This window comes from Somniosus microcephalus, chromosome 11, assembly GCF_052327205.1.
Source record: "Somniosus microcephalus isolate GS21.2 chromosome 11, FLI_Smic_1.0, whole genome shotgun sequence".
Classification (NCBI taxonomy): Eukaryota; Metazoa; Chordata; class Chondrichthyes; order Squaliformes; family Somniosidae; genus Somniosus; species Somniosus microcephalus.
Genome location: NC_140997.1, coordinates 199,781,539 through 199,838,599, shown reverse-complemented (window position 1 = coordinate 199,838,599; position 57,061 = coordinate 199,781,539). Strand labels below are relative to the sequence as shown.

Genomic DNA, 57,061 nt, shown 5'->3' with positions numbered 1-57,061 from the left:
CAGGGAACTACTATCCCCAGTCTGCAGATGTGTAGGCTCCCGAGGTTGGAACGGATGCTCCGGCTTCCTCCTGATCCTCGCCTCCGGAGGCACTGGCACTGGTAGCTTCAGGGCGCAGATCCCGAGTTGGTGATGCAGCATCTGAAAGCAGGGAGGTGGAAGAGTGGCTTTAGCAAAAGGACAGGTTGGTGGCAAGGCATGCCAGATTGCGGCAAGGCTCTGACATGGCTGCACACTGAGAAAGCATGCTGGCGGGGGGACCAAGTGGAAGGAGACAGCTGAAAAAGGTGAGAGCCTTACCCTCGCTGACGACAATGGGGTCGGCAGCTGCAGTGGTAACAGGACCACTCAGACGTCCTCCAAGAATCTGGTGCACTCTCTCCTCGAGATCCGTGAGAGTGACCACTTGTGGAGGTCCGCCATCGGTTCGACGCTGGTCCTTGCGGATCATCGCCAGCTTGGACTGCAGGGGAAAGAAGGGGAAGTTCTGTTACATGATGCCTTGAGAGATCATCTCATGCCCCCCATGGTGCAAGAGCCCTTACATGATGCCTTGAGAGATTATCTCATGCCCCCCATGGTGCAACAGCCCTTACATGATGCCTTGAGAGATCATCTCATGCCCCCCATGGTGCAAGAGCCCTTACATGATGCCTTGAGTCAAATGTCCATGTGTGTGCCCAGAAAGGGCCATGGGTGCTTGCTGCCAGATGGCCATTGGGGCATCATGGCAACAGGGTGCGCGAAGTCAGGTGCAGATGGAGGGAATCAGAAGTTTGCATAAACAACACTCACCCTAACGACCCGAGTGAGGTCGTTGAATTTCTTCCTGCACTGAACAGGGCTCCTGGTCGCCATGCTGCTGGAGTTGACCCTCTGAGAAACATCCCTCCAAGCTCGGCGGTACTCCTTTTGATTCGGCCTCCTGCCATTGTCAGGATACAGAACATCTCGACGGCGCTCCACTGCAGACACCAACTGGTTGAGAGCCTCAGTGCTGAAGCGCTCTGCTCTCTGTCTCACCTTCTCCATCCTGAGCAAGTTTTTTGCGCCAGAGAAGGGCGAGCGCCGATTCTGAGGCCTACAGGGCGTTGAGTGTGGAAGCTGAGGCTGACTGACCCACCCCTTTAACAGCCGGCTGGCGCCTGGAAGTCTCGTGGTTATCGGTAATTGAGATCACCTGCGCTGCACCCGTCCGCGCCAATATTGGGTAGCACCGGAAGTTTTGCGCCTTAGGAGGCCCGTGCAATGTCTGAATTCGCGCCTCAATCCCCTTTGGGGGCGATGCAACCCAATATCGCGACAGGCGGCGATAAGTTTCGTCTGGCTATAAACTTTGCGCAGCGCCAGTTCTAACGCCTCAAGCGGGGCTATACCCAATTTCTAGGCCTTTGTCTTTTGTCTGAATGTTTTTTTTCTTCCTTCCATCTTTGACGTTTTCTCTGTATCCTTTTTATTTCTGCATGTGCGCTGAATATGTCCCTTTTTACCACAGCTGTGGCAATCCATGTCCACACACCAGCATGCAGGCACAAGATGCCCCGTTTTGCCACAATGGAAGCATGGCCCTTGGCTCTCTGTTCTTACTTTGTGCACTTTTTCTGTTGCACCCAACTGTTGAGCTTCCTTAGCTGCCAATTCCATGGAAATACTGATTTCAATGGCCTTTTGTAGAGTCAGATTACTCTCCGTTAATAGTCTCTTCTGTATGGCTTCAGTTCTCATACCACACACTAGCCTGTCTCTTATAGTATCATTTAGCATGTCATTAAACTCACAGTGCTCTGATAGTCTTTTTAGTGCAGCTACAAACATGGTCACTGTTTCTCCTTCTTCCTGGTGATGCCTGTGGAACCTAAACCTCTCAGCTATGACTAGGGGTTTGGGTGAAAAATGCCCTTTTAGTATCTCCACAATTTCGCTTTATTGTTTAGTCCCTGGTTTATCTGGATGCACTAAAGTACGCAAAAGATTGAAAGTCTTTGGTCCCATCACACTTAACAATGTAGGTACTACTTTGTTCCCTCCAATGTCATTTGCTTGTGTGAAGTATTCAAATTGTTGTGTGTATGAGCTCCATTGTTCGACATTCTCATCAAACGGTCCAATGTTACTGATAATTCCAGCCATTTTCCTTCTCTCAGGCTCCTAATTATCATTCACTAAGGATCCTTCCAATGTTGAACTCAACTAAAATCACTATCAGTTAAGTGCTTCAATTCACAGATCGTTTCACAGTTGAATAAATGTCCTTCCCGATTTACTCACTGTTTTTCCTCCCCTTCCTCAAGTCGTTAGTACCTTATACGCCGTCTCGTCTTCCCACCATTTCAAGCTCCTGTATCCTCGAGCCAGCCTCACTTTAATTAACTGTCCACGGCAAAAATAACAGTTTTAAACACGTAAAACCCGACTATCTTCCGCACAGCAGAGCCACATAAGTTCAGATGTCTTCGTCGCCACTTTTGTTAAATCTCAAGAGTTTAATAACCTTGCTTGTATAACAATTAAAAGAGTACGCAGGAGACAGAGTTCAGTTAACAGCCATGACATTCCAGAATCTTCTCCACTTCATGCACTCTATTTCCCATAGTGCATTGCACATCACAACTACGGTAAGCTATGTGGGACAATTCAAATACAACATTCAAAATACACAACAGCTTGTTTTCCCCTCAAGGTGTTGTATGCCCCACAGTGACTACAACATAAACTTTTGCAATGGAATATAATTGCATAACAGGAAAAGAAAGTCTGATAACTCAATGGGTAAATGTGTTGTATAACATGTTACTGAGCCATCTAAACAGAGGTCACAGGTTTGATTCCTGATCTGGACTGAATTTAACCAGACAGCAATTGGAGCATTAAATTGGCCTCAGTACCCTTGGGGAAAAAGTCAGGCAGCGATGCTGATCCTGGTTTTCATTCATTGATTCATTTTAAAGTACATGTCTGGATGTCAGATGAGGACAGGCTCAGCTTGTCTGTGGTGCATTTCCATGATATACTAGCCTGTTGACACTCACAGCTAGCCTCATGCACAAAGAACGGTAAATTAGTGATAGGCTGCTGATACCTGTTGAAACGTGTCCCGGCACCTTCATGACTGGAGGGAAGAGAACGGAGAAAGAGGGGGGGAAAAAAGTCGACAGAAAAACCTGTCATAAGTTCATCGGGATGCTAAATACTAAAGGTGCTAAAGATATACTATATACTGAAATTGCCAACTGGAATGAAACAAAAACAGAAGAGGTTAGAAATACACAGCAGGTCAGTAAACATTTGTAGAGAAAAATGAAAGGCTAATGTTTTGGGCAGGACATTAATTTAGACCTGAAAAACTAAAGATAAACAAGCGTATTAATAAATCAGAAAAAGAGGGAAAAAACAAGATACTTCAATCATGGGTGAATGACTTGCAAGCTGCTTAAAAAAAAAGCAGGAGATTGTTCAATGATACAAAAAATATCTTAGCTGGGAGGACGTTACAAAAATAGTGCAAATAACTAAGTCACTGAGGGAAAAGACAAGAAATGGGGTAGTTGAAGGGAATAAAACAGAAATGAAACTGAAATGCTGGAAACACAAATCGTTGCAACAGTTCTGCAAGGAGCAAAAACACAGCAATACAAAGTCAGACACACGCCCTCCCCATCCCACCAGAACTGTGTTGTGACAAAGGACTTGCAATCAGAATGTCAACCCCCACCCCCAACAGGCCCACAAACCCCCTCCACCATCATTAGAATACCTTGCAGTAAAGAAAATGGCTGGCACAACTATGGTCTTGTTACTAAAATCAATGTTCAAACAAAGGGCTGTAACTGATGAGCAAGAAATGAAATATAGTTCCTGAAACGTATGGCTGAAACAATGTTAAAGGCCAAAGACAGATCAGAGTGGAAATGATAGGGGGAATTAAAGTGGTGAGCTACAGGAAGATCAAGGCCATATTCAACTGGGGGGAGCATGTGCTATCTATGGTAGGCTCAATTGCATCAGATGTTGAGCGGTCTAACTAGTGGTCCATCTGCGAGCCCCACAAAAGTACAGTGGCCCACTGCCGGTCTCTCACCCCTGGAATTGGGTTCCCTCCCCCCGATAGGCACCAACTGCCGGCCAGCTCCATGCAGATGCCAGGTGATTTATGGCCTTCCAAAACCAGCAAACTGCAGCGGAATTCAAATGAGGCCTGAATCTGAAAATGATTCGGGCCTCCTGACAATGGCTCTGGGTAGGCGCCATGGACACACCTCTGACACCATGTCCATTTTGGGCCAAAGTTAATGATTACCATCAGTATCTCATCTTTTTCCTGATACTCTTCAGCCCTCTGGTCTGACCATTGACTTAAACCTCTCCCACTTTCTATACTGCAAGGGATGATGGGGGGAGGGGGTCCGCAGGGGGACATGGTTTGACGTTCTAGGTTAAACCTTTGGCTGAACACATGTCTGGCGGGAGTGGCAGGTCCATGCCTTTAGTGCTGCCATGTTTTTATCTCCTTGTGGAACTGTTGCATCAGTTGTGGTTGTTTCTAGCGCTCAGTTTCATTTCTGTTTTTTTATTATTCTTCCAACTTCCTCATTTCCTTGCCTTCTTGTTTGATTGGGGCTCTTAGCTATTTGCACATACTTTTGTTTCTTTAATGTTCTGTGCATTGAGATGACCTTTTGTATCATCTAACAATCTCTTCCTTTTTTAAGCAGAATACAAGTCAGTCAACCCATTAACTTCCTGCGAGTGGCCTGTTTTTTCATCCTGCTCCTCTTTTTTTTTCCTGATTCTATCAATGTGTTGTTTATCTTTCATTCTTTTCAGTTCTGAAGAAGGGCTCTGCTCGAAATGTTAACCTGTCTTCTCTCTACATATGCCGATTGAATTGCTGTGTATTTCTCACCTTTTCTGCTTTTGTTTTAGACTTCCAGCACTTTGCGCTTTAATTTTATTTGTCGATCTGCGTAGTCAAGCTGATCAAAGTGAAATTTGTGCTTGCCTATCCCATGTACACATATCTACCCATTTATCAATAGTATTCAGTTAATGTCTATTCAAAGAATTTTCAGATGTCAATTATATAAATTTAACCTGGAACCGGCGACTAACAGAAATCAAAACAAGTCAATATGATGTTACTCGGGATTTTGAAGCTTCAATTGCATCTATTTCTATTTCCATGATCCCCATGACATGTAAACATAGACTAAAATATTTTGGTATTATTTGCTACTATGTCCTACTTTCAGTGGTCAATCCATGTTAACTAAAATTACAGTGTAAACAGTTGTGTGCACTACAGTCTTCAGACACAAATAGGCAGTTGTGCTCAAATCCACTAATCAATAGATAGAGTCATTCACTTGATTGATAATATGATAACAGGAAACTTGAACTGCCTTTCCAGAGGTGACACGCTGGTGCTGGAACAGACTGTACCATGAACTAGTTTGCACTTACAACTTTCAACACATGTGAGTCAATGGCCTTGACTATACCACCATAGCGAGGAATCGAGCAAAAATCATCAAAGAAGTCTTCCCAGGCTCATGACTATCTCAAAAACTGTGCCGGTAGAGAGCTGGCAGCACAGTTCTTGTCCAATGAGCGATAAATGGCTGCGTGGAAGGGAGAGCAAAAAGGATAAAAACAAAATTTTAAAAAGGAAATTAATAAATAATTTAAAAATTGGTTCCAAGAATCGTTGATAAACAAATATTAAGTGTGGTGTGTGAAAAGAATCAGATGTTTCACTCAAGTCATGACATCCTCAATATTTCTTTACTGCTAACCTTCAGGGTCAATGCTGACATTCTAACGTAATGTGAGGAGAAAAAATGTACAAGGTAAACAAAATTCCTGACTCCATCCAATGGACCCGATTCCAGTTTGCACGTCAATGCTAAAGTCTGTTACATCTGGATAGAATGCGTGTAGTATTAGCTGTTCTTAGGAAGCCTTTAGTCTGGTCTTAATCTTAATATAGCTCTATTCAAAAATTGTCACCACAGCCATAACTGCTTGGTCAGACTGGAATTTACTGAACTAACAAGTCTAACAGAACTATCCAGTGGTTCTGCAACACACCCAGAGTATTACTGTACTAGATGTGGATCTTCTCAAAATATTCTATATACAATTTAAAAAAGGATTGATCTTCCCGCTCCCTTACATTGATATGAACCTTGTTGGTATTCCCACAGTTACTCTGCTGTAGTGCAGTTATTTTCCCTCTTGATCTGAAGTACATTATGTTGCTGATTTATTGCAGGAACCAATCATGAATAAATAGCAGGTGCTTAGGAGTCTGATGCAATGAAAGTGTAAAAGTGAGTTACGCGAGCCATCTGTGTCACATAAAAAATACAACAGGGCTCAGAGAATGCTCTTATAAACTAATGACAAAGCATCAAAAGGTTGAATATTAGAAAGACTTGCATTTATATAGCGCCTTTCACGACCACCGGACATCTCAAAACGCTTTACAGCCAATGAAGTACTTTTGAAGTGGAGTCACTGTTGTAATGTGGGAAATGCAGCAGCCAATTTGCACACAGCAAGGTCCCACAAACAGCAATGTTATAATGACCAGATTATCTGTTTTTGTTATGTTGATTGAGGGATAAATATTGGCCAGGACACCAGAGATAACTCCCCTGCTCTTCTTCGAAATAGTGCCTTGAATTCTTTTACGTCCATCTGAGAGAGCAGACAGGGCCTCAGCTTAAATGTTTCATCTGAAAGATGGCACCTCCAACAATGCAGCACTGCACTGGAGTGTCAACCTAGCATTATACGTGCTCAAGTGGGACTTGAACCAACAACCTTCATGACTCAGTGTGCTACCAACTGAGCCACAGCTGACACTAGCAGTAAATCAACATTTTTAAAAGCAGTTATTTGGAACTTGTCATTCCCCCAATTCTGCAGCTTGAAAGAATACTGGGGCAGGGCAGGGGGCTAATCGCTTTAATGCATCCGCTAGCTCTAGGTCATCATGGTTGGAGAAATGGTTTAACAATGATCACAAAGAAATCAACAATAATCTAACAACCAAAAAATGGCCAATGAAGACTACTAGAGAGGATCTCAGTACATTTGAGTGATTCATTTCAGTAGAGAAGTCTATACATCCTCAGTTATTGTGTCTTGGGTGTATGAGGTATTAAAGAGTGTGACCTGGGCTTTGAGTGCCAAGATGTTAACGGTGGCAGACTTGGAAATTCCATACATAAGCCAGGCAGATCTGCAGTACTCCAGAGCACTATGATCAGTGACCAAACAGCTTGGCAAACTAATGGGATCTGAAGGAACTGATTTGCCACTGGGGGGGTCATGATTCTTCGCACGTGGCTCCAAGTTGTCCTACAAAGCAATACCCCAACACATAGGGTGGTCTTTGATGTACAAGTATACCAATGCTTTGTGCTGGTAAGCTGCATGGATTTAACTGTTTAAGTTCCAGGAATATCTCAACTCAAACCTTGGGTGGGGGTGGGGTGGGGGGAAGGGAAGCGTCCCTGAGGATTGGCTCTGCCAACCTGCATCTAAGGTTTCTGCATTCAGTAAGTGTCCCTATGGGGGGAAGAATGTGACTCACATGGGGCAAACAGAAACTCTAAGGGTAATTGTCACCTCCATTGCTTGGACGCTAATTGGCGGAAGTCAATGGAAATAAAAAAAGAAATATAGTGCCATTCACAAACACCGGACGTCCCAAAGTGCTTTACAGCCAATGAAGTATAGTCACTGTTGTAATGTAGGAAATGCAGCAGCTAATTTGCATACAATAAGCTCCCACAAACAGCAATGTGACAATGATCAGATAATCTGCTTTAGTGATGTTGATTGAGGGATAAATATTGGCCAGGACACCAGGATAACTCCTCTGCTCTTCTTCAAATAGTACCATAGGATCTTCTACATCCACCTGAGAGAGCAGATGGGGCCTCGGTTTAACATCTCATCTGAAAGACGGCATCTCCAACATTGCAGCACTCCCTCAGTACTGTACTGGAGTGTCAGCCTATATTTTTGTGCTCAAGTCCCTGGAGTGGGACTATGAACCCGCAACCTTCTGACTTAGATCGAGGGTGCTACCCACTGATCCATGGCTGATAAAAGTTGTCCAGGTTCTATAACGAGCAGGTGATCCACTCTGCCAGTTTAACTGCCCAACAATGAAGGTGAAAGTTACCCTTACATGTGTCGATTCTCAGTTGAGTTTGGAAATTCCTACTTTCAATGCTCTTTCATGATCAGCAGCCAAAATGTCAATGGGAATGGAAATCGGGCAGGGCGTATAACGGGTGGCTGATCCACGACCATCTACATTGCGCCCCCGCCGAAGTTGAATTTTATCCCCGGTGTACTTGTCTGTAAGTGAAGTAGATTATGCCCTGCCCACCCCCCCCCCCCCCCGCCACAAACCCAAGTGTCGCTAAAGCATGGAGCTCCATCAGTGGCTCAGCCAAGAACTCAAGAATGTCTAGAGTGACAGATTTGGGCGTCAGGTGGTTGTGAGGGAGGCCACTGACCATCTCTTACCTTGTGCGAGCTCTTTCAAATCTCTGTCTGATGCGATTAAACTCAGTGAATTGGATTTAAGATACTTTCCCACCCTCACGGCATATTCCATAATGTGAGGACAAATCCTATTCAGTGAACAATACTGATAGAATTAGAACAGATGCTGTTGGCAGTGTTATTTAAAGCAGTTTGTTCAGACATAAGAGCCAAGCTCATCAAGAGACTGATTCACTTTTTAATTAAATTCATTAGCAGATAAAACTAGATGCTATTCAGAGCAATCTAACCTGCAGGGTATTAGTTTCGGTAAAGTCTACAAACTGTAGTAGATTCTCAAGAATCTATACATACAAGGCCACAGATACACTGTATGTAAATTATGTTTAATAAAATTACTGTAAAACTATAAACAGAACACACTTGTGAATGAAATTATCTTATTTCCTTTCAAAATGCTTGTTTTGAGAAGATTGCCTTTTCTGAAGGAATTTCACCCATTCTGTTTCTCACAATGCCACATGCCATCCCTGGGCAGAGGATCACACAAAGATCTAGCTTCCATGCATCTTCCAATGCTGCTTTGAACACCAGGATGTGTACAATGGTAGCCCTGGATGCCTCTTTCTGCTTTCTAGGACAGTGTGTTTCTCCACAGTGGCATGGCTGAAATTGGGAACTCAGCATCCCTCATTGTTGAAATTTGTGCCCCCATGATGCTGCATTCACAAGCAACTCTTCCTTTTAACTTGTGAGAATAAGATTGTCCTCGCTATGTAATTACCTACTGTTCTATTTTCATGACATGGAATTACACTAAACAGAATGTACGATTACTGAAACAGGCCATTCAGCCCCACTGGTCCATGCTCTTATTTATGCTCCAAATGAGCCTCCTCCCACTCTAATTGCCTTTACCCACTCGACCCCCGTATCCCTCTATCCCCTTCTCCCTCATGTTTGCATCAAGCCTCCCATTAAATGCTTCAATGCTATCTGTTTCAACCACTCCATGTGGCTATCTTATATTTATACCCCCTTGTTCCAGACTTACCCACAATTGGAAACCACTTCTCCACCTTCACCCTATCAAACCCCTTCATAATTTTAACACCGTCTATTGGATCTTCTCTTTTCCTGAGAAACTAGCCCTAGCTTGCTCATTCTTTCCTGATAGTTGCATCCTCTCAATTCTGGTATCATCCTTGTAAATCTTTTCTGCACTTTCTCCAGTGCTTCAATATCATTTTTCTAGTATGGAGACCAGAACTGCGCACAGTACTCCAATTGTGCTCTAATCAAGGTTCTATATAAATGTAATATTACCTCCCTCATTTGTAATCTATTCCTCTGGAAATGAAGTCCAGTCCTGTACTATTTTTGGCCTTATGTATCTGTATTCCTGAATCTCTTTGCTCCTTTACCCCATTTAGTTACTTACTATCCAATGAATAAGTGGCCTCCTTATTCCTCTTACTAAAATGAACCATCTCACACTTCGCTACATTGAGCCTGTATTTTGATAGTCCTCCACATTTTTAGCTATACTTGCCAATTTGGTATCATCTGCAAATTCTGATACCATACCTCATGACGTAATAAAACTCACTACGCACTTGGTTTGAGTATAAAGCAAGGCTTTAATCAACTTGTTTCAGAACATGGAGGTCTAGTTGTACTTCACTAGTTCCTGTCTTACAAAATGTCCCTGGGCAAGCTGGGCCCACGCCCGAGTATTTATACACCTTGGACGGCGCCACCAGCTGGCCGGCCAGTGTTATTTCATGAGTCGTTTCTTCATGATGAGATTTATAACATTCTTCCTGCCTAAAAGATTTGGAAGTCCGACGACTTCCTCTTAACGGATTAGGCGGACCACGAATAGCCGCAGTCTTTTAGATTTTTGTTTATGGCTAGAAGGCACATCACCCCGGGCCGTGTCTTGGTCCCTGGGCCGCTTGATCCGTACCGATGGATCGACAGGGCCCGTGTTGCCCTGATCGACCCGAGGGAGGCTGGGGAGATCGTGACTCCGGGTGCGGGTCCCCACAGGCGCAGAACTGGCTTCACCCTGTTTGATAGCTGGGGATTGACCGGCGTCCTGGCCTCGGGTGGCCATCCCATGGGGTGCGCTCGGCTCCCCGAGTGGATCCGATGGGGCAGCTGGCAAATCTCTCGATGTCCCAGGTAGGGCGTCATCTTCGGGGGAGCGCAGAGTGTCGGCATCATCACCGTGGGTCCCTCTATCAGTTGGGTCCGTGGAACTGGTTGGACAGGGAGCCAGGTCCCGGAGCGAAACGGTGGACTCCCGGCCATCAGGGTACCGCACGTGTGCGTACATGGGATTGACGTCCGTGAGTTCTACCTCGTCGACGAGAGGATCGTTTTTAGACGATCGGAAGAATCTTCGGAGCAGCACGGGGCCGGGAGCTGCCAACCATGATGGTAGGGACGTCCCATGGGTGAAGCGACGCTGGAAGCTGAAGAATCACTCGTGAGGTGTGACATTGGTAGACGTAGAAAGGAGAGACCTGATGGAATGCAACGCGTCAGGGAGCATAGTTTCCCACTGCTGGTCTGGTAGGTTGCGTGACCTCAGCGCAAGACGAACAGCGTTCCAAACGATAGCGTTGTATCTCTCAACCTCTCCGTTACCGATGGGATGGTACGGTGTCGTTTTACTTGTGGCGATTCCCCGTTGAAAGAGATAACTTTTGAGTTTGCTTGACATGAAGGAGGGACCCTGATCAGAGTGGATGAAATTGGCCGTACCACAAAGGGAAAAGACTTGATCAAGGCATTTGATCACTGTGGAAGTAAGTATATTGGGACAGGGGAAAGCAAAGGGAAAGCATGAATATTCATCCACCATAGTCAGTAAGTAGTTGTTTCGCGTTGAGGAAGGCAATGGCCCTTTAAAGTCAATGCTGAGTCGCTGCATAGGCTGCATAGCATGTATGAGCGAGCCATCTGATGGACGGAAGAATTACGGTTTTAATTCCACACAAATTCTACAGGAGGAGCATGTTCTTTTCACATCTTCCGTAGAAAATGGGAGATTTTTAGATCGCACAAAATGCAACATACGGGTAACGCCAGGGTGGCATAAGTCAGTATGAAGATCCGCAAGAGTCGAAGTTGACATAGAAGAGCAGAATGCCCGCGTGAGGGTATCCGGGGCCACATTCTCTTTGCCGGGTCGATAATGTATGGAGTATCCAAAGGCAGCCAATTCCATCCTCCAGAGTTGTATTTTGTTATTCTTGATCTTAGTGCATTTCCGGTTATCCAGCATAAAGGCCACGGAGCGCTGATCGGTTATAAGAGTGAAATGGCGACGAGCGAGAAAATGACTCCATTTACGTACAGCTTCGATGATGGCTGTAGCCTCCTTCTCGACAGGAGGATAATGGAGCTCGCTGCCCTGCAAAGTTCTGGACAGAAATGCAACGGGTCGACCACCTTGATTCAAGGTAGCAGAGATCGTCACATCCGATGCATCGCACTCGACCACGAAAGGAAGATTTTCATCAATGGAACGAAGCTTGGCTTTTTCCAGTTGTCGCTTGAGGAGGTTGAAAGCTGAAATAGCCGTTGCCTCCAATGGAAATGACTTTGCGTGAAGCAGGGGCTGGATCTTGTCGGAGAAGTGGTGTATCCATTTCACATAATAGGCGAACATGCCGAGTGCCCGACGAAGAGAGCCGAAATTCGTAGGGGGAGGGAACTCCTGAAGCGGACAAAGTCACTCCGGATACGGTTTGATGACACCGTTGCCCACCCAGTAGCCAAGGATGTTGACTGATGGTACTGATTTCACAGAATTGGACTCATTTAAGGTTAAGTTGCGACGACGGAGAATGTCAAAAAATTTCTGGAGGTTGGCATCATGCTCCTTCTGGTCATGACCAGCAATGGTGATATTATCCAGATATGGAAAAGTGTCCGTTAAGTTCTCCTGTGTGACTAGGCTATCCATTGCCCATTGAAAGATGGCCACCCCATTGGTGACCCCAAATGAAAGGCGACAAAACTGGTAAAGCCGACCATTGGCCTCAAAGGCTGTATACTTTTTGTCAGAGTCCTTTAACGGTACTTGATGATATGTGCTCTTTAAATCAAAAGTTGGAAATACCTTGTAGTTGGCAAGGTTATTGACCATGTCATCGATGCGTGGTAGTGGGTAGGCATCCAGGTCGGTATACTGGTTAATAGTTTGCGAGTAATCAATGCAAAGACATTTCTTGTGTTGCTTCAGAGGATTTTTAACAACGATGACTTGAGCCCGCCAGGAAGATGAACATGGCTCAATGATACCGTCAGCTAGAAGGCGAGAGATTTCTGCCTCGATAAAGGATCGATCATCTTGGCTGAAACGTCATGATTTAGTGACTATGGGCTTACATCGGGGGGAAAGATTGGCAAACAGGGAGGGCTTGTCGAGCGAAACCGCCAAAAGCGCACAAAACGGTACTTTGGAAATAGTAAGCGCCGGCTTTGACCCTCCAAACTCGAAAGTGAGTCTTTTGTGTTGTTTCTGGAAACCTGTCCCAGGAGCACATCACTGCATAGGTTCTTGAGCACCCCAAGCCGGGTGGAGAAATAGGTGCGGCCATTGAAAATAAGGTCGACAAAAGCCGGAAGAATTGGTGGTCAGTGTCGTCAGAGCCATTGCAATTTCCCTGTCCGAGGGGTAAATACGCAGTTTTAACTTACTGACAGCCCGCTCACTAATGAAGCTGTCAGAGCCGCATGAGTCGATTAGTGCACTCAAAATGTGTCCATTTATCGAAACCTTTGTGGCTGCATGGGACAGGCTTGGGGGAAAACAGCTGTGATGGGAGGAGGGGCAGTTTTACCCTCGACGGCTGTAACCTTAGTAGTGGTTCTTGGGGGAGGAGCAGTTTTATAGATTGCAGCTGTAACCTTAGTCGTGGCTCTTGGGGGAGGAGCAGTTTTATAGATAGTAGCTGCAAAACTAACAGGAGCTCTCGACCGGTATACCTTAGAAAAGTGGCCTTTCTTACTAACAGCGGCTCTTGACTGGCATACCTTAGAAAAGTGACCTTTCTTGCTGCAATGATTGCAGGTTGCGTTACGAGCAGGACAAAATTTCCTATAATGGAACGCACCTCCACAGAAGAAACACTTCCTTCCAGATTGCCAAGATGCTGCTAGGGCGGGGTCATCATCTGTGTAGGTTTCATCCGTGAGGGCTTCTGCCCGAGGCCTATGGAAGGAGTCACTAAAAGTGATAGCAGCAGCCCGTGCACGTGGTGAAAGATAGGTATCTGCATTCCTCTTTGCTAAGTCCAGAGAACATGCCTGCTCATAGGCAGCCTGTAACTTGAGGGTTTTATTCTCCAACAGACGCTGACGTATGAAGGAAGACGCAATCCCATTAATAAAGGAATCACGAATTAACTCCTCCTGGTACTGCTCAGCTGTAACAGCTTTAAGATTACAATCCTTGCTGAGCCTGCGAAGTTTCTGAAGGAATTCGTCAAGTGATTCCCCGGGTTGTTGTCGAGTTACTTGGTAAAATAATGGGACTCAAGGCGGATAAATCCCCTGGACCTGATGGCTTGCATCCCAGGGTCTTGAGGGAAGTAGCGGTAGGGATTGTGGATGCATTGGTAATAATTTTCCAAAACTCCCTGGACTCGGCAAAGGTCCCGGCAGATTGGAAAACTGCTAATGTAACACCATTATTTAAAAAGGGTAGTAGGCAGAAGGCTGGAAACTATAGACCTGTTAGCCTAACATCTGTGGTTGGTAAAATGTTAGAGTCCATTATTAAGGAGACAGTAACGGGACATTTGGATAAACACAATTTAATAGGGCAAACTCAGCATGGTTTCATGAAGGGGAAGTCATGTTTAACAAATTTGCTTGAGTTTTTTGAGGAAGTAACATACAGGGTGGATAAAGAGGAACCAGTGGACGTAGTGTATTTAGACTTCCAAAAGGCATTTGACAAGGTGCCACACAAAAGATTATTGCTCAAGATAAAAAATCACAGGATTGGGGGTAATATTCTGGCATGGGTGGAGGATTGGCTCTCTAACAGGAAGCAGAGAGTTGGGATAAATGGTTCGTTCTCAGATTGGCAAGCAGTAACTAGTGGTGTTCCGCAGGGGTCAGTGCTGGGTCCCCAACTCTTTACAATCTATATTAACGATTTGGAGGAGGGGACCGAGTGTAACATATCAAAGTTTGCAGATGATACAAAGATGGGACGGAAAGTAGTGAGTGAGGAGGACATAAAAAACCTGCAAAGGGACATAGACAGGCTAAGTAAGTGGGCAGAGATTTGGCAGATGGAATACAATACTGGAAAGTGTGAAGTTATGCACTTTGGCAGGAAAAATCATAGAGCAAGTTATTATCTTAATGGCAAGAAACTGGAAAGTACTGTAGTACAAAGGGATCTGGGGGTCCTGGTGCACGAAACTCAAAAAGTTAGTATGCAGGTGCAGCACGTGATCAAGAAGGCCAATGGAATGTTGGCTTTTATTGCTAGGGGGTTGGAATATAAAAACAGGGAGGTATTGCTGCAGCTGTACAAGGTATTGGTGAGGCCGCACCTGGAATACTGCATACAGTTTTGGTGTCCATACTTAAGAAAAGACATACTTGCTCTCGAGTCAGTGCAAAGAAGGTTCACTCGGTTAATCCCGGGGATGAGGGGGTGGTCATATGAGGAGAGGTTGAGTAGATTGGGACTCTACTCATTGGAGTTCAGAAGAATGAGAGGCGATCTTATTGAAACATATAAGATTGTGAAGGGGCTTGATCGGGTGGATGCGGTGAGGATGTTCCCAATGATGGGTGAAACTAGAACTAGGGGGCATAATCTTAAAATAAGGGGCTGCTCATTCAAAACTGAGATGAGGAGAAACTTCTTCACTCAGAGGGTGGTAGGTTTGTGGAATTTGCTGCCCCAGAAAGCTGTGGAAGCTACATCATTAAATAAATTTAAAACAGAAATAGATAGTTTCCTAGAAGTAAAGGGAATAAAGGGTTACGGGGAGCGGGCAGGAAATTGGACATGAGTCTGGGTTCGGAATGGTCATGGCCCTGTGGGTAGTGGAGCGGGCCCAGGGGCCGTGTAGCCTTGTTCTGCTCCTACTGTGTTCTAATTCTGTTAGATTTCAGGAGATGGTTTTATTCCTGTTCCTGGCTGGGGTGGAGATCGCCTTTACAGAAGGTAAGTACTGTAGAAAATATAGGGACAGAGTGATCTCCTGGAAGAATTTCGATCGCCTAGATGGGTCGGAGAGGAATTTCCCAGATTTTTTTCTCCCAAATTGGCCATTGGGTCTTTATCTGGTTTTTCGCCTCTCCCGGGAGATCACATGGGTTCGGGTGGATGCAGAGTGATAGAAGATTTGAGGTTAGGATCAGATCAGCCATGATCTTATTGAATGGTGGAGCAGGCTCGAGGGGCCGATTGGCCTACTCCTGCTCCTATTTCTTATGTTCTTATGTTCTTATGGCCAGTCGACGCCGAGTAAAAATTTCATTTGGGGACTTGACATATAGCTGCTGTAGTATTTGGATAGCGGCATCATAGTCTACACAGTCTTCGACATAATCAAACACGAGGGGATACATAATTAGCAAGCATTCGTAACTTATTAGGAACATTCTCACCACACTCCTCAAGGAAGTTGCTAAAGGTACGATACCAGTGTTTCCATACCTTAGCAGCTGTAAGTGAATTCGGGTCCAGGTCGAGATGGCAGGTCTGAGTAGTTTCTCCATGATGGATCGATTACTTGTCTGAGTTCCCTTCTATGGTTCGAGTCGTAGCTGGCTGTTCCCGAAATCACCCAAAGCGTGGAGTCGATATCAAGTTGATTAAATTGACGTAATAAAACTCACTACGCACTTGGTTTGAGTATAAAGCAAGGCTTTAATCAACTTGTTTCAGAACATGGAGGTCTAGTTGTACTTCACTAGCTCCTGCCTTACAAAATGTCCCTGGAAAGCTGAGACCAAACCCGAGTATTTATACTCCTTGGACGGCGCCACCAGCTGGCTGTCCAGCGTTATTTCATGAGTAGTTTCTTGATGATGAGAGATTTATAACACCTCATATATCTGAGTCCAGCAGTGATCACAGAACAAATCCTTTTGGGTCACCACTTCCCATTTTCTGCCAGTTCAAGAAACCTCCCTTAACTCCTACCCTCTGTTTTCTAGCCATCTTTCAATCCATTCTGCTGGCTAGCCCCTGACTCCACATGCCCTGATCTTTGTCATGACTCTCTTATGTGGCACCTTATTGAAGGCCATCTGAAAGTCCATGGATACCACATCCCTTATTTATTCTTTGTTACTTCTTCAAAAAATTCAATAAGGTTGGTTAAATATAACTTTCATTTTAGAAATCCAAACTCAATCGTGATTTAAGTAATGGGCCTGAATTTTGCAGTCAGCAGCGGCTCACCGTTCACCTCACTGACAGCTGCCCACAAAGTTTTTGCGGGCTTTTGAGCGGAGACTTGCCCTAATTCAGTATCTGATCCAGCGTGGCGCCCTCTACAGGGCACCTGTGGTGATTGAAAAATCCTCACTGAGACACACAGGGGTGAAATTCAACTTGGGCGGGGACGTAAAATGGGCAGTATCGCATCTGGCACTTGTTATACGTCCCGTCCAATCTTCAGTTCCATTGACTTCAATAGAACTGAATTTTGGGCAGGGCGTACGATGGGCGACAGATGCGATACCGTCCATTCAGCATCCCTGCACAAGACGAATTTCTGCCCCGCAGAGTCTAAACCAGGAAGTATAAAGCAGCAAGTATAAATTAGATTTAAATCTTGTGCAGAAAGCGAAATAAAAGTTGGGAAAGACAGATGGGATTAAGAGAGTGAGATAAAAAAGACAGACAGAAAAAGTTTAAAAAAATTAACTTTAATTATAAAAAAATCTCCAACACTATTAAACTTCTGAAAAAATTTGACTCCACATCTGTAATAGTAAATTTTCAGGGCCAGAGAGGTTGTTTGGTAGTAATTATCACTTATCACACCGTTAAAAATTCACTTTCTTTTCTTTCCTGCTGACCCAGGACCTTGTCCAGTGTACCTGAAGTAACAACAGATAGCCATCCAAGCCCTGGACTCAGGTGCTTGTTACATTATCCAGCATGTCCTGTTCTGCAGTTTAACATGGCTGAGAGCATTAAGATTTCCCATGAAACTCTAACAGGAACATTTGGACTTTCCATTTGATGCAAGAGACAAGCAATTTGGAGAACTGTTCACTAGTCTCCTAGTGAAAAGTTAATAAACTTTGTGAGAAATCGGGGCGACATTGCATGGGGAACAATCTGAAGATGGTTTTACCAGTTACATAGGATTACATAGGATATACAGCACAGAAACAGGCCATTCGGCCCAACCAGTCCATGCCGCCATTTATGCTCCATTCAAGCCTCCTCCCATCTTTTCTCATCTAAATCTATCAACATAACCCTCTATTTCCTTCTCCCTCATATGCTTATCTAGCCTCCCCTTAAATGCATCGATACTATTCGCTTCAACCACTCCCTGTGGTAGAGAGTTCCACATTCTCACCACTCTTTGGGTAAAGAAGTTTCTTCTGAATTCTTATTGGATTTCTTGGTGACTATCTTATATTGATGGCCTCTAGTTACGCTCTGCCCCACAAGTGGAAACATTCTCTCTGTATCCACTCTATCAAAATTTTTCATGATTTTACAGACCTCTATTAGGTCTCCCCTCAGCCTTCTTTTTTCCAAGAAAAAAAGAGACCCAGCCTGTTCATCCTTTCCGGATCTGTAAACCCTCGCATTTCTGGTATCATCCTTGTAAAATTTCTCTGCACCCTCTCCAGTGCCTCTATATCCTTTTTATAATATGGCGACCAGAGCTGTACGCAATAATAAGTGTGGTCTAACCAAGGTTCGATACAGGTTTAGCATAACTTCCCTACTTTTCAATTCTATACCTCTAGAAATAAACCCTAGTGCTTGGTTTGCTTTTTTTATGGCCTTGCTAACCTGTGTCGCAACTTTTAGTTGTGTATTTGTACTCCGAGATCCCTTTGTTCCTCTACTCCGCCTAGACTCACACCCTCCACGTGATAAGCGACCTCCCTATTCTTCCTACCAAAATGTAATACCTCACATTTATGTGTTGAACTTCATTTGGCAATTATATGCCCATTCTGCAAGTTTATTAATGTCCTCCTGTAACTTGTTGCAGTCCTCCTCAGTATTAGCTAGCCACCCGCCCCCCCCGCCAATTTGGTGTTATCCACAAATTTAGAAATTGTGTTTTTGATTCCTAAATCTAAAATGTTAATGTAAATTGTGACCAGCAGTAGTCTGAGCACTGATCCTTCTACCCACCTTCTGCCACTGTGAATAGTTACCCTTTACTCCTACTCTCTGCTTTCTGTCCTGAAGCCAGCCAGCAATCCATTCTGCTACTTGTCCCCTGACTCCATATTCTCTGACCTTGTTCATCAGTCTATTACAGGGTACCTTCTCAAAGGCCTTTTGAAAATCCAGACAAATTATATCTACTGCATTACCATTTCTACTCTCTTAGTTACCTCTTCAAAAAATTCAACAAATTTGGTCAAGCAAGATTTTCCTTTTGAAATCCATGCTGACTATTCATTATTATATTTTTGGTTTCTAGATGTTCTTCTATTTTCTCCTTTAGTACGGATTCAATTATTTTTCCTACCACCGATGTTAAGCTGACTGGTCCATAATTCCTTGGACATGTTCTATCCCCCTTCTTAAATATCAGTATTATGTTAGCTATCCAGCAGTCCTGTGGCACTACACCTTTTTCTAATGAATTATTAAACATGCGTAGTAATGCCTCCGCTATCTCTTCCCTAGATTCTTTTAAAATGCATGGATGCAATCCATCCGGACCAAGGGTTTTATCCTCTTTCAGTTTGATTAGTTTATTTAATATTTCCCCTTTTAAAATTTAAATGCACTTATCTCATTACTAATCACATCTTCCAATGTTATGTCCACCTGTTCTATCTCCCTGGTAAATACTGAAGCAAATAATTATTTAATATTTCTGCCATCTCTCTATTGTTACCTGTGGTATTATCCTGACTATCCCTTAATGGCCCTATTCCCATCCCAACTTTCCTTTTTTTAAATTGATGTGCCTGTAAAATATTTTACTATTTTGTTTGATGCTGCTTGATAATTTAATTTCATAGTTCCTCTTTGCCTCCCTAATTGTTTTTTTGACTTCTCGCCTAATATTTTTGTATTCTCTCTTATCATGCACTCCCCTGCTGTTTATGTACTTAATGTATGCCTCTTTCCTTACCCTCAATTGTTCCCTTATGGCTTCATTCATCCATGGAGTCTCATTATTGTTTAGTTTGTTCTTTCCTTTTAGCGGAATATATTTTCCCTGCACTCTGCTGAATACCGTTTTAAATGTTTCCCATTGCTGTTCTACATCGTTGTTTGCCAATATTGTTGCCCATTTTTTTCCCCCCAGTTCTATTCTCAGCCCCCCAAAATCAGCTTTTCTCCAATCTATTAACCTGGCTTTCGTCATACTTATGTCCTTCGCGATGATCATCTTAAAGCGTATTATATTATGGTCACTATTGCCTATATGTTCCCCAACCTTTACTTTTCTTATCTGCTCTGGTTCATTTCCCATTACTAGATCCAATAGCGAATCCTCCCTTGTTGGGCTTTTTACATATTGGGTTAGAAAGGAGTCCTGTACACATTGTATGAACTCCATTCCCCTATCCCCTTTACCTACCTCAATTAACTGCCCTGATTCCTTACAAGTGACGGGTTTTAGCCAATCTGCTGGTAGAAACAGTTTTTACCATTATCCCCATGTCTGTCTTTATTTTGATTATTACATATTGGTTGAAAATTAATTTTCTTCATTTTCAAATCCAGTGGGTCTTATGTACTGCAAGAAGGACACTATAATCATTGGTTGTTGTATCATAAGGTAGGTGTGAAAATATTCAGTTACAATAACCCCCATGTGTTACAAACATATCAAGACACTGGACCGAGGCAGCGTCACAGGATGATTCATCTGCCTCTGTCACAAGATGAATTGCACCATCTAGTGGCACACAGCAAGCAGCAACAAAATACTCCATCAATATTTCAACACCTTTATTCCGGATCACATAACCCAAACACAAAAGGAGATGCAAGGATCTAAAATGGCAGCCAAAGTTTCAGGAATTATGTGCATTACCTGAGCTTTGAAAGAGAAAATCCAGCTTCCTTCCACTGTCAGATTACTGAATACTGTTTGACATAGTTTTTGGATGATCACAGAATAAAAATAATGCAAACATAACAAGAGTAAATACAGTACATCACAGGTATTGAAGTGAGAAACGGTGGCATGGGCTTACACATTTATCAATGGCTTGTTAAACAGTTAAATGTACACTGCATCGCAATAAAACATAAAATACAACGACAATTCATAATTTCTGATCCCGTTGAACAAAATGACAGTAACTGCTGAAAATCTTAAATGTGTTACAACTTCCGACTTCTGCAGTAGTATCTCTCAAAACTGCATATAAAGTATTTTATAGAGCATGGTACCTGAGCTAAGACAAGAGCTAAATGACTTGAAGCGTCCTACAGCCTGGATGGTAAGGGGTTAAAAATCTTTTGATACAACATTCCAATAAGTGTGGAACCCCAAAATTTACTGTGTATGCTGGTTGAACAGATATCAAATTAATTCCAATTACTTAATCAAAATAGTGTATTATTTGGGGTTGATTCCTAACAGAGAACTTGTCACCTACATTAAACTAGACATCCGGGCCCTGAAATTACCCCACTCTGGGGTCAAAATAATCACGCAATCGGGACAGATGTGGGGAAGGATTTGAGGCAGTATTCCCGTCATTTCGAAGTCTGTTTTCCCTAAGGCAAAATAATCACAGAGCATTGGGAAAATTCAAAATCAGATGTTTTCAATTAAAAAAAATCTTGGGCATCACCTCCCCAAAGTGGGCAGCCCAGTTGTGTTGCAATGACACAAGTACCCACCCAAAATGTGCTAAGGGCCCTGATGCCAGGATTTGGGATGGGGTCAGAGGCACATTCTGCCCCACCCTAGATCCAGCCCCAAAAGCCCTCCAGAGGAATTTACGAGGACAGGTCTCAGGTTTCCTGATTATACAGAGATTTTGTTTTTTGAGAAACTAAAATGTCAAGTTACTCCAACTAATTTCCCTTCGGAAGATTCTAACAAAGTATTAATGAAGCTAATCCATCTGTTAGTACGTTATCCAACCCCTGCTCATAATTTTTATATATTGGCCCAGTAATTCCGTTCCAAACACGTGAGTACGGTCGGGGTACTCACGCGTCTGGCCGGAGGAAATGCCGGTTTTCAGCATGCACAGCGCATGCGGAGAAAACTGGCATTTCCTGTCCTCTGAACGAAGGGGTTCAGAGGCACAGCGCGTGCGACTGCACAGGCAGCGCGTGCGCAGTGAACTTCGGCGATTTCATTCATGGATTCAGTGAGGTTAAGTCCTTACAACTTACACGTGAAAAAAGCATGTGTAAAGTTGTTCCAGAGGCTGCGGAGGAAGATATATTTTATCGTGGAGCTTCTGAAAGGCAATATTTTTGTTTGGGAAAGGGAGGGAAGTTATTTTAAGAAATGATGAGGTAAGTTTTAAAGTTTAATTTTTTTTTTTTAAACCGGGTTTTCAGTACTGTAGGTAGAAGGAGCAATGGTGGCTGTGTGAATTGAATTTGCTGTGTTTAATGTGAAAATGACTGTTCTAAAATGAGTAATGTAACATTTCCAACATTTTTAAGAAAGAAACTGTTCATCAGTAATATATTCTTTTAAGTAATTATGTATGTATGTCCGTATATATTCCTTTACTTATGTGTATGAATGTATGTATTTAATTATGATTTTCCAATAAGTTACTTTCTCTGAAAGTCATAATTAAATACATACATTCATACACATAAGTAAAGGAATATATACATACATATACGCAAAGGAATATATACAGACATACATACATAATTACTTAAAAGAATATACTACTGATGAAAAGTTTCTTTCTTTAAAAATGTTGGAGTCATTTTCACATTTAATAAACACAGCAAATTCAATTCACATAGCCACAATTGCTCCTTCTACCTACAGTACTGAAAACCTGTTTTAAAAAACAAAAATAAACTTTAAAACTTACCTCAGCATTTCTTAAAATAACTTTCCTCCCTTTCCCAAACAAAAATATTGCCTTTCAGAAGCTCCACGATAAAATATATCTTCCTCCGCAGCCTCTGGAGCAACTGTACTCATGCTTTTTTCATGTGTAAGTTGTAAGGACTTAACCTCACTGAAAGCATGAATGAAACCGGCGAATTTTACTGCGCACGCGCTGCCTGTGCAGTCGCACGCGTTCTGCCTCTGAACCCCTTCGTTCAGAGAACAGGAAATGCCGGTTTTCCCCGCATGCGCTGTGCATGCTGAAAACCGTCATTTCCTCCGGCCAGACGCGTGAGTACCCCGACCGTACTCACGCGTTTGGAACGGAATTACTGGGCCAACATTTTACATGTCAATAAAATGAAAAATTTAACAATTGCACGATTTGCCCCCTCGCATCTGCGACTGAGGGTCCAAGGAGGTGCATTGCGCAAGAGGTCGTCGTCGTACGTATCCTCACACTGTTCCCTTTTGGGAACTGTATGAAGTGGTGGAAGGATATCTGGCCACGTTAACGCTCGTTCCGTGACCATAACCACCTTCATACCAGCCATTAGGGTGGTTAGTCCTATGGCGTGAGGGTTTTACGGGCTCCCACAACTCATCTGAGGGGCGGCCACCCACACCCGCGGACGCAAGTATCCCGCTGGATGTCCACCCAGAATTTATAGTTGGAGCTCCGACTCCACTTGCCGGGACTGTCTGGAGCGGGGTTCGAAACCCTACTCCTTCTGGCCCAGCGGCGGGGATGCTTACCGCTACGCAAAAGGCCCACTCCGCGCAAAAGGTGACACCCATACGTTTCCTGCGCCTTTTCCCTCCCCGTGACTGGAGCCCTATGCTGCCACTTGAAAGACCAAGCTATCATCTGTCCTTTTTGCGGCGCCTTGGACTTCTCATTACCAATGATAAGCAGGCGCTGCGCCTCCACCTCGTTGAGGAGATTGCTGAGGTCATCATCAGTTCAATTGTGAGTTCTTTTAATGCCGTGAATTGTGCTCATTCCAGCCATTTCACGTTGCTAATCGGAGTGGGCCTTTGGCGTAGCGGTAGGATCCCCGCCGCTGGGCCAGACGGGGTAGGGTTTCGAATCCCGCTCCAGACAGTCCCGGCAAGTGGAGTCGGAGCTCCGGCTCTAAATTCTGGGTTGACATCCAGTGGGATATTTGCGTCCGTGGGTGTGGGTGGCCCCCCCTCCTCGTATAGCTTGTGGGAGCCCGTAAAACCCTCCCGCCATAGGACTAACCACCCTAATGGCTGGTATAAAGATGGTTACAGTCACGGAAGGAGCGTTAATCACGGCCATAAATCCTTCCACCACTTCATACAGTTCCCCAAAGGGAACAGTGTGAAGACACGTATGACGACGACGTTGCTAAATAAATAAATGGAATGAAAAAAATTCTCAGGGCTTTTAAAAGTCTTTAAATTGCTTTAATTCTGTTTAAAACTACTTCAGATTCTTCAAAATAATGTAAACATTTAAAAAAGTTTATAAAAGTTACCAAAATCTTCTTAAAAATACAAAAAACCTATTTAAAATGCTGCTCTACATGTAAAAATGCTTTGCAGCTTGTGAGAAACATTGGGGGCGTGTCCTTTAAAAATGAGACCTCAAGGGGCGTGTCTCACTTGCACTGCGCGCTCCAGGCTTCGCGCTGGCTGCACTCCTGGGCGGCGTGACGTCAGACGCTGCCCAGGAGTCAACATTTTAAAACAGCAATTCCAGGCGTCCCTGAAGCTCAACGGCCGGCGCGTCGGGTAAGTGCAGATCGGGGACTTGCACGCGCGGCAAGCCCCCGACCCGAATTTCTGCCCCATTGGATTATTTCTATGAAATCACGTTATTAATAATGTGATGGAGCGAACAGTTCTCTAGCAATGCCATGTAACTAGGTGTGTTGGGAAAACCAACGGCAGTGAAGGAGGTCCTTTCGCTGAGTCTAGATAAGGTTTTCTGTCACAAAGCCCTAGCAATAGAACCTCTAGTAACAGTTCCTGGGTTTAAGCATTTGATAGGCTAATATTTCTGGTTCCTGAGATACATAAATTTCAATGCAATCACAACTTTTCATGCAAAGGTACATATAAACATATAGAACGCTAATCATCTATCAAATAAATATGGTTCAAGTAACTGCCCGATTTTTGCAAACAGGAGAGTTGTTGGGACAGATAACATGACAGCTTGAGAAAGATCTGGGGACTTTTTACAACTCATAATAACAACGTAAGTCAGTTGCTTCTGCCAATGAATTAGAAATGAGGATTCATTTTATAGTCATTTTAATTGTCACGAGGCAGTAAAAAATTGCTAAGTAAAAGGAAGTTGCTGAAATCCCTAAATTATTTAAGGGATTATATACATAGATTTTCAATGGTAACCGGCAACAATCAGTAAATATAACATAATGCTGCTGTCAACACTTGTATAACTCTTAATAATACAAAACCGAGTCTTCTTGGAGAAATCAGTCTTCTAGTTCTGAAGCTGTAAAAAGACAGACGACATTGCATTTCCTGGTAAGAAAACAGAGACGTCGACACTACAAATCACTGCACAATAACCAGGTTGTTGAGATCTGCCACTACCACAGCAGTGAGTGATTATCTTGCAGTAGAATGCATCAATTAAAAACACTGTTCAATTTCTAGTTATTCATTAGTTCTCTTAACTAAAAATCAGTTACTAAGGGGGCAATTTTCAAATACCAGTCTCCCAAATCCTTTCCAAATACAAATTTTCAGCCTGTCCTGTAAATGGACGAGCAACCCACGTGCCTGAAACGGGCTGCTTAAATATGCAAACAATAGTCCTACACCATTGTACGACCCCAATTGCAATTTTCAGGTACAAATGGACGGACCATACCCCATACACACTCCACCCATTTGTATTAGATGTTGAGCAGCTTGACCAATGGTTCTGAAAGGGACCACAGCAGGCCGCTCAGAAAACAGTCCAGGAAACTAGGAGGTTTTTTTTCTGGTGGGATCAGGAGAAGCAGGAGTGAGATTTGGCACCCTCTCAAAAGGTGGCGAGCCGCACTGGGCGCCCATCCGGCTCTCGCAGCCCACAGGCAGCAATTAAATGAGGCCCGGGCGTCAAAATAGCTTGGGCTTCACAACGGCAAGAACAGGCAAGCACGACCGGTCCGCCAATTTCGCACCAATTGCGGGCGAAAGTCGAAGATCGCCCCCTGCGTCTCTAATTAATTCGCTATATTGCCAATGTCAAGCAGTGGGAGACAGGTATTCATTTTCTTGTTAAAATATTAGCTTCCCTGGCAATGGAATGCCTCGTTATTTTATCTGGATCTTAAATAACTTCTCCTGAACCGATCTAGAAAATTGGACTGTTGGGAGGTTTCCATAATCTCAGTTTTCATATTTTAGTTTGTAAAAAGATTACCTCTTTTTTAGTACTTGGTAATGCCATGTATCCCAGAGGATTGAGTTTCTTGTAGGCAGCATAGAAGAAACCACAAGCTTCTTCTCCCTTATTCACCAATCCGTTTAGGAGGTCTGTAACCCGAAGGTACAAGTCATGAGCATCATTTAAAAACTGTGGAACAAAAAAGATACAACAATTACAGACATATGGAACAGCAGGAAAACAAACAATAATTGCCAGAGATAAGGCACCACGTTTTTTTTTATTTTGTGAAATATACTCTTTGTTTTCCGCTACATAAAACAACCCTAAAACCTCTAAGTGCAAAGTAAAGTCCATCAGTGCCTGGTGTCTGTCTAGGACCTCCCTAAATTTAAAAACTTATTGTGAGGGAGGAAATGCAGGTGAAAACTCACCTATTATTGCCGGGTACATATAACGCTCAGTGATCCCTCACGTTGAGCCATCTCCCAGTGCTGATTCCACTGATTGCTGAGCCAGGTCAAACAAGAATCTATCTTATTCCCAATAAATACAAGGGTGTTTCACAATATCATTCTGTAAATCGCTTTTTCCTCACACACACCATCAAAAAAACAGCAAAGCTGCTCAATCATTTCCTCGTCCTGTTAAGCATGCTGGTAAGTGCATTTTGTACTATATAGTTTGAACATTTTTTTTATTTTCCACTCAGCAGCTCTGTAATGTGAGGCATAATGTTGGTTTAGTGACCGGATCAATTAAGCCAATCAAGTATTTTGATAAAGTTCCTAATTAACCAGAAAGGACTTTACTCTGTCACTAAAGGGAATATCATTCTTGTTAATCCAATGCAATATCACACGACATTTATTTCTTTATAAATCTGGCTTATTTTGCCGACCTGCCATGGTGAGTCAGCTGCATTTGATGTCAATAAATGTGGCCATATTGGCACGTTACCCACAAAGAGCACTTTACTTTAACCAAACTCTGTATCAAACTGCAATGGCAGAAAGACAGGACCCACATAGTAGAAAACATTGGTTTACAGCATGGTTTTTATTGGACAATCTCATCTTTACTGAAGAGAGATCTGAAAGCACAAAAACACTAGTCTGCTTACGTTACACTCACACATGAAAGCCAACATTTTTTGTGGTCACCAAGAATGTGAGGCACAAGTGGAAAGAAAAGGAAATGGGCCAGGAATTCATAAACAGGAAAACCTGATTTATTGTTTTTACACTGTGCTACTGATGGAAATATTTATACTCAAAATATTTGGATACTTGTAAATGGAAACATTCCCAGTGGATCAGCTGGTTTATCCTGTGCGAACCGGAGTCATACAGATCAGGAAAGTCCCAAATTCATGTCCCATCTGTGCTGAGTTAACTGAATTTAACTTTGCCTATTGGCCTATGCACCCTCGGTGAGATCACTTGTAGAGGTGCCTTGGGATCTGGGAGTGGGGGAGGTGTGGTCACAGAGTGCTGGACGATTGAATAGTGAAGTCTGTGAGGATTGGATTTTGGGGGCATAAAGAGTAGGGTCTAGAACTGGGTAGGTTCTGGAACTGGTGAGGGGCGTGAGATGTGGTAGTACTGGGGAGTCTGAGGCCTAGCAGATTTTTGGTGGGTGGGCTGCAGGAGAATGAAGGTCATAAGCCTTCATTAATTTCCTCCCCCCCCTCCCCCCGCTCTCTGAACTTTTCCAACAGTGATTTCTCAGGACTTAGATGAGGATGAATTTTCTTCACTCAGAGGGTGGTGAGCCTGTGGAATTCTCTACCACAGAAGGCTGTGGAGGCCAAGTCACTGAATATACTTAAGAAGGAGCTAGATAGATTTCTAGACACAAAAGGCATCAAGGGGTATGGGGAGAGAGCGGGAATATGGTATTGAGATAGAGGATCAGCCATGATCGTGTAGAATGGCGGAGCAGGCTCGAAGGGCCGAATGGCCTACTCCTGCTCCTATTTTTCTATGTTTCTATGTTTCTAACTCTATCATGCATTTTACAAGCGGGCAATGTTCCCTTTAAGCTGTGCGGCTGTGCAGCGGTCTGGAGGTCCCGCGCAGCCGGCTCACCGGCTTTAGAATGGAAGAAGCGCTCATGCACGGAAATTTGAATGGTCCGAGCAGCTGTTAAAGGGGCCGCACACCGAGAAAAACATTAAAGGGAACACTGCTCCCAGGTCCCATCAGAAGTGAGGTGGAAAATAATCCTGGCAGGCCTCCCAGAGTCCTACTACTGTATGGGGTTCTAGCAATCTCAGATGAAATTGGAAACATTCTGTTCCCCGCCCCCACCACCAATATTTTTCTTTCTTCTGGGGCTTGTACATGGCGATACTTAGACAGCCATAGCACAGGCCCTTACTGCAGTCAGAGGGTGTATTTCCCTCATCTGCAAGCCCACTTGGAATTGGGGGAAGGTATGTGGGGTAGAAAATTTCCCGACACCGTCTGCCCTAGATCCGGCGAGAACATAGCCGGAGGGGGCCAGAAAATCTAGCCGTCTATCTTTATTGTTTAAAATGTATAGTGCACTTATACTGTATTTGCACTGTGCTTTAAATAACAAACACATGGCTCCTGGGTTCAGTGCCAGGAAAGCTGTTGCTGTCCACCCACTCCTGCTCCTATAAAGGCATAAATGCCTCTTTTCAGGCCGAGACATGGGAACTAGCTATTCTTTAAAGTGCTTACTGCACGCTTGCTTTCTTTCAGTCCCTGGCTCACAACCAGTGCAAGGCAATTTGGCCTTAGTGAGCATCGGGCCAAGAGCGGAGAGGTGGGATTACCGAGCAGGATGGGGGGAATTGCTCCTTGCACTTAGGTATAATGTTCCTCGCTTTATGAACATTGCACCCCCTGACTTTCTGTGACCAGCACCAAGGAAATTCACTAGTAAGACAGGATCATCAGTTAATTAAAGTTTTGTACCTTGTCGGCCTCGGGCCTATTAAGTACCGGCGGATTGTGGTTTCGAAGTTCATTTATCACTTGAAGCAAGTTTTCCTCACTGAGGCACCCATCATTTACAAAATGTAAATGATCATCTTTTAGCTTTTTCACGTAGATGTCTGAATAAAAGATAATGAGTTACAGTGAGCAATATATTACCATTGTAGGATAGGGTGTATCTGTATGATTTAGTAAACATTTTTGTATAACTATAATATGTGAAATTGTACGTTAAAAGCCTGTATAAAATGGCGAATGGCTCTGTATGCTGATACTGATAATTGATGTGCAGTGAGCTCTCCAGAGGTAACAAAAACTTTTGACATTACCATCAACATCTGTACACTGGACGAAGGAGGCGAATGCACCCGACTCCCCATCTATGGAATGGAACCTCGAATTGTTGGCGGACATAAACAATCAAAGAACTATAACGGATCATCCGAGACGTATGAGGGGGATGTTTCAGTTTGGATCAGAAATAGTACAAAAGATAATATAACAACACCATATGTAACGGGTTGTGGTACATTACAAGAAAAGGTGTATACAGTAATTGGGAAATAAAAGAAGGATATGGTGTATCAGGTGCGGGATAAGGAACAGGAAAGGCCCAAATGCGTGGAAATTCCTGAAGAAAAAGAATGGAATCTGGGAACAGGTACAAGAATCAAATCAGGGACCAGTAGCTTCGGAAAGTAAGGGCTATGTACAATTATGCTGGCCTCGGTGGTGGAAGAAACATACCGGCCAGTATTCTTGTATTGGGTCGAATATTATCATGGGCTTTAAAAATCAGGATGATGACTGGCCTCCTATTCCCGAATATAATGTAAAGATTACCTCAGTAGGATATGAGATTCCCAGAGACGATATAGAGGTCACCGCAGCAGAAAATAAGCCCTTTATAACCTTTGAACGTTGGGGAAATTATTGGGATTTTGGGAATAAAGATAACAGCATAATAGAATTCAAAAATGCGATAACTGGATGTGTAAGGGAAGATGGATATGTCTATAGTGTTAAGCTCACACCCTATGAGAAAGCAAGGGGGAAAAATTCGGTATCGCCCCATTTGGGGCGCCATTATTGGCGGTGCACAAAGTTTAGCGCCTGGTGCTAATTATCACCTCCGACAGCAAACTTGGCTTTTATCGCCCCGGAGGTGATTGGAGCGCTAAATCAGGCACTTCACACCTGTCTTAAGGCGCAAAGGCTGAGGAGCGAGGCGCTACCTCAGAGCGCTGGTGAAGCAAGGAAGGGCAAATCAAAATAAACCTGCAAAGTGCTGCTCAGTACTCAAAACTCCTTCACACAGCGTTGAATCTCTCCAGAAGTCTCTCTCTCAGAATGCGTGGTGCAAAAATGTCACCGACAAAAAAAGGCAGGAAGCAGTCGCCTTTAGATAGTGCTCTCCGAGTCCCTTTCTGACAGCACAACGCTCCCTTCAACCTGTCGTTGCTAGCGGCAGGCGGTAAGGCAGGGGGCGCCACTCAATATCCGGTCCAGGGCACTAACGGGGCGTTGCACACTCGACTGACGTCATAATCTGCCGGTGCAGGAGACCGTGGCGGGAGTGTTTAGCGCCGCTGCAAAATGTCTACTTAATTTCGCGAGCGGCACAAACATCACCGTGCCTGGCCTCTAGTTGCTTTGCGCCCCAATTGGCACCCTCTTAAGGCGCTAACGGGAGGCGCAAACAACTGAATTTTTCCCCCCAAGTCTTTCAGAACCACGAGAGGGTGTACCCGAGGAACAATGTCCCCAACTAACACCGGGACCTGGGAACGGTCTTGTAATTATACCCACCTATAAAGCAGTGTATCATCAAGTAATACCGGAAGTGGCCCCTGTTATCCTAAATTTAACAGAACTAATACTACCAAAGTGGTGCCCTGACAAAACAGCACAACTAACTCAGAGAATGCTGCAGCAGGTTTTTAATCAGTACTGGGAATAGGCAACCTTATCTATAAGCACAGAGAAAACAGAAGGGACCTTCCACCATGAGTTTAGTACCACTAAAGAGAGCAGCCAGGGAAAGAGTAGACAGAGAAGAGGATTGATAAACGACAGACTCACAAGTTTCAACACAGTAACATCGGTAATTAACTCAATGGACTTTGCAGATTTACAAAAACAATTACAGACAGTAAGGGAAAAGTTGAAGGAGATACTTAGTAGGGAAAACAACATAGTAAGTGAGGAGCTAAGGGAGGATCAGGTAATGACCATACACCTACGGGACATCATACATGAAATAGAGGATCATGCCAAAAGAATTAATGATCTGATTAGGGAAAATAGAAATGCCTCTGATCAAGCAGCCCATAATGACGTATGCGTTATGTGCGGGAATTGGCTGATTGATCAAACTAGGGAAAACCTTCAGACCATTAATAAGGGATGTCTCCCCACTTGGGTCATTAATAAACACTTATCAGGGCTATCCAGCTATTACGATGATGCAGAACTAGGTAAGATCAGAAGTTTGATTAGGATCCACCCTGTCAAACACAAATGCCACGAGGTAGGGAGTCAAAGGTTGATGGGACTAATACTACAAATTCCTAGTCTAATGAATCGAACTAGGCCCAACCCCTTATTTAGGATAGAAAATATAGGAGTAGTACAAGGGAATACTATTACCCGATTTCTCATGGCACCACAATGGTTAGTACAATTAGGAAAACTAACATGGATTGAATCAAACCTCCAGGGATGCAATACAAATGAGGATGCCTTTGTCTGTCCATACAGTTTATATGGACATTCAAAGGATACCTGTGGATATGGTTGGAATGAAGAAAGGTTAAACTGTACCATGGAAGTGACAGGCCCCTCAGATGCAAGAACTAGAACAGCCTACGTACGAGAAGGGAGGTATTGTTTTACCACTTTAGAAAATGCCTAATGTCATGAATATTTGAATGTTCAATAACCCCAGGGACCTACTGTATTACCCCTACAAAGACTACGGTAATAGGAGGAAGAATTCTCCTTGTAATAGCCTCACATGGCCAACAGGTACTACAAGTAGAAGATGATTTAAAAATAAATCTAGAAGATTATGTCACAAGATTCGGATAGGACATCCCTGAGTTACCTGAAGCATTAAGCGAGCTAATAAGTCAAGTGAGCACCTCTCAACGCCATTATTATATGTTGGTGCAAGGAAATAAAGACATAGCCGAGGAAATTCCAGACATCGAGATTCAGACCCACTGGTGGGATATAGGAACAAATATGGAAATTTCTCCTTGGATTAGAATAATTTCCCATGTACTGGTCATAGCCCAACTCATAGTACTAATATGCTCACTACTATACACCTGCTACCTGAAACACCTGGGGCTAGAAATTCAGTAAGGCCCCGCCAGCTCGCTTGCGCCCAAAAGTTAGCGCTGCGCGCGGAGCCAGTTGCGACCGTCAGAAACTCAGTTTTTGCGCCCCAAGTCGGAACCGGGCGCTATTCCAGGGTGTGCCCGCCCCCGCTTGGGGCGCTGAAACTGAATTTCAGCGCTGTAGGTGCCGCTGCGCCACCCGCTGCGGAGCGGCAGGCTGCGGTACTGCAGGCCTCCTCCTTCTCTTAAGGGGGAGGTGCCTGCAACGGGGAGATCGCCGCTTGATAGTGCCGGCAAATGAGCCCGGCACCACGGAGAAGTGCCGGGCTCGCGGAAAGCAGCCGGCAATGCCGCGGGGGGGGGGGGGGGTGGAGGAGGCCGGGGAAGGAGGTGCGGGCAGGCGGCCGCCGAAAAAGCGGCCGGCCGCACCTCCGCCTTAACTAGCGCCACTAAGGCTGCAGGACGGCCACGGTTGCAGAACATTGTTTGCGGCCGCTGCGGAAGAGGCAGCCGCAACTAAATATGGGGATCGGGCCGGTATCGGGGCGGAACCGGGGCACTGCGCACACCGATGATGTCATCGGTGCCGGCGCAGCGCTACCGGCTACCGCCGCCATTACCGCTGCGCTGAATATCAGTGCAAACTCCTCTATTGGCGCAGAAGCCCTCTTTGGGCGGTAACTGGGCACAAAGCTGGCGGGGCCTTACTGAAATTCTAGCCCCTGATGTCTAATACCCAATTATGTTTAAGTATTATCACAACCCAAAATACCTTAGAGTTACACAAACGAAAGAGAACTAATCCATATGTAAGAGTGTAGTTTTGAGGGGTCGGCAAATGCCTTGCCCTCAACGTAGGGATTTGTAGGATAGGGTGTATCTGTATGATTTAGTAAACATTTTTGTATAACTATATGTGAAATTGTATGTTAAAAGCCTAAAAGCCTGTATAAAATGGCGAATGACTGAGAGAAAAGCAGGATGGGAAATTATGCCAACCTGACAGAAGCTGCTGTGATTTCAATTACTGAAGTAATGCTAAGTTTATGGAGACTGTCAGGAACGTGGTATTCAGTAATATGATGGAAAAGACATAAAAGAGAAGAGAGAGAAATTGAAGGCACCCCTCAGTGATACCACTATAAAATGGACAGACTGTTTAGACAACATCTTAGGAAATGGTCTTTGAAAAGTGAACATCTAAAGATAAAGGGCACTTTGATATGCACAAAGCAAGACCTAGTGGGATCAACAAGGTCATAAAGCATGTACCAAGTGTCAGATAGCTGACTGCAGTCACGTAGGCAAAGGAAGGGAAAGTGTATAAAGATACAGGCATTGAACACTGAAGGCAGCGCAAACCAAGAATCAGAGTTGAAGGAGCTTCAGTCAACAGAAAACAGCAAGAGAATAAAGAGACCGCGCCACAGTCACTCGGAAGGAACGCCGAGGCTCAAACGAACAAGACTGTGACTATCTCCTTGTTAAGTATTACTTCTTTGTACTGGATGTTTAATGCTTAATAAACCTATTTTACTTCTACACAATATACCTGGACCCAGAGTGGTTTGTGTAGTCACGGACAAATTATTATAAGAGCATTTGGAAGCTACACCATCAAGTTTCATTATTCAAAGATTTTTATTTTTACAAGTCAGGTTGAGGAGACACAGTGGGGAATAGTGTTATATTCACTATCTCTGGTAAGCATATTTTTTTAAACATCTGAGCAGGCCTCTCCCAAAGATCCATGTAGTGTAGTACTGGGCCATAAAGTGTCACCCAATTAACTTGTAATATCTAATATTTTTTGTTTGCCCTTTTGATGATGCTTTATTGGCAAGGTAACACTTTTTTGTTTATTGAGATAAGGGATATCTGTGCTGGAGAATAATATATTTGTCTACTTTAACCTCTAGTGGCTGAATTAGGCACTCCCACACTGGAAAGAACAGAATCAGATGTAATGTGCTTTAAGCTGCACCTTGGCAGAGCCCTACACCAGTATGACACCTCAGTTACCCACACCAATCACCTCTGTGCCAATGAGTTTTGAATTATGAACAGTGTTGTGTAATAAGCACACAGGTGTACAGAACTAGGTTGATATTGGCCAGAATTTAATTTACTTTAGGCCTTTACAGCCTTGGTACACTGAGAAGGTTAATGAATCCAATGGCAAGGCACAGTGAATTGATAAAAATCTTCTTAATCTATATAAATAATATATTTTGAAAAATAATTGAATACAGGTCTGCATCTCATCTTTCTATTATATTAAAAACGGTGAGTGGTCCAAAGATTCCAAAGGTGCGAAGTCTGTAGGTGGTGCTGTGAATGTAACGTTACGTGTCTAATTGAGAATAACGTGGCAGCAACTAACAGAACGTGACAGCCCCAAAAAGCGCCCTCAGTAATCTCAGGATTCTACTCGTGGCATGACAGAACAGCCTGGAATTTCCTGAAAGGGCATAACCGACAAGTTAAGCCAAACTTTACGCCGGTTTCTACACCAAACTTGCTGACTGGTACTTCAGCCAAAATTTTCTGCCAATCTCATTAGCATACACTGGAACATAAAAATCAGTGGAAACAATCGGGGCCCAAGGAAAGCACAGAACCTTCGCCATATTCCTGCTTTAAGTCCACCTTTATCTATGAAAATTAAAGTTTGAAGCCATCAAACAATCCTTCATGCACATTAGGCACAGCATATTAAAGAAGGTTCAATCGTGGGAGCTTTTCAATTTTTAACATAATTCTTTTCTAAAAATGTATTCAAAGATACAAAAAATACAGAGCAGGTCTCAGTGACGAGAAAGAAACAAAAAGCTGTTAAAAAATCAGCATAAAACACCAGAAATATGACTGGGTCCTGCTGCACCTAGGATTTTCAGCGTAAATTTACAGCCCATTCAGAACTGGCATAAATGCAGGAAACTCTCATTCTCTGGTCTTTTGCATGGGGGAGGGTCAATGCTAATCAGTGGTTTTGAAGGTTTTGGCAGAGGTTTCGCTAAATCAGCACAAAAAGATTGAGGAAACACAGGCGCAGTGTAAAAAACGGTATAAGTCATTTACATGTGAATTTCCTCGACCTTTTGCACTGAAAATCAGCATTACGCCGTACTTACACCGCTGTTGCAGTGCAAGTTTTGCGGAAATTCCAGGCCAATAAATCTAAGCATTTTTTACTGCAACCAACATGATCACTACAAATACTAAAGGTTGTGGATTTATGTTACAGTCCCCTTCATTTCACATGCAGCAGCAGCAGCAGCACACTGAAAAAGCCTGGTAGAGACAGTGCAGGCTACCACATCCTCTTTGACCAAATACACATTCAAAGGACTGACAAGGATAATTGATAGGAAAATCCTGTAAAATGCGTTGAGTTACCATAAAGGACCAAACTTAAAGATGCACAAAATCAAGTACCTTCTCTTTGCACAGGGTGTGGACATTTTTCCATTTCTGCTGCATTTTGTTTATTAACATAATTGAGCTCATCACCTGCAATGACATTTGATGAACAAGAAATAGTTTTCTTTTAATCACCACAATTTTCAAACAGATAACTTTTTCCACAGTAAATGATGTCCCCGAACAGTGTGTTAAAAATAAATAGTCTCTTGTATAACATAAAGTGCATTTTACCTGTCTTTCTTTGGCTGGGAAGCTGTTGGTACAGATACGAATCATACATTTTTAATGCTGTATAAAAATGACTACAGCTTTCTTCACCTTTTCGTGACAAACATTCAAGAAGTGTGGCTGAGCGATTGTGTTTTTCCATTTTAGGGTTTAGTAACTATAAAATACAATGGGAAACTTTACAGGTTATTTAACATCAAGTTGCTTAATGTGAATCCATGCTCAGTCAAGGTAGAAGGTGCATATTACATAAGAACATAAGACGTAGGAACAGGAGTAGGTCATTTGGCCCCTCGAGCCTGCTCCGCCATTCAATAAGATCATGGCTGATCTGATCTTGGCCTCAACTCCACTTCCCAGCCCGCTCCCCATAACCCTGGACTCCCTTATCATTCAAAAATCTGTCTATCTCCACCTTAAGTATATTCAATGACCCAGCATCCACAGCTCTCTGGGGTAGAGAATTCCAAAGATTCACGACCCTCTGAGAGAAGAAATTCCTCCTCATTTTCGATTTAAAAGGGTGCCCCCTTATTCTGAAATTATGCCCCCTAGTTCTAGATTCCCCCACAAGGGGAAATATCCTCTCTGCATCTACCCTGTCAAGCCCCTTCAGAATCTTATATGTTTCAATAAGATCCCCTCTCATTCTTCTAAACTCCAATGAGTATAGGCCCAACCTGCTCAATCTTTCTTCATAAGACAACCCCTTCATCTCCGGAATCAACCTCGTGAACCTTCTCTGAACGGCCTCCAATGCAAGTATATCCTCCCTTAAATAAGGAGACCAAAACTGTACGCAGTACTCCAGGTGTGGTCTCACCAACGCCTGTACAGTTGTAACAGGACTTCCCTACTTTTATACTCCATTCCCTTTGCAATAAAGGACAACACTCCAGTGGCCTTCCTAATTACTTGCTGTACCTGCATGCTAACTTTTTGTGATTCATGTACAAGGACTCCCAGATTCCCCCTGTACCTCAGCATTTTGTAATCTCTCCCTATTTAAATAATAATTTGCTTTTTTATTTTTCCTACCAAAGTGGATAACCTCGCATTTTCCCACATTAAACTCCATCTGCCAGATTTTTGCCCACTCACTTAGCCTATTTATATCCCTTTGAAGATTCTTTGCATCCTCCACACAATTTGCTTTCCCACCTATCTTTGTATCATCAGCAAATTTGGCTACATTACACTCAGTCCCTTCATCCAAGTCATTAATATACATTGTAAATAATTGAGGCCACAGCACTGATCCTTGCAGCACCCCACTAGTTACAGTTTGCCAACCTGAAAATGACCCATTTATCCCGACTCTCTGTTTTCTGTTAGTTAGCCAATCCTCTATTCATGCTAATATATTACCCCCAACCCCGTGAGCTCTTATCTTGTGTAGTAACCTTTAGGTCATATTAATCCACTGGAACTGATTATTTTTAATCAATTTCTTTTTAAATGAATGAAGTACATGCACAATTTTCCTTTATTCATAACCCATGGAGAGAAATGTTAAACAATCTGATTGCTTATATTGTATTCCACAAAGGACACCTGACACTACAGTGGTATCAAATAATTAGTGCAAAGTAATGTTGCTTTTTAAATATTAGCTAGATTGTTAACATAAGTGCTGGCTAAAAGGTATGATTATACTGAGTTGGGTTTAGAAATATAGAAACATAGATGATCGGAGCAGGAGTAGGCCATTCGGCCCCTCGAGCCTGCTCCGCCATTCAATGCGATCATGGCTGATCAACCAAATTCAGTACCCGGTCCCTGCTTTCTCCAAATACCCCTTGATCCCTTTAGCCTTAAGAATTATATCCAACTCCTTCTTGAATATATTTAATGAACTGGCCTCCACTGCCTTCTGTGGTAGAGAGTTCCACAGGTTCACCACTCTCTGGGTGAAGAAATTCCTCCTCATTTCTGTCCTAAATGGCCTACCCTTTATCCTTAGACTGTGTCCCCTGGTTCTGGACTCCCCGACCATCGAGAACATCCTTCCTGCATCTAGTCTGTCCAGTCCTGTCAGAATTTTATAAGTTTCAATGAGATCACCTCTCATTCTTCTAAACTCCAGCGAGTACAAGCCCAATCGACCCAATCTCTCCTCATACGTCATTCCTGCCATCCCAGGTATCAGCCTGGTGAATCTTCGCTGAACTCCTTCCATGGCAAGAACATCCTTCCTCAGATAAGGCGACCAAAACTGCACACAGTACTCAAGATGTGGTCTCACCAAGGCCCTGTACAACTGCAGCAAGACATCCTTGTTCCTGTACTCAAACCCTCTCGCTACAAAGGCCAACATACCATTTGCCTTCTTAACCGCCTGCTGCACCTGCATGCTTACCTTCAGCGACTGGTGCACAAGGACACCCAGGTCTCGTTGCACTTCCCCTTCTCCCAATCTATTGCCATTTAGATAATAATCTGCCTTCCTGTTTTTGCCACCAAAGTGGACAACCTCACATTTATCCACGTTATATTGCATCTGCCATTTATCTGCCCAATCACCCAACATGTCCAAATCATCCTGGAGTTTCTCGACATCCTCCTCACAGCACACACGCCCACCCAGCTTTGTGTCGTCTGCAAATTTGGAGATATTACATCTAGTTCCCTTGTCTAGATCATTAATATATGTTGTGAATAGCTGGGGTCCAAGGACCGATCCCTGCGGTACCCCACTAGTCGCTGCCTGCCACTCAGAAAAGGACCCGTTTATTCCAACTCTTTGCTTTCTGTCTGCCAACCAGTTCTCTATGCAAGTCAATACCTTGCCCCCAATCCCATGTGCCTTAACTTTACACGCTAATCTCTTATGCGGGACCTTATCGAAGGCCTTCTGAAAGTCCAGATACAGCACATCCACTGGTTCTCCCTTATCTATTTCACCAGTTACATCCTCAAAAAATTCCAGTAGATTAGTCAAGCACGATTTACCTTTTGTGAATCCATGTTGACTTTGTCCGATCCTGTCACTGTTTTTCAAGTGCTCTGCTATTACATCTTTTATAATGGACTCTAGTATTTTCCCCACTACCGATGTCAGGCTTACTGGTCTGTAATTCCCTGTTTTCTCTCTACCACCTTTTTTGAATAGTGGGGTAACATTAGCTACCCTCCAATCCATGGGTACTGTTCCAGATTCCATCGAATGTTGGAAGATGATCAGCAATGCATCTACTATTTCTAGGGCCACTTCCTTAAGTACCCTAGGATGTAGATTATCAGGCCCTGGGGATTTATCGGCCTTCAATCCCATCAATTTCCCTAACACCATTTCCCTACAAATACTGATTTCTTTCAGTTCCTCCCTTTCATCAGACCCTATGTTCCCCGGCATCTCTGGGAGGTTATTTGTGTCCTCCTTTGTGAAGACAGAACCAAAATATGTATTTAGTTGGCCTGCCATTTCTTTGTTCCCCATTATAAATTCCCCTGATTCTGACTGCAAGGGACCTACGCTTGACTTCACCAATCGTTTTCTCTTCACCTATCTATAAAAGCTTTTACATATGTTCCCTGAAAGCTTACTCTCATATTCTATTTTCCCCTTCTTAATTAATCCCTTTGTCCGCCTTTGTTGAATCCTAAATTGCTCCCAATCTTCAGGATTATTGCTTTCATGCAGTGTGGCTCCGCATATAATAAGGAAATATCACAATGTTTTATTATGGTTGAATATTCAGTTATTTAAATAATTTATGCAAATTTTAAATGTTCTTAGTTGTAGTGCACAAGCAGCAGGGCGTGACTACGAGCACGTGAGTAAAGTCGGGCACAAGGGTGGGTCCCTGCACAATGTGCAGCGCAAGAAATAACAGCCTGCAAAATAGCACTAAATCTGAGCTATTTAAAAGCAATCAGCTTCATTTTCTTAATTTATTTTAGCTTAATGAGTTTGGTATAAACCGTATATTTCACACAAGGATAGCATTTAAATAGAGAGGTTATGCTGACCCATAGGTAATGCCCAACATTAAAAATATCTAAAAATAGCAAGGTGGGCAAAAAGAATATAAAAACTGACTTATCTTACTGTGTCATGTTCTGTATTGTTCAGAACAGGAGGGGCTGTTTTAGCCAAATAAATAATAATCTGATTTAACAAGGTTTCATAGAGGCCTCCTTCATTTGTAAAGAAAAGTCTGTCATTTTTCAGTGCATCTTTGCACCTCTTTCCTGCAACAGAAACAAAATAAATTATGACTGTATAATAAATTATATTATATTCCTAGTCTGCCAGCAGATGCTTAAGAGGTGTCATGTGATTATCATTAACTCCATTGTAAAATATGTCATTCCACAGCCCATAAATCACCAATTAGTAGAGATATTTCCTATTAAATGGTGCTAGATCGTATGTAAAATATATTCCACAGCTATGACATGACAGCTGTCATTATAATAACGCAGTTTTAAATTATATCTCAGGAAAAAACATTTCCTCTCTTCCTCCACATTATTATGCCATTCTAATGCAACAAACATGAAAAATTGCACTTCCATTCTTATTCCCATCTTCAGCACAATGTAAAAATTCTTCCAGAAAGTTCGGACACAGTGGAGGTGATTTTCAACTGACTGCTTCTCATTTCACGCCTGAAAATGAGCGGCCAGCAACTGAAAATCAGGGGAGCACCTTGGCCCCCCCACTGACGCCCAAAGCCCACCTGATGTGGGCCTGTAAATGGGCAAGCAGCCTGCCCGTCTGAAACAGACAGGGGGCTGTTTAAATATGCAAATCTGGGTCCTGAGCCAGTCGCAGAACCTCGATTGCAATTTTCAGGTACAAATGGGCAGAGTGTGCACAAGGTTTTCAGCAGCATAACCAGTGGTCCTCAGAGAGTGCTGGCTGTCAATCACAAAACAGCCCAGGAAACTGCAGGAGGGGCTCGTTGGAGGCATTCCCCCACTTGACTCGACCAGCTGGTCAGCTCAGCATTGGAGCTGGCTGATTTCCCACCATCTTACAACTGGCAAGCTGCAACAGGGTAGCCATTTGCTAACAGTCAAGAGAGGCCGGCACCAAAAATGGTTCTGCCGTTTGTCTCAAACCCTCCCAGAGCTTCTCACAGGATTTCAGTTATCTCCCTTTATTCAGACTCCATATTAAATTTACAAGGTTGGGGACTGTGGGGGTGCATCATGTCTTTCACTTCACTGACCTAGGTTTGAACCTTTGTGATTTTAAGCATCCGAAGTAAAATGTGTGCCAGCAGTACCTGACCTCCTGAGGCAGAGTACCAATGCTGGTTCTACTATACTACCAGGCTGAGACTAGTAGGCACAGAATGCAACTCAGAAGGCATGACCCCTGATTGCAATGCCTCACTGCAAAGAAGAACATAGAAGCATAGAAACATTGGAACAGGAGTAGGCCATTCAGCCCCTCGAGCCTGTTCCGCCATTCAATGAGATCACGGCTTATCTGTCTCCTAACTCCATTTATCTGCCTTGGCTCCATATCCCTTAATACCCCTAGCTAGCAAAAATGTATCGGTCTCCAATTTAAAATTATTAATTGTGCTAGCAGCTACTGTTTTTTGTGGCAGAGTTCCACACTTCTACCACCCTTTGTGTGAAGAAGTGTTTCCTAACTTCTGTTCTGACTCTGGTTTTAAGGTTATGTCCCCTTGTCCTAGTCCCCCCACCAGCAGAAAACGTTTCTCTTTATCTACCCTATCAATTCCTTACAAAATCCTAAAAACCTCAATCAAATCACCCCTTAACCTTCTATATTCCAGGGAATGCAAGCCTAGTTTATGTAATCTCTCCTCATAATCTAACCCTTGGAGCCCTGGTAACATTCTGGTGAATCTGCTCTGCACTTCTTCCAAGGCCAATACATCCTATCTAAGGTGTGGTGCCCAGAACTGTACACAGTACTCCAGATGTGGCCTAACCAGGGCTTTGTATAGCTGTACCAAAACTTCCTCCCCTTTATATTCCAGCCCTCTAGATATCAAGATAACATTCCATTAGAACTCGATTATTTTTTGCACCTGACCACTACATTTTACTGATCTATGTACATGACACCTAAATCTCTTTGGATCGCCACTGTTCCTAGTTTTACACCATTTTAAAAGCACTTGGGTCTATCCTTTTTTTGGTCCAAAATGGATGACCTCACACTTACCTGTGTTGAAATCCACCTCCCACAGTTTCTCCCACACAGTTAATCTAACAGTGTCTCATTGTACTTTTATGCTCCTGTCCAGACTACTTACTATGTCACCTATCTTTATGTCATCAGCTGTAATATATGTGGGTAGAACAAATGAAAGACAGAGACACGACGAGTTGCTAGTTCATGTGCTTGCATTATTAGGCCAGGACAAACTGAGCATGCTCATACTAAACCATGTGATAATACATCACACTGCTTTCCCCCTTAAAAAAAAGTGTATGTTCTCCCCTCTCAAATACAACAAAACTATGGTCCCACCTTTCTCAGCATTACATGTTCCAAATAACAAAAATTCCTGGCTTTTTTTCTTTTAAATGAACTACAAATCCAGTTTAATAACAGGTTTCCGGAGCCTTCCTGATCTCCTTTCAGAAGATTTTGGGTTGTCTTGTTTTGGTTCTGAACTCAAAGATGGTCCTGTTTCTATCTCAGACTTGCTTGAACCTGGCACTTCAGTTACTGAAGTCTGAACTGAGTCAAACTCGTGTATGAGTTCATGATCAAGTGGTTCACGATCATGTCTTGGTTCATCTCTAGCAGAGATCATTTGATCTACATGAACACTTCGGATGTTGTCACCAAATTGCAACCAAATATCGCTTGGTTCCGCCAACCTCTACTACGGTTCCTATATCCCACTTGTGTGAACTCGACGTGCCAGGGGGACTGAGAACACAAACACACTCATTTTGTTTGAAACTGTGTGCTTTCTGATTGGTGTCATAATAACGCTTATGCAATTTTGTCAAACGCTGCATTTGCTGACAAGTGCTTCAAGTTCACTGTCCAAACCAGGCCAGTAAACAAAGCTTCTTGCAATCGATTTCATATCGACGATCCCTGGATGTTCAGTATGAAGTTTGTTGTGTATGTAATAGGTATGTTGCTTTAAACCTATGACCAGGGCAGCACTACTTTGTAGGGCGTAGTGATGCCGTAGTACCACCCCTGGCCATAGGGGTATAAATAGTACTGTGGGTACTGATTTCCCCTCAGTTCCCGCCTGTTGGTATGAAGTAAAGACCTACGTTGAATCTTCCAAGCTGTCTCTTCATTATTGGATTAAGTATAGACACATACTTTATACTGGCGACGAGTAAGGTTCGAACTCACCAGTACACGGTGCAACAAAGGAACGGCAGCAGTACGGAGAGAGAAGGAGAGAGACTTCTTACCAGCCAGCCTGCAGAGTCCAGCGTCGACCAAAGGAAATCGCCCAGCACTCCAGGTTCGGAGGAGCAGCAGCAACAGAGAGAGAGAGAGAGAGAGAGAGGGGGCCAACAGAAGCTGCAGCAGCTGAGAGGAGGCTGAACGGGCGCTCCAGCCACGGGGTAAAAGTCCACCCAGGACCAGGTAACTGAAATCCTTCCGGGGAACGGGTGCTGCAAGGGCCAGAACGGGCAGGCGATCTGGGGGAACAAACGGAGCCACGAGGAGTAGCACGCCATCTAGCGGACAAAAGGGAAAAGTTTTTTCTCTTCAGCAGTTAAAATAAAAAATAAAAAAACGCCATCTAGTGGACAAAGGGGAAAGCGATCTGGGGAACAAACGGAGCCACGAGGACTAGCACGCCATCTAGTGGACAAAAGGGGAAAAGTTTTTTCTCTTCAAAGTTTTTTTTTCTCTTCAGCAGTTAAAATGTCTAAAGAAGGGTGGTTGGCACCATTTGTGGAGGACACAGAAGAATGGGAGGCCTATATCGAAAGGCATGAACTTTATTGCATAGTAAACAAGGTGGAAGATGACCAAAAGGTAGCAACCTTATTAAATTTTATGGGGGCAAAAACATACGGGCTGCTGAGCAATCTTCTTACTCCAGAAAAGCCAGCGGACAAAACGTACGCCCAAATTGTTGATACGTTAAGGGAACATTTAAACCCTAAGCCACCATTTATAGCGGAAAGGTACCGCTTCTACAGACGCGACCAAAGGAATGATGAGTCGCAGGCAGCCTATTTAGCTGAGCTCAGAAGGTTGTCCAAACATTGCCAGTTTGGAGCCATATTGACGGATGCGATCAGAGACAGATTTGTCTGTGGCATGTTAAATGAGAATACACGTAAACGGTTGCTAGCCAAGAAACAGCTCAGCCTAGATCAGGCGATTGAAATAGCATCCTCCCACGAAGCAGCAGCACAGAGTGCTGCTCAAATACGACAAAACACAACCGGCTATGACACCCATGAGGTGACATTTCACAAAGGTACATGCTACCGTTGTGGCAAAACCACCCACAACCAAAGTAATTGTTGGTTTCCTGATAAAATATGCCGGCAGTGTGGGAAAAAGGGGCATATAGCGAAAGTTTGTCGGTCTGGTACGAAACCCAATCGTGGGGGCAATCCGAGCAGTACCAAGGCAAGGACAAAAATACATAAGATGTCTGACAGTAGCTCAGACGAGTCACAGGAAGGCACAAAAGCAGAGCCTAAAGGTCTAGGATGTCTCAAGTTATATGGTGTAGACAAAACGGAGGACCACAGCACAATGTGGGTTAAAATGACGGTAGCAGGCGTCGAAGTTAATATGGAGCTGGACACGGGTTCAGCCCGATCAGTAATTAATGAACAAGATTATAACAGGCTGTTCAAAAGCATTCCCTTAAAGGATACGGAAATTAAATTAAAAACATATACGGGACAAAAAGTTTACCCGAAGGGAAAAATGCAAGTAACAGTTAAATACAACGGCAGAAAAGTGCCAGGACTTTATTTATACGTCCTACCAAACGGTGCACCACTACTTTTGGGTAGGGAATGGATAAGAAAAATCCATTTCGACTGGAAGTCGATACACGAGTTAAAAGTAGAGACCACCACGGATGATACAACCATTACAAGCAGGCTGTCGAAACTATTGGCAAAAACGCCAGAGGTGTTCCAACAAGGGCTGGGGACCTTAAAGGACATTAGAGCAAAAATAACTATTGCTCAAGACGCAAACCCCAAGTTTTGTAAGGCCAGACCGGTGCCTTATGCCATTCGGCCAGCGGTGGAAGCAGAACTGGACGCCTTAGAGAGTGCAGGTGTCCTTACAAAGATTGAGTGGAGCGAGTGGGCCACGCCCATCATCCCAGTTATAAAGAAATCGGCAAATAACACACCGGGGGAACCAAAGAAGGTTCGCATTTGCGGGGATTTTAAGATAACTATTAACCCAGTCCTGCACACGGTACAGAGGACATATTTGCATCGTTAGCTGGGGGTAGACACTTTACGAAGATTGACCTTTGTCAAGCTTATTTACAGATGGAGGTGGAGCAGGACTCGAAAAAGCTCCTAACGATTAACACACACAAGGGATTGTACCAGTACAATCGCCTGGTATTTGGTGTGGCATCTGCCCCAGCAATATGGCAGAGGACCATGGAACAGGTCCTACAGGGCATTCCAGGAATGCAGTGCTACCTGGATGACATCCTGGTGACAGGGCAAACGGATAACGACCACCTCGCTAACCTGGAGCGAGTACTTCTGCGGTTACAACAATACGGACTCAGGGCGAACAAGCAGAAATGTGAGTTTTTCCAGGAACGTATCTCATACTGTGGTCACATTATAGATAAGGAAGGCCTGCATAAGTCCCCGGAAAAGATCGAGGCAGTAGTGAAGGCCCCGCCCCCTGAGAATGTATCTCAGTTACGATCATTCTTAGGCCTTATAAACTATTACCATAAGTTCCTCCCGAACTTATCGTCCATTTTACATCCACTAAATTCATTGCTGCAAAAGGGAGTCTCCTGGAATTGGGACGAAGTGTGTGAGGCTGCTTTTAAAAAGGGTAAACAACTCATCACATCAAAAGGAAGTGCTCGCACACTTTGACCCAAAAATGCCAATGAGGTTGGCATGTGACGCCTCCCCGTACGGTATAGGGGCAGTGTTGTCACACAAATTTCCCAACGGGACGGAGAGGCCAATAGCATTTGCCTCAAGGTCGTTAACTACAGCCGAAAGAAACTATGCGCAAATCGACAGGGAGGCCCTCAGTCTGGTGTGGGGTGTAAAAAAATTCCACCACTACCTGCATGGGCAACGTTTCACACTACTGACGGATCATCAACTGTTGGTGTCGATATTTAATCCAACAAAAGGGGTGCCCCTGATGACGGCCCAAAGGCTACAGAGATGGTCACTGTTCTTAGGAGCACACCAGTACCTTATCGAATATAAGGGTACCAAACAGCATGGCAATGCGGATGGCCTGTCGCGGCTACCCTTGCCTACCGAGATCGAAGAGATAGTACAGGACCCCGTGGAAATATATCATACGGCTGTTATGGAACACTTGCCCATCACCAGCCAATGTATCGAGCGGGAAACACGGAACGACCCGACATTGGCAAGGGTTTACGAATTAACCGTGAAAGGCTGGCCGGCGCAGGGTGACGCATCATTGCCGGCGTTTTCGGCAAGGAAGGACCAGTTGTCCGTCTGCCGGGGCACATTGATGTGCGGAGCCAGGGTGGTGGTCCCTCAAAAATTACAACATAAAGCGTTGCAGGACTTACACGAAGGTCATCTGGGGGGTGTCAAAATGAAAAGCCTCGCCAGAGCCTACGTCTGGTGGCCCGGCATTGACAGGGACATTGAGGAAGTAGCAAAAGCGTGCCAAGGATGCCAGATGGTACAGAACGTACCACCACAAGCCCCACTACATCCGTGGGAGTGGCCCTCAACGCCGTGGCAAAGGATCCACGTGGACTTCGCTGGCTCCTTCCTGGATGCGATGTTCCTTATTGTAGTGGACGCCCATTCAAAATGGCCGGAGGTCATAAAGATGTCATCAACGACAGCCGAAAAGGCGGTCGCAGTCTTAAGGACCATTTTTGCCCGAAACGGGGTGCCCGAGCAAGTCTGTTCGGACAATGGGCCACAATTTGTGGCAGAAGAATTTCAAGCATTCCTAAAAAGGAATGGAGTGCGACATTATACGTCCGCACCATATCATCCGGCTACAAATGGGCTGGCAGAGCGATTTGTACAGACTTTTAAAAAGGCCATCAAGGCGATGGGGGAGGAAAGGTTGCCACTACAACACAAGGTGGACAACTTCCTATTCGCATACCGTAATGCTGCACATACGGTGACCAACCAGGCCCCCGCCGTCATGTTCTTTAATAGAAGGTTAAGGTCTCGCCTTGAATTGCTCAAACCAAACATTCGGAGAGATGTGGAAAACCGAGTATTTCGTAGGGCTCCTGACAGACAGACACGGAGCTTCGAGGTGGGGCAGCAAGTGTTGGCCCGTGATTATAGGAAGGAAAAGTGGCGGTCTGGTACGATAAAGGCCCGCCAGGGACCCTTGATGTACACAGTTGAGACAGGGGAAGGCATAATCAGACGACATGCTGATCAACTTGTGGAGTCCAGAAACCCAACTGATTCACTACCTCAAACGTCTCAGCACATTGTTACAGCGGAATCACGGCCCAGCTCGTCGTTACAGAGGTCTCAGGATTGCGAGGAGTTCAGCACTCCAGTGATCTCCACGGCACAGGATGTGCCATCAGACACCGACGAGTCCAGCGATGAAGGGGTGACGGAAGTACCGCCGCCTACACCGAGACCGACTAGAGAAAGACGTTATCCTAGTCGAGACAGGAGGCCTCCTCAGAGACTGAATCTATAACATGTTTCTGCATATATATATATATATATATATATATATATATATATATAAGTAGACAACTCTTGATGTAAATATGTTATGTATATTGTGTTACCAAATGTTATTAGCCCTAGTTATGGGGCATCCATTGACTTAATTGCACGGGTACGTTTTAATTAAAAGGGGAGGAATGTTGTGTATGTAATAGGTATGTTGCTTTAAACCTATGACCAGGGCAGCACTACTTTGTAGGGCGTAGTGATACCGTAGTACCACCCCTGGCCATAGGGGTATAAATAGTACTGTGGGTACTGATTTCCCCTCAGTTCCCGCCTGTTGGTATGAAGTAAAGACCTACGTTGAATCTCCCAAGCTGTCTCTTCATTATTGGATTAAGTATAGACACATACTTTATAAAGTTCAGCCAAAATTCTCTCTCTCAAAGAAGTAGGTACCACCATTCTGTACCCCCACTTGATACAACCTTGCTCACAAGACAATTCAGTGCAACAGTTATGGAATGGTTTCAATTCTGTGTCTATACACTGATCAGTCCATCCATTCAAGGTGTTTTCATACACTCTTTTCAGTACGGAGTCCTTTTGAGTCTCATCTGCAATCTCAGTTGCATTCACAGGAAAGTCTTTGTTAACTGCACCTAGCATGAAAATAGCACCTTCACTCCCAACACGAGTCCTCATGTGGCAACCTGGACAAGGCATCTGCGATTGCGTTTTGCTTTGAAGTGCGATATTCAATTGTGTAGTCATATTGTGACAACAACACTGCCCAACATTGCATTCTTGATGCAGCCATTGCAGGGATGGCAGATTTGGGCCCCAATATTGCTAGGACTGGTTTGTGATCGGTTATCAGGGTAAACTTTCTGTCGATCAGGAACTGTTGGAATTTCTTGATTCCAAACACTTTGGCGAGTGCTTCCTTTACAATTTGCTCATATTTTCTTTCATTCTTTGTGAGGGTTCGCGATGCAAACGCGATTGGTTTCTCTTGGCCGTCATCCATTAGGTGGCTTATGACAGCTCCCACACCATAGCTGGAAGCATCACACGCTAACTTAAGCTCACGCTCTGTGTCGTAGTGCACAGGTAGAGCATCGCTAGAGAGACTTCTCTTACAAGCGTCGTAAACTTCCTGTTGCTTTTTCTTCCACTTGACATCCTTCTTGAGGAGCTTGTGCACTGGAGCTAACATGGTCACTAACTCAGGTAAGAAACGCGCGTAGTACTGGACCATTCCAAGGCAAGATCTTAACTCAGACACGTTCTGTGGCTTTGGAGCATTGATGACAGCATCAACCTTTCCTTCACTGATTGCAAGCCATTTGCATCAACTTTCAGACCAAAGTACACAATCTCAGGCTGCACAAAAGTACATTTGCTCCTTTTCAATTTGACATTGTGAGCATTCAACCTTTGAAGCACTATATCTGTGCATTCAGGAGTCAGGTAAGGAATTGGGTATGGAGTCACATGAACACTTTTATGTCACTGTGAAGCAAACCATCAAAAGTAGAAAACGTTTCCATTCGCCAGTGTTGGTGCTCATCATGATAAGCCCCCATCCCAACATCCCAAAGTCACATCCAAAAGACCACTTCTTTCTTAAATGCGACTTTTACAACTGTCAAGGACTCCATGTACGATGATGCCCTTATTACTTTCACATTAAATTCATGTCTAGTGGTGTAAGTTCAATATGAAACTTATCACATAGACCCACTGTGTATCACACTCTGTGTGACAGTACTGCTGCAAATGATCAGAATACAGCTCTACAATAAGTCAGAAAAAGATTGGTTCTAATAACTTCAGAGCAACCTTGCTGGAGCTGCTGTTGTATTTACATGCTCTGGCAGGTGCTGGAGTTGCTTTGTATTAACATGCTCTGTAAGGGTGCTGGAGTTGCTTTGTATTAACATGCTCTGGCAGGTGCTGGAGTTGCTGTTGTATTTACATGCTCTGTCAGGGGCTGGAGTTGCTGTTGTATTAACATGCTCTGTCAGGGGCTGGAGTTGCTGTTGTATTTACATGCTCTGTCAGGGAGTTGGAGTTGCTTGGTATTAACATGCTCTGTAAGGGTGCTGGAGTTGCTTTGTATTAACATGCTCTGTCAGGGGCTGGAGTTGCTTTGTATTAACATGCTCTGTAAGGGAGTTGGAGTTGCTTTGTATTAACATGCTCTGGCAGGTGCTGGAGTTGCTGTTGTATTTACATGCTCTGTCAGGGGCTGGAGTTGCTGTTGTATTTACATGCTCTGTCAGGGGCTGGAGTTGCTGTTGTATTTACATGCTCTGTCAGGGGCTGGAGTTGCTGTTGTATTTACATGCTCTGTCAGGGGCTGGAGTTGCTGTTGTATTAACATGCTCTGTAAGGGTGCTGGAGTTGCTTTGTATTAACATGCTCTGTCAGGGAGCTAGAGCTGCTGTTGTATTAACATGCTCTGTCAGGGGCTGGAGTTGCTTTGTATTAACATGCTCTGTAAGGGTGCTGGAGTTGCTTTGTATTAACATGCTCTGGCAGGTGCTGGAGTTGCTGTTGTATTTACATGCTCTGTCAGGGGCTGGAGTTGCTGTTGTATTTACATGCTCTGTCAGGGAGCTAGAGTTGCTTTGTATTAACATGCTCTGTAAGGGTGCTGGAGTTGCTTTGTATTAACATGCTCTGTCAGGGGCTGGAGTTGCTTTGTATTAACATGCTCTGTCAGGGGGCTAGAGTTGCTTTGTATTAACATGCTCTGTCAGGGAGCTAGAGTTGCTTTGTATTAACATGCTCTGTCAGGGGGCTAGAGTTGCTTTGTATTAACATGCTCTGTAAGGGTGCTGGAGTTGCTTTGTATTAACATGCTCTGTCAGGGGCTGGAGTTGCTTTGTATTAACATGCTCTGTCAGGGGGCTAGAGTTGCTTTGTATTAACATGCTCTGTCAGGGAGCTAGAGTGGCTTTGTATTAACATGCTCTGTCAGGGGGCTAGAGTTGCTTTGTATTAACATGCTCTGTCAGGGAGCTAGAGTTGCTTTGTATTAACATGCTCTGTAAGGGTGCTGGAGTTGCTTTGTATTAACATGCTCTATCAGGGAGCTAGAGTTGCTTTGTATTAACATGCTCTGTCAGGGGGCTAGAGTTGCTTTGTATTAACATGCTCGGTCAGGGAGCTAGAGTTGCTTTGTATTAACATGCTCTGTCAGGGAGCTAGAGTTGCTTTGTATTAACATGCTCTGTCAGGGGCTGGAGTTGCTTTGTATTAACATGCTCTGTCAGGGGGCTAGAGTTGCTTTGTATTAACATGCTCTGTCAGGGAGCTAGAGTTGCTTTGTATTAACATGCTCTGTCAGGGGGCTAGAGTTGCTTTGTATTAACATGCTCTGTAAGGGTGCTGGAGTTGCTTTGTATTAACATGCTCTGTCAGGGAGCTAGAGTTGCTTTGTATTAACATGCTCTGTCAGGGGCTGGAGTTGCTTTGTATTAACATGCTCTGTCAGGGGGCTAGAGTTGCTTTGTATTAACATGCTCTGTCAGGGAGCTAGAGTTGCTTTGTATTAACATGCTCTGTCAGGGGGCTAGAGTTGCTTTGTATTAACATGCTCTGTCAGGGAGCTAGAGTTGCTTTGTATTAACATGCTCTGTAAGGGTGCTGGAGTTGCTTTGTATTAACATGCTCTGTCAGGGGGCTGGAGTTGCTTTGTATTAACATGCTCTGTCAGGGAGCTAGAGTTGCTTGGTATTAACATGCTCTGTAAGGGTGCTGGAGTTGCTTTGTATTAACATGCTCTGTCAGGGAGCTAGAGTTGCTTTGTATTAACATGCTCTGTCAGGGGGCTGGAGTTGCTTTGTATTAACATGCTCTGTCAGGGAGCTAGAGTTGCTTGGTATTAACATGCTCTGTAAGGGTGCTGGAGTTGCTTTGTATTAACATGCTCTGTCAGGGAGCTAGAGTTGCTTTGTATTAACATGCTCTGTCAGGGGGCTGGAGTTGCTTGGTATTAACATGCTCTGTAAGGGTGCTGGAGTTGCTTTGTATTAACATGCTCTGTTAGGGTGCTGGAGTTGCTTTGTATTAACATGCTCTGTCAGGGGGCTGGAGTTGCTTGGTATTAACATGCTCTGTCAGGGGGCTAGAGTTCTACCTGAAATACTGGGGGATTTGGCACAGCACAAAAAGAGCCAACATATACGCTAACAACTGGAATCACAGTCAAACCTTTCAAACATTGCTTCATTCAAATGATAGCAAAATACTGCGGATGCTGGAAATCCGAAATAACAATAGAAAATGCTGGAAAAACTCAGCATTCAATACAAACATCAAACTGGCAACAGGAATATAATTTCTGCCCCCCCGCCGTTCACATGTTTTCTTTTTCACGCCTGGCTTAAACCAGACCAGTGGTTTGACGAACACGTATTGCCCCGCCCCTTCTATCGACCTGAACATATAAATGATTTTAAATCTTGATGTTTCCAACTCCTACCCTCCATTTCTTCAAGAGCCTCTCGCAAACATCCGCAGTTTCCGACCTTTCACTTTAGCCACAATGTCCAAACAGACCAATCCCCGCACACACAACCAGTGTGAGTGACGGGAATGAGGGCGAGTCCCGGAAAATACACACTTAACTGTTCAGATTAAGAGGAATTAGGGGCATCTTCACGGGGGCAGATTTCCTCTGTGCGCCGCAAGTAGCGAAATTGCAATCGGTTCTTTATAAGCTGCATTTCCGATTTTTTTAACGTTACGAACAGAGGAATTCAGGCCAAATCTGTATTTAAGTAACCTCCCAACATTTAAATCAGTTCCAGGTCAGTTTTGGAAAGTGCTCAGGAGCCAAAAGAACTTTTACAACCAGGTATTAAAACTGTCTGAAGTCAAGCCCAAGTACCGTGAGATTGCTTCCTGCTCCTACAGGGGTCTCACCCCTTGGCCAGAATTTTCCCATTGCAGAGCAGGTGGGTTTGGGGCAGGTAGGCGGCACGTTGGGAACCCGCTGTCATCAGCAATGAACTCGGGCACATTTCAAGGCGCCCCATGGACCCGCTCAGGAGAGGCGGGCGACCTCATTGAGGTGTTTAACTGCTCATTTACAGACCCTTAACTGCCTTTCTAATCTCAGATTTGGGCTTTAACTTGTTGCGCATGGGATTCACGCAACTCGGGAACCTCGCCTGTGAAGGGGAGGCAGGAAGCTCAGTGCCCATTGTGCGAGTTCATTAAGTGATAGCCGGAAAAAGCACATAAATACTCACACCTGCTTCCTTGCCTAAGGGAAAGGGTCTTGCTGACACTGTTTTGTGCAGAGATTTAGCTTTCAGGAGTTTGCAGGTGATTTCTGTAACATCGGAAGCCACTCGCACTCTTTCTACATTGGAGGATTGTGCCTCTGATCTCCACTGTACCTGGCATCTATTAGATCAGCATGGGTGCCGCTAATGCTGTCTCACCTTTAACCTCAGAATCAGACCAAGATGAGCCCCAGCACCAGCAGCAGCAGCAACAACACCAGCAGCCTTCTCCTCAATGACCTGAAGCTCCACCGCAGAGAGGGGGTCAGCGCAGGGCTGCACCGCGCTGGAGGCGATACCCCCAACACAGAGTATACAGGCAGAAGATGGGCTTCCTCAACATGACTGAGTAGCAGTGCTTCAAGAGGCTCAGGCTATCACGCCAGGTCATCGCAGACATTTGTAGCTTGCTGGAACAAGACCTGCTGCCCAGAGGACCTGGTGGACACTCCTTACCAGTGGCTGTCAAAGTCACCACCACCCTCAACTTCTTCGCCTCAGGCTCCTTCCAGGGATCTGCAGCAGACATTTGCAGGATCTCGCAGTCGGCCGCCCACAGATGCACCACCCAGATGACCGATGCTGTGTTTCACAAGTCAGCCAATTATTTAAACTTTGCCACTGATGAAGCCGGTGTTACTGAGCGGGCGCTCGGCTTTGTGGCTCTGGCTGGCTTCCCACATGTGGCCATCAAGGCACCCCCTCATCACCCAGGAGTGTTTGTGAACCACAAGGGCTTCCACTCCCTCAATGTGCAGCTCGTCTGCAACCATAAAAAGATCATGCATGTGTGTGCCAGATTCTCTGGCCGCTGTCATGACTCTTTCGTGCTGCGCCAGTCCACCTTCCTCAGCTCTTTGCACCTCCAAACAGACCTACCTGCTTGGAGATGAGGGCTATCCACTGAAGACGTGGCTGATGGCACCATTAAGAAGGCCTAGCAATGAGGCCGAGGAGCACTTTAATGATAACCACATGTCCACTAGATGCGTCATAGAGCAAGCAATTAGCACGATGAAGATGTGCTTCAGATGCCTTGACAGATCTGGAGGAGCCCTTCAGTATGCAGCAGCCAGGGTCTCCAAAATCATTGTCATTTGCTGCATGCTGCACAACATAGCACAGCGAGGATTGGAACTGGAGGAGGAGCAAGGTGCAGAGCGCACAGCCTCTTCAGAGGAGGAGGAGCAGGTGGAACATGAGGAGGAGGAGGAGAAAGCTGAGGTGGCGATGGCATCAGCAGCGGTGCAGCTTGCTGCCCGGGAGGCCCAGGATGGCCCCATAATGGCCTGATTTACTTAACTTGCATCAGTGCACTCATATGACTCCCAGATGCTGTACCAACTTCCAACCCCGCCCCCTTCCACCCAACAGCACCACAATTAAGTCCTACAATGACCAAGCTATGCCTGTCACCCAAACCCCCATTGCTCGAGGTGAAGTAATGTCTCACCATTCACTCCAAGTGACAAAGCCACTTCCCAGGTAGCAGGCAAAAATGGACAAGACGGGAAAGTTGTGCAAAGAAATAAATTTATGTGCATTAGAAATATAACTGAAACTTAACATTAACATTTTGTCAGACACCCACCTGCATACCCATGTGCATCTAGGATTGTGCCCTTTTTCTTTTCTGTGTGATTCTATGAGCTGCAAACTCTATGGCTTCAGCAGAGGTAGAGGCAGGCTGCTCACTTCCCTGCTGTGACTGCTTAGACAATTTTGGCAGACATCCTCTGGGGTTTGGAGCCTGTGAAGGCCCCACCAAAGACTGCTCCTCCTGCAACTGTGCAGGGGCAGACTTGGCCATCAGGATCCGAGACAGCATGTGGGACTATGATTGAGGGGGAGAAGTGGGAGCACTTTGAGCAGAGCCCCCACTTCAATGTCCCCTCACCATCATCCCTCTCATGGGTCACCCGCACTTCCCTGCTAGCAAGGAGCTGGACAGCACTGGACTTGTGGGAGAGTAAAGAGATGAATTAGAAGTCTTATGATAAGAATATGTAACATTACCATTATACACATGATGACATTTCATTGGTTGCTGACATCAAATCACCCTGAGTGACTGTTGTATGCTATGTGGCTGTATGAGATTTAGTTATGTCACCAGGTTGCTGGGAGGTCCCCTCTCTCCATCTCCCACTGCCAGAAGTTCTGCAACGCCAGAGATTCCAAGCACCTCCTCCTCTGCTGGAGTCAAATTAGTGAATATTGGAGGACCACCTCCAGTTCACTGCCTCTCACTGTTGCTCTGGGCTCTCTTCTGCAAGGAGGGAAAGAAGAGAACTTTGAGTGAGAGTGATGGAATGAGTGTAAGGAATGGATGGGCTACATCTGTAGAGGGTGACTATGAGGGAGTGGTGTGATCTTACCAAATGACCTCTTCTGTGGTGTTACTTCCTGTGGTTGCATTAGGATGAGGGTCAATGTCAGTGGTGGTTAGTCAGATGGGGATGTGGGTAGGTGCATAGACAGAGAGAGATGGGTGCACCTGCAAGGTAGGTTGGTGTGAGGAATGATGTGCAGGAGTAGGCTTGGGAAGGCAGAGTGATGGGGTTGGGGTGGCACGCACATGAAGATGTAGGTGAATGTGGCATTGCACTCACCTTTCCTGACCTCATTAGATCATTACATCTTTTGTGGTACTGGATCCACATCCACCTCACAACATCCCTGCTCCTGACCTCTTCCGTGATCTCCAGCCAATGCCCTTTTGGTGTCTCTGGAAGGTCTTGGCCATTGCAGGGAAGAGGACCTCCCTGCGTGCTCTGACTCCGTGGACCAGCACTTCCAGGGAGGCATCAGGGAATCTTGGCGCAGCCTTCTGTCTTTGTGACTCCATAACTCATAGATACATAGAAGATAGGAGCAGGAGTAGGCCATTCGGCCCTTCGAGCCTGCTCCACCATTCAATGAGATCATGGCTGATCATCCAAATTCAGTACCCGGTCCCTGCCTTCTCCCCATATCCCTTGATCCCTTTAGCATCCCTTTAGCCTTAAGAAATATATCCAACTCTTTCTTGAATATACTTAATGAACTGGCCTCCACCGCCCTCTGTGGCAGAGAATTCCACAGGTTCACCACTCTCTGGGTGAAGAAATTCCTCCTCATTTCAGTCCTAAATGGCTTACCCCTTATCCTTAGACTATGACCCCTGGTTCTGGACTCCCCGGCCATCAGAAACATCCTTCCTGCATCTAGTCTGCCCAGGCCTGACAGAATTTTACAGGTTTCGATGAGATAAAATTCTGTCACACAAATATCAGTGATGGTAGATGCTGCCACCTTCTCCATAGATGGAAGATTAAAGCATCCCCATTATGCGACTGTGGAGTTCCTAATCAGACCCTGGAGCATATCATTGAGCACTGCCCTCAGAGGAAATTCGCAGGCAGCCTACAAGATAGCCACGCTGTTACACCGGAAGCTTTGGCCTGGATATTCAACTTAGATATTGACCTTTGATTTGCTTTGCTATTACCATACGAAAGAAGAATAAGAATAAGTGATATGCAGCAGTTTCTAGCTCTCCCATCACCTTTATCTCTCCTACAACAACCTTCAACTGGGATGTGTGCAAGGCTGCTTTAAATAGGCGAGCTGAAAACGTGTCATCGGTGACATCAGCAGGCCTGCTCCATTTAATTGGGCCAGGACTGTTTCAATTGATGTAATTGAGTTAAACGTGCAGTGCGGAACGCGCTGCTGAAAAGTTCAGGATGGCAACCCACTACACGGCCCACACACACCCGCCCCGACGTGCAGGTAAAGCTTCCGGCCATTCTGTCCAGGATCAGGTCAG

The 57,061-nt window shown here is 44.4% G+C and overlaps 1 protein-coding gene across 2 annotated transcripts; it reads right to left on the bottom strand.

Moving 5' to 3' along the window:
• Positions 1–24,063: 24,063 nt before the first annotated feature.
• LOC147111117 (uncharacterized) lies at positions 24,064–52,533 on the bottom strand. Of its 2 annotated transcripts, XM_086002292.1 has the most exons (7): positions 52,443–52,533; positions 40,188–40,330; positions 36,140–36,293; positions 35,921–35,995; positions 29,118–29,257; positions 26,206–26,358; positions 24,064–25,284 (listed from the first exon to the last, which is right to left on the bottom strand). In XM_086002292.1, the coding sequence occupies exons 1-7, from the start codon at positions 52,447–52,449 to the stop codon at positions 25,273–25,275; spliced, it is 684 nt and encodes a 227-aa protein (XP_085858418.1). In that variant the 5' UTR covers positions 52,450–52,533; the 3' UTR covers positions 24,064–25,272. The 2 variants fall into 2 exon arrangements, with proteins under 2 accessions (XP_085858418.1, XP_085858417.1); XM_086002291.1 differs by lacking the exon at positions 24,064–25,284 and having other exon boundaries at positions 26,179–26,358.
• Between the last annotated feature and the right edge of the window lie 4,528 nt (positions 52,534–57,061).

Bases quoted from the DNA above. Each gene is read 5' to 3' on its own strand.
- LOC147111117 (XM_086002291.1), bottom strand. The intron at 36,294-40,187 runs GTAAGATAAGTC...TGTATTTTATAG, and splicing joins ACAATACAGAACATGACACA to TTACTAAACCCTAAAATGGA. The intron at 29,258-35,920 runs GTACTTGATTTT...TCTTTTATTCAG, and splicing joins ACACCCTGTGCAAAGAGAAG to ACATCTACGTGAAAAAGCTA.